The sequence below is a fragment of the Sus scrofa genome, chromosome 9 (genome assembly GCF_000003025.6).
Source record: "Sus scrofa isolate TJ Tabasco breed Duroc chromosome 9, Sscrofa11.1, whole genome shotgun sequence".
NCBI lineage: Eukaryota > Metazoa > Chordata > Mammalia > Artiodactyla > Suidae > Sus > Sus scrofa.
The window spans coordinates 33,442,709-33,514,797 of NC_010451.4; the positions used below are offsets into that span (position 1 = coordinate 33,442,709).

Genomic DNA, 72,089 nt, shown 5'->3' on the forward strand with positions numbered 1-72,089 from the left:
TCTTGCTTTCAATGGGAGCAAGAATCAGGGCAATTCTCCTTTTAGCTGCTGGCTGGTCTGGTGGCTAGGATTCCTGGTTTTCACCCAGGCTGCTCAGCTTCAATTCCTGAGCAGGAAATTAAGATCTTACTTCAAGCCATCACTTATTGCTATCTCTCTGAGATCACAACCACCATAGGTTTTGTGCTGCCAGGAGAAAAGCCAGGCTGAAGGTGAAATGACATAGAGGACAGAGTCAAGACAAGAGAGAATGGGAGAGCCAAAACCATGATCACATGACACTGGAATCTGCCTGACTGCTGCAATTTTAAGTAGCATGATCAACAAACTCCTTGAGGTTTATTACTTAAAAGAACCGTTTTCCAGCTTTATTGATGTATAATTGAAAAAAAAATGGTACACATCTGAGATGTACAAGGTGATGTTTTGCTATAAGTATATATTATGAAATGATTACCATATTAAACTAATTAACACATCCATCACCTCATGTCAATAAAAAATGTTGCTTGCCCTGTCAGTAAACAAAAGATACTACAGCCATCAAGCCATCACGTTAATAGCCAAGGATGGTGAGCCCTGAGGGACCGAGAGAAAGAAGTAGGAATCCTGCGATCCAACCATCAGCCACTGCAGCCTCTCCTAGTAGCACACCCAGAGGAGACCAAGATGAGAAAGCACCAGATACTGGCCCCATATAGCTGAGATGCATATCAAAGGAATGATTTCAGTGAGCCCAGACTTTTGTATCTTCCCATACATAGAAAAACTCTAAATTCATTAGCTAAAGTCTAGTTTTCTTTAATTAATAGTAATCTTTTGATGTTCCCATTACTCAGTAGTTGTTGCAAAACGTCCTATATGTCCTGGCTCCTCCATTACCTCTTTGGAGCAGTCCCTTAGAGCTATCTGAGAGACTGTGTCCCAGGCTTAAGTCCTCAGTTTTGGCTGCTAAATAAAATATAATTCTCAACTTTTAGTTTGGGCATTTTTTTCAGTTGACACTCATAATTAATTTGTTTGTTTTTTTGGTGTTGAGAACTTTTAAGATCTACCCTCATCCTATTTCAAGTATACAATACAGTATTACTACCTATAGTCACAGTGCTTTACGGGAGATTTCCAAAACTTATTTCCCTACACAACTGAAACTTTGTAAACTTTGACCAGAAATTCCCTATTTCCTCCACCCACTAGCCCCTGGCTACCACCATTCTACTTTTTGCTTTTATGAGCTGGACTTTTAAAAAAATTTTATTTCACATGTCAATGAGATTTTGCAGCATTAACTTTTCTGTGTCTGGTTGATTTCACTTAACATAATGGCCTCAAGTTCCATCCATGATGTTGTAAATGGTAGGATTTACTTTTTTACTTAAATAAGGCTTAATAATAATCCATTTGTATATATGCCACATTTTCTTTATCCACTTATCCATTAGCATACACTTAAAAAGTTATTTCCATGTCTTGGCTATTTTGAATAATGCTGTGATGAACATGGGAGGGCAGCTATCTCTTCAAGATACTGATTTCATTCCTCTGTATATACACCGAGAAGTCGAATCATATGGTAGCTCTATTTTTAATTTTTTGAGGAATCTTCATACTGTTTTCCATAGTGGCTACACAAACTTGCATTCCCATTAGCAGTGCACATCCTCACCAACCACTTATCTTTTGCCTTTTGGTGACATTCTTATTTTTAAGTCAGTTGGAATTTTTTTGCTAAATTTTTTTGCAGCTAAAAGTAGTCTAACATCCATATTTAATCCACTTCAATCAGAATTCAACTCCATTATTCCACCAATACTGATGTTGTAAAGAGCATCTAATGGCCCGCATGGTAAAGAGTCCAAAAGATAGTTTCCCTGATCCTCCATCTCTGCTCAGACTTTGAAGTTTAAACTTTTTATCAGATGTGCAAGTGTGCTCAAGGATATCATTGTAGCATTGGGAATAAGTGGAAAAAGTTGAAAATAACCCACTGATGTATGAAATACTGAAAATAATCTACTAATGCACACAATTTTTATTTGCTTTGCTTATCATTATTTTTATTTCTATATGGTATATATTTTATAATTATTTATATAATTATTTTTTAAAATATATTTATTTTGATTATTTTTATTTTAAAGAATTATTTTCTGACGTATATATTTATTTAATCACTAATTTAGTGACCAATAGGCAACTGAATAAAGAAATTATATAATTATTTCATAGAACGCAGCCAGTGAAAGAATGAGGCAAATTCTACATGTGCTCATGGGGAGTTGCCAAGCTATAGTAAGTGAAAATAGAAAAGAGCAAAACAGTGTGAATTTACAAACTACCATTTTAACTTAAAACGATTATATTATTGTTTGTCTCTGTATAAACTAGTTTTGAAAAATTTCTGAGACTCTACTAGGTTGCCTCTCATTCTACTAGATGGTGATGATACAGGTGTGAGGGAAATTAACTTTTCATTAGATAATGGTTTTTGCCTTTTGAATTTGAGCTTCTGCTATGTAGTCCTTATCAAAAAGTTAAAACAAATTTAATTTTTAAAATAAAGAACTGTTCAATCTATGGCAAAATATTGTTATTTATCAGGGTTCCATCTTAAAATGTCCTATATGGTATGGCCTTCATATACTTATAGTTTTAAGTGAGGGGAGGTTTTAAATGCTGAAAAATATCACATATTTATATATTCTCTTTTTTTAAAAAAATTGAGATATAGTTGTCATATAGCATAGTATTAGGTTAGGTATACAACATAATGATTTGCTCTGTGTATACATTGAATGACTACCCCAGGGAATTTAGGTTAACATTCATCACCACACATAATTACTGCATCTTCTCTTCTGAGTTCTAGACTCATTTACCTCATGGCCTTACTAGGAAATCTCTCAGACATTTTAAAAATTGACAAAATGGAGAAATTCTTCCTAATTTCTGCCCTTTCCTCACAAAAATACTTCTCTTTAAGTTTTCCGCATTAGCTCTTATGCTCAAGGAAGCTATCTGGGAATTATTCTGGCCAATTCCCTTTCTCTTAAACACCATGTCTAACCCATCATAAAGTTCTGTTTATCTATCTGTCTATCTATCTATATCTAGTTTATCACCCACCTATCTATCTATCCATCTACCTATCTATTCCTGTCTCTGACTCCCCACTGTGACCACTGCAGTTCAAACCATCATCTCCTTACCTAATCTCCATGCCTTCCTTCAAAACTGTCTCTGATGCCATTCCCTCAAAACTTCTCAAACCACCCAGTCTGAAGTAAGATCCTCCTGTTGCTCTATCAAAGAAATCTATTTTTTTTCCTTTTTAACTCTAAAATTACGGTTGCATATTCATGTTTGTCACTATTTACACATATCCTTTCTTGCTGGATTATCATCTCAATGAGGGCAGGGACTGTGCCCATTTTCTCAAGCTCTTCTGCCCACAACTTAGTAAAATATCTGGTACATGGAATATGATTAATAAATTGTTCACAAATAATATGTTACATTGTGAATGAGCTCTTACCATGTAGCAGATATGCTGCTGCACATATTACTTAGGGGCGATAAATCTGTTTTAGGAGAGGCATTTGCCCATGGACTTCGGGGCATGGACAGATGCAAAATGAGTACAGGAGGATCTTTTCATGTGTGAATAGGATGGATATGAGCACATTTGTTTGCTAGGGCAGGGAAAAGGGCTCCATTGAGGGAATAGATCAGTAAAAGTGAAAGATGAAGAACAGGTTTGATTTCCCTACCTGAAAAGTGAGATGTGTGAACTAGGTGACTTGCTATAACCTTAGGATTCTGCTTTACAACTTTCTTCAGAGCCTGCTTTGCAAGGTGACAACTCCCCTAGATCTTTCTCCTTAGGTATATCAAGAACACATAAGATGTCTGGGTGGGGAAATAAGCTTCCTGTTTGTAGGGCACCTGGAGAGGGCAAGTGATAGATTGCAGTCCTAGAGGAGCCCACTGTGAGGCCCCAGCTGTGGAGACCCTAATCCTGCCACCTCCATTGGCCAAACATCTCAGGCTGTCTACTGTTCAGTCCACGATGGGCCCATGATTGTGAGGATGACTCGCTCTTGAAATAAATAAACAAAACGATAAAATAACTGAAAAATTCTCTTTATTAAATAATAAGCAAATAGTCTATATACAGTTGCCTCTCTGCTGCATGAGTGCTTCTCCCTTCCTTGTGGAAGGCTACCCCATGTGTCCAAAGTACAAGCTCACAGCCCCTTTGAATGCCCTGTAATATGTGAAGCCAACTCAAAAGACAGACGTCATGCTCTCCGTCACTGCACACTCAGGAGAAAATGAGTCACAGAGACTCAGCTGAAGAGCTGTTAGCTTCATTTAAAATGTCCATGTTATGTTATCTAAGCATGTCTCCTAACAATTCAACCATTTGTTACTCTTCAAAACATGTGTCACTTTCTTTGCATTTGGGTCAAACTCGAACTGCGAAGATCCATTGAAGAAATAGAAAAACCCTGAAAATACAAACAGGAGAAATGTGAGGTTTTTTTTTTTTTTCCAAATAAATAAATTTGGCAACATACAAACTTCAGAATAATAGATATCTAAAGACAGAAAGGGTTTATAGAGTTTTCCTGTGTGCCAGAAACTATGTTAGGCATTTTACATGACTTTTTTCATTATTTCTGCCATAATCCTACAAGGCAAGTATATCTAACTCCACTTGACAGATGAGCAAGTTGAGGTTTAGGCAAATTGAGATGCTTGCCCAAGGCCACTCAACAAGGAATGGATGGAGACAGCACCTCACTTTAGCTCTGTCTGCTGGCAAAGCCAGGCTCTGGGTTATTAGGTTATTCTGACTTGAAGTGGATAAGGTTCTCTGTTTCTTAGGAAACTGGGTGACTTTATGCTTTTTCTTCCCCACACTTCTCCCATTTCCTCACACTGTAGCCTGAGGGGAACTTCTGGCTTCAGAGAAGCACCATAACTCTTGCGGAACACCAGATGATCCTTTACGGTTCTCAGCTTACGTCCTAATAAAGATCATCTATCACTCCACCCATCTATCCCCGAGGAGGAAAAAAAAATATTTTTTTTAAAACTTTGGGCTCATGGAAAGTTAAATATTGGCAACTGACTGACTGGTCAGGAAAGACAGAAAAATATCCCCGGGAATTAATAGTAGCAGTGGCATGGAATGAATGAGAAAGCCAGCTGGCCAGTGTTAAACTTGGCCACACTACTTGAGGGGATTTTTGTATAGCTTAAGGTAGGAAGTAGTCATATAATTGATACAAAATTGGTAAGTTGAAATTTAGGAAAGAGGGGAGGAAAAAGGTTAAAGAAAACCTGTTATTAAATATTTCGATTTTCCTCTTCACTCTGTTACTATTGAATTTTTCAAGTGCCCCACTGCCAACCAAATAAGTATCCTCTTACCAAATGCTTCAAAGACAGCATCCACTTTTGGTTCAACCCCTGGAAAGTCTTCCACTATTTGCTTGGGAAAACCTGGCTCCATGGATTGTCTCTTCTCATCAAATCTGCACCAAGTAAAAGAAAGAAAGCTCAGCATTGCATAGAGGTCATCTTAGCAAAATTCATAAATCATGTTAGGTTTAATGTATAATTCTAGCAAACTTTCTAAGTGCTGCAAATAAATGTCAGATATGTTTAGCACCACTGAAATGTGACTTTAATGGCATTGTAAACTTAGCTCTTAAAATTCTATCTCTACCTGAAACAGAGGCAACATCCTGATCTGGCAGATGCTCTTTATTACCATATTTCTTAGATCTGGACAGAAAGAACTTTAGTCGTCTTTCTATCATAAAGACATGAACATAAAGTGAATTGAATCGTTCATCTCAAATACAAATTTCAACTTCTCTATAATACTTGGTTCCTATATGTTGTCCCTACCCTGCACAGATTTCCTATGGCAGCCTCCTATCAAAAGGGATTGAGACTAGAAGCAAAGCACAATAAGTCCATTTTTGATTGTTAGCTGGACCTTGCCTGGTCTGTTCAGATGTCTCAGAGCCTGGGCAGATAGCCCAAGAACTAGCCTTTCTGTGAATCCCAGATTCTATCTATAAAGCTAAATTATTAATGCTCACCATCCTCTTAAACGAGGTAATGAATGGATGAGGTTAAGGGAAGCCTTTGAGAATCACATAGCACAGTGGGAAGAAGAACAAATGCTCAGTGAGACAAGGCATGGACAATAAAACAAGGAGAAAGGAATGTTGTCCCTGTCACCTGAATTCTCAAGACTTCTTTCAAAAAAGAAAAGCCCAGTTGGGTTTGGGAGCTTTGCAGGGAAAGCTTCATTTGAAGCAGTGGAACCTGAGCCAGGATTCGAAGGATGGGTGGAATTTGGCAGATGGAGAAGGGAAGTCATTCCAGGCAGATGGGGCAACAGCACAGGAGGCTCCAGCTTATTGTACATGGGACTCAGAACAGGAGAGCCCAAGAAACCCCTGTTATCAGGCACTTCTGTATTTGAAAGTAAGCACTTCCCCACAGTTGTCTAAAGCCCCACTGTCCCTAGTGCGAGGGATGCAGGGTAAAGAGTAAGGGAATTTCTTTAGAGAAAGGAAATAATTTCCCTAACTGGGCTCATACAAAGTCATCCCAATCAAATACCTCCAGTATTTGTCCTCTACGAAGAAGTATGTTTTCTTCGTCTCCTTATCAGAAATAGCTGCATCTATTTTCTTTACTGTTGAAGGAAAACCCAGGGTGTGGATACTTCTTGGGTAACCTGGTTGTACATCATTTCCTCTGATAGCCCAGAACTGAGTTCCTGTTTAAAAAAAAATCATAATCACACTGAATGTATAGTTAAGCCTCTGGTTTTAGGACTACTTCTTAGAAGTTTTGATTTTCATGGTAAAGAAGCCAGAATTTTATATTTAATCACTGGCTCAAAATAGACATTAAACAAACATTTACAAGTTGAATGAATGAACACAGGCCAATTGAGGGAATTTGAAACTCTGGGAAATTTCTATTCCTGGGTTTCTTTCACTGTCTGTCAATTATGAATAAAATAATACCAGTATCAGTTATTTCCTCATTACCTTAGAATAATAAAGTAGACAAAATTTGTCATTCATAGTAGACAAAATTAAGGTCTTATTCAATTTTCCTATGAGAGGCTTTATTTCAGCAAGTTAAATAAATTATTATGAAATAATTACCTTTAAAAATGAAAACAGTGTCTTTGCTAATAACTTCACATGCAGCATCTATACTTGAAGGAAGAGGTGGCCAAAATGAAGAGATCAAATGAAATTCAGGTTCAAGTCTCCTAAAGGATTTGCGCCAAAAATGTCTGAAATACATGTAAAAAGAAATGAAAACTTTAAAAAGTCTTCCAGCTTTTGGCCTGTTTTCTTCATTGTCCTGACTCATTCATCTTCTCCTATTCTCTCATCCTCCAAACTCGATGACAGACAGAAATCAGGAAGATTATAATTGTGAAAAAATTAAGACCTATTGCCAGAGCAATGTCTTTTGTGAAAGTTATTCTAGTTATCCTGCAATGCAATTTAATCAGCCAACTATAAGCTTTACATACCTATAATTCAAGCAAAAAAAAGTGTATATATTACACTATCATTTATATAGGTGAACATGTGTGGGTATATGTACTATGAAAGTGTATTTTTATGTATGCATGAAACAGTAAAGGATATTTAAGAGTTCATCATTGTAGATGATGAGAAATAAGGAACTAAGGGTCAGGGATGTGATGAAGACTTTCTCTTCATTTTCTTGTGCAGTTTAAATGTTTTATCATGCGCATATTTATCCGGCAGTGAGTAAATTCATTGATTAAATGTAATACCATCCTGGTGTCCTTTTTCATGGAAATAAAGATAAAATTCTTATTCTAAAGTTCTGTTGGTGACTTTTGAAAAGCAACTGTGACTTAAAACATTTGGGAATGATAATTACAGGATACAAATCAAATCATCCTAAGTCTTTGAAAATGATCTTGACAGTTTTAGGAAAATGTGGAAAGTGAAGCATCAGAATGACTTCAAGTTTAGAGCAAAATTTTTGGTTTTGAATGTTTAAAAAATCTCTATCAAGTGTTTGTCTGTTTTCTTTCCTAAGCATTGTATATCAAAAGAATATATAGGAAAATAGAGTTTTTTGGTCTGACCTGTCCTTAAAGAACAGGATTTCTCCCCTCAGAGTGCTGATTGCATCGAAGGACAAAGCAGGATCACATGTGGCCGGCGTCCCAGGTTCTGGAGGTGTAGATTCTGTGGGCTCAACGGGCTCAGGAGGGGAAGCTGGGGGAGGTCCTAAAGGGAACAGATGTGAGAATACAAATGTCAGAAGAAATGTGATGTTTCTGTCCATTTACATGCTTTCCAAACATTCTCAAAGTGCTTTTGAGTTAAACTGCAAATGCTTTATGCAGCATTTTAAAGCTTTCCTGAAGCCCAGGAAAGCTGAAATGTCTAATTTTTCTGGCATCACTCACCGTACAGGGACTGAATGCCATTCACATCATCTTGAGAAAGGCGGAACCGAGCCAGGTCTGTAAGTGGGTTGTAGACTGGGTACATCAAAGCGTTACTGTCAGTCGAGTGAAAGAGACCCAGGGAATGGCCAAGTTCATGGGCAGCAACAAGGAATAAATTGACCCCTATTTAAGAAATCATAAATAATAATTACTTATTCCTTAAATACATGTACATTACACAACTCAGCTGTATATTACGTTTATTTACTCTGGAAGGACACATAGCCTTTTTGTCAATTTTTTTGTTTAATTGATCAAATGGACTGATTAAGAAAAAGCCAAGGCTCATTCTTTTTTTTTGCTTTTCTTGCTTTTTAGGGCTGCACCCGATGCATATGGATGTTCCCAGGCTATGGGTCCAATTGGAGCTACAGCTGCAGGCCTACACCACAGCCACACAGCAACACAGGATCTGAGCCGAGTCAGAGACCTATACCACAGCTCAGGCAATGCCAGATCCCTGACCCACTGAGTAAGGCCAGGGATCAAACACACATCCTCATGGATTCTAATCAGGTACATTACCACTGAGCCACGACAGGAACTCCCTCAAGATTCATTCTTGATTTTCTTTTTTTCCTTTTTTCTTTTCTTTAATTAATTAATTAATTAATTTTGCTTATTAGAGCCACACCCATGGCATATGAAAGTTCCAAGGCTAGGGGTTGAATTGGAGCTGCAGCTATTGGCCTACACCGCAGCCACAGCAATGCCAGATTCCAGCTTCACCTGCGACCTACACCACAGCTCATGGCAATGCCGGATCCTTAACCCACTGAGCAAGGCCAAGGATCAAACCCACATCCTCCTGGATACACTTTGGGTTCGTTACTGTTGAGCTACAGTAGGAACTCCATCAAGGTTCATTCTTGAAATCAATCTTTGAGACTAAGTATCCAGCCATATCCAGTTACTCCCATCTCTAACCTTTTTTTGCTGATTCTTGACCCACTGGAAATACCTCATTTCTTCTGTACTCTTAGTTAATAAGAGTTCTCAGAATTAAAACAAAAATCAACATTAAAAGCATTCTGAGAGATGTATAACTAACCTGATGTATCCTTTGTCCATTGTTCATCATCATCAAAGTGAGCATCTCCATAAATCCCCGGCCCAGGTGCATAGGCATGAGCCAAAACTTTTCCAGGTCCGTCAAAAGGGCTGAAGTCTCCGTGTTCTAACAAAGAAAAAAAAAATTATTGGAAAGATCAGTAGTTAGGATCTTTCTGGAAACTTTTCCAACCAAATGACACCAGATAAAATTTGGGTTTTTTTTTTTCTCTTGCCTGTTTCTATTTTTTTTTTTTTTTTTTTTTACCTCGAACTGCAAAAGTGATCATTATGTCAGCCTCTCCTTCAGAAATCTTGGAGAATGTAAGCGGAGTCACTTCCTCCCAGATTTTCAGAGCTTTCTCAATGGTAGAATCAATAACACTTCTTGGCAAATCCAGTGTATAATTGACAATCCTGTATGAAAAAAAATTGGAGATAATATTTCTCCTGTGATAGTAATTAATAAAATCTCAATATTATATCAACATCTCTTTGGACCCATTACCTGTAAGTGAGGTCATTTTTTCTCCACTTGGGCAGGCCAGGAAAGGTGCTGAAGTAACCAACATCAGGAACTCCACATCTGGGTTTATGCATCACCTCCAGAGTGTTAGAATCCAGCTTCCCCGTCACCTCCAACCCCAGGAACTTCTGCATTTCTTGTATTTTTTTAACAACCAGACTACTGTCCTTTCTTCTAACAACCTGTTTCACATCCTTTGTAAGGTTGTAGTAGTCTTCCAGGTATTTCTAATAGAATAAAAGTATAGGTTTTAAGTCATTCTAATGATATTTAGGCATTTATAGTAAATTTGTGTAGTTGCTCACTTAATCTATTTGAAGTATTCTTATAGTTTGCCAAGGTAAAAGTGAATGTCGTATTTGTTTAATTCATCAATTAAAGAAGCCTCCTCACTTTTATCTTTGTAACTAAATAATCTCTGTAGCTTAATTTAGTGCCAAAGCAATAAAAATTACACTGATTGGAAAATCGACGTTTCCAGGGAACTTAAAAGAGAAAAACAAAACAATCAAGCTTCTTTGAGCATAATTGTACATCTCAGCTACATTTATTCAATTTCTTCAGTTTTCACTTTATGCTTCTCACAAGGAGCTGGCTTAAGAAAAAGCTTTGGCAAATCCCTGTGTCTAAACTTGACACCAGCAATAAAAATATCTAGCCGAACTTATATTGAATTAAAATGCCTACAGAATTTCTGAAGCAAGATATACTCTCCCCTTGTTATTCATATGCCTCGAGCCTCACTAGTGTTGCTGGTAAGATGGTTTTGATCTTAGGAAAACACCTAATGTCTCTGGCCTTTATTTCTTCCTACATGAAAGGAGGATCCCAAATAGTGTGATATTGAGACCTTTTCCAAATCAACACTTTATAACTCATTGCCTTTGAACTTCCTGCACAGTAAGCTCAAACAGTTAATTCTGTGTGAGTTTTACGAACGGAAAGCAGAGATAGTTGCCCTACTTAGCCTTGTCAGGGAACAGGGGGCTGTCTCCCTTAATTACCTGAACAAAGTCCATGCTGTCGTCCTTGTCCACTGCAGCTCTGTCCACTGGATAACTTGAGCAAACTGCCACACATAGCAGCAGCAGAACTGGAAGCTTCCTCATTTCCACTGACTTTTTTCAGCTCTATGCAGTCTTAATGCCTTGCTCTCTGCCTGTCTTCTTCTAGGTCCACCCTCTGGAGTCCAGCTTTTATAGGGTAACAGTGTTTGTTTAGGTCACCCACAAATTGACTCATGAATGCTTTCATCTAAATGACAGCAGGACCATTTCCAAAAATCCCAAATCCAGAGTAGGATGATACAACCTCCTTTACTGATTTATCTCAGCCTCCCTAATTTTGCAAGTGAACACAGTGATTAATCTCCAGGAAATGCTTCCTGTCTTGGTAAGAAGAAACTTGGGGCTTTTTTTTTTTTTTAATTCTGGGGAAAAAAGTAATTGGAATTTACTAGAGAGTTTATATTTGTGATTTTTAGGGAGAAGTAAGCTGACTTGGTAAGAAGAATTGTGCAGAATTTTAAATGCAGTTTTATTTTAAGAAGACTTATTGGAAATCCAATATAAGAAGATGTAAGCAAATGCAAAGCTGACATACATAGCTATGGTCTATACTACTAAATTCTGTGAAAATAGAAGAAATACTATCTAGAATAAGATTGGAAGGGAGATTCATTTTTTGAGCCTTTGATTTGAAATACCTACGTTTGCTTTCTGAGTGGGTTTATTAGTCATTTGGGGGAGTTGCTCATGGGAAGGATGGGACCAAGATTGTGAGGAAAAAAAAGGATGCATATTTATTCTCCTTTTTTTTGGTCTTAATTCTGTACCCAATTTATTGATGGACCATGGACCTGTTACAACTACTTCATAAATACTTGAAAAGTTGAAATAAATTACTTTGTTCACTAGATTGAAATCCTCCTGCCTTTATCTTTTATTCTTTTCTTCTTTCTCAATCTCTTTCCTTCCTTGCTAAATTAAAATTAGTTGATACTGTAAAGCTTTACTTAAAAAAGTCACCCTTGGAGTTCCTGTTGTGGCTCAGTGGTTAATGAATCCGACTCAGAACCATGAGGTTGAGGGTTCGATCCCTGGCCTTGCTTAGTGAGTTAAGGATCTGGCGTTGCAGTGAGCTGTGGTGTAGGTTGCAGACGTGGCTTGGATCCCGTGTTGCTATGGCTGTGGCAGAGGCCGGTGGCTACAGCTCTGATTTGACTCCTAGCCTGGGAATCTCCGTATGCCGCAGGTGTGGCCCTAGAAAAGACAAAAATACAAAAAAAAAAAAAAAAAAAAAAAGTCACCCTAAACATTCTAGCCCCTTGCTTATCTTTTTTCTCTTCTCTTTTCCTCCCCTTTTTCCCTTTCTAATTTATTTCCCTTCCCTTTTGTGTCTTTATTTTTCTTGCCAGCTAGAGTATTTCCAGCATCAACTGTGTGAAATTAATTCTTTTAGGGAAGACCCTAAACCTTCGTAGAGGAAGAAACTTTGCTAGACATTTTAAAATCCTCTCACCACCTGCTAAACACCCATCTACTCCAGGAACCTCACTTCCCCCATATCTTTAGAAAAATAAATTTTAAAAAATCAAAAGGGAGGCAAAGCAATGGAAACAAAACTTACACATTAAATGTTTACTACATGCACACATTTTTATTTATCACTACACTTTGTTTTTTCTTTTTTCTTTTTTCTTTTTTTTTGTTTGCTTGTTTATTTGTTTACTAAAGGAACTATCCTGGGAGTGAGAATTAAATAAGATGATGAATAAAATTGTGTATTTAGTGAACATTAATAAGTGCACATTTTGTTCCCTCCCACATGTATCCATTTTCTATTTTCCTTTTTTGCTTTATTTTTGTATATTTTCAAATAAATATTGGAAATATTTCAGTCAATATTTATAGAAGGTGCAATAAGATTCCTCAGTGGTAGGGACCTGTAATTGGAGGTTTCCAGATGCCCAATGACTGCTTGGCAAAGAGCCATACATGAAATTTAAGCATCCTTTCTTGGGCTAGATTCTGTCTAAAGACATTTCAAAATTAGTGTTCTACATTCTTTTGTGTCTTGTTTTGTTTTGATTCAAGTAAGGGAAAATAGTTGCCTACACTAATGTCAGGATAGCTAAGGGGGATGGAGTGGTAAGGGCCTGTACCAGACATGAATTCCAGGAAGAAACAATGAAAACAGACAGAAGAGGTAGTGAGATATTAAAAGCAGAAGAGTTGTGGCATCAGTTGTTAATTCCTTCTAAATTAAGTGTTTTCCTTTGTAAATTTTTATCTGGCATCATAATTTATAAAACATTTTTAAAATTTAGAAGGAAGTGACAGATTTCTGTACTTCTAATACTTAGCATTGTGACTTGCATGGAGCAGGAAACTTCAAATTGCTTAGAGAATAATATATATATATATATATAATATATACACACACATATATACACATATATACATATATATGTAGAGAGAGAAACAGAGAGATGAAAGTCTTACAGAAAAGGTCAACAGGTAATGAAAAGTAAAAAAATTCATGAATGATGCATATTTAAATTCCCATATCTTACATATTTACCAAATACCCTAATAACTGATCTTTTTAAATTTATTTTCATAGAAAAAGTTTCAAGCTATTATATTAATTTCTCTCTAAAAGTCAATAAATAAAAAAAATTGTACACTTAAAATCTGTATTCCAAGCAGGAGGCATAACTCTCCCAGACTTCAGACAATATCACAAAGCTATAATAATCAAGACAGTGTGGTACTGGTACCAAAAATGACATACAGACCAATGGAACAGAATAGAGAACCCAGAAATAAACGCAGACACCTGTGGTCAATCTTTGACAAAGGAAACAAGAATATAAAATGGGAAAAAGCAAGTGGTGCTGGGAAAACTGAACAACTACATGTAAATCAGTGAGCCTAGAACACACTCTCACACCATGCACAAAAATAAACTCAAAATGGCTTAAGACTTAAACATAAGACAAGACACCATCAAACTTCTAGAAGACAACATAGGCAAAACATTCTCTGATATCAACCACACAAATGTTTTCTTAGGTCAGTCTCCCAAGGCAACAGAAATAAAAACAAAAATAAACCAATGGGCCAATGGGACCTAATAAAACTTACAAGCTTTTGCATAGCAAAGGAAACCATTAAAAAAAAAAAAGCCACAAAGACAACCTACGAAATGGAAGAAAATAGTTTCAAATGATGCAACTGGCAAGGGCTTAATCTCTAAAATATACAAGCAATTTATACAACTCAACAGCAAAAAAAAAACAAAAAAAAAAACAAAAAAAAAAAACAATGACCCAGTTGAAAACTGGGCAGAAGACCTGAATAGACGTTTCTTCAAAGATATATGGGTGGCTAACAGGAACATAAAAAAATACTCAACATCACTAATTATTAAGAGAAATGTGAATCAAAACTTCAGTGAGGTACCACCTCACACCAGTCAGAATGGCCATGATTAACAAGTCAACAATAACAACTACTGGAGAGGGTGTGGAGAAAAGGGTAGTCTCCTTCACTGTTGGTGGGAATGTAAATTAGTACAAGCACTATGGAAAACAGTATGGAGGTACCTCAGAAAACTAAATATAGAACTACCAAGTGACTCAGCAATCCCACTCCTGGGCATATTTGGCGATAATATTTAAAAAAAAAAATACAGAGATAAAGTAACCTAAAAATAACTTAAAAATAGGATAAAGTGACTTAAAAATAGGCAAGAAGGAAGGAAGGATGAAATGAAGGAAGGAAGGAACAAATGAAGGAAAAAAAAGTGTAATCTAGTGGAGGAGATGACACCTATACTACTAATTCCATAAGAAATAACAATGTTGTACCAGAATTATATAGGAGGAAAAGTGTTTGCTTTAGAAAAAGCGCAGGATAAAGCCACAAATGAATGAAGCCTGAAATGATTAGGACATAGAAGAAAATCCAGGAACAGAATAAACAACCATATAGAGTCAAGAAAATTTAAAGTCTATATGAAAAATGGCAGAGGTAACTTTTTATGAAAGTAAAAAGTGTGTGAATGGTAATAATTAAAAATGAAAAGTAAAATTGTGGGAAGATAGATTGGAATGCATTCAGGAAAATGCCATTAGCCTGCAGCTTAGATATTTAATTTATCTTGCTGGTGATGGAAAGTTATGTTTCTATTAAATATACTAATTTTTTAATATTGCAATAAAATTTTATATTTTTATTATAGAAAATATATATAGAGAGAAAAGGTAGAAAGAAAAAAAATCGTTTATATTTGAGCCCTTAGAAGAAAAGCACTGCTCTTTACTTTCTTCGGATTTTTATCACTTGTATGTTCATTTCATGATATCATGCTGATTATGGGAAATTTATAAAGTTTTATCTGTTTTTACCACAAATCAGAATCTCACCAGCCAGAAACCAGTACTAATAAGGCAACGTAGTTCCTCTGAATTATATAGACTAAAAGTGTCGCTTAAGGGGTTTTAAAAATGTACATTTTTCATAATTGAAATCAGACCGTATATACTAATTTTGATGTCTAATTTTGTTGTCTAATTTCTACAGAGCCTTTCAGATATTTTAGTTGGAAGGTGAACTGGAGTAGAAAAGGGAATTAGGAGCAGATAATACCTGCACGTGGTATGACGGTCTTTTTTTGTTTATAAAAGCATAATGACTCAGATCACTCAACAAGAGTGGTAAATACGTTGGAATCCATCATTCAAATTCCTTGGAAATGAAAAAGGATTTTATGCTCCAGGCAACTGATTTTTATGGAAAGAACAAGAGCATTTTGTAATACTCTTGGCATAATTATTTCAGTTGTGAAAACAGAATAACAACGTTTTTAGTGGTACTTCAAAGGGCAATGTATTTTATATGGTTGGAAGATACACACTGTTGCTGGAGAAACACTTTTTCTTCATATGAGGATTAGAGTAGAAGCAGAAGGGAAACAGGTATGAGAAGCAGCATGGACCAAGCATACCCCATACTGCCAAATCCACCTGAAAAAAGTCATCCTTCAGTTAGAAAACTGCAAACAAACTGAGGAACAGAGCTGTTAAACTTTTTAGAGCTGACCTATGCATCTGGAATTGTTCATTTTAAGTCAACTGGAAATTGTGTGTCTTTATGTAATTTTCCAAATGTGGTTCAGGAGAAATTTACTGATTCTAGCATGTCTGAGTATATCTTTTGTTAACCTCTCTTATGGAAACTATCTTGGATGGGTATGAAATTCTAGGGTCATAATTTATTTTCTCCCAAAACCACACCCATCCAATAGATATGTGGCTTTAGCATTTTCTAATTCACAGAAAAAAAAAATGTCCTTGTCCCTGACCAGATATTTGAGGAATAAGGTATGTTTCTAGTTCTTACAGATGACCATAAATTTTTGAGGTTTCATAAGACAAACCTAGATAGCTCTCCAAATCTTTCTTTCCAATATAGTTTCCCTGTCCTTATAAACAGTTGAAAAACTGAGATTTCCTATCATGGCTCAGGGGTAATTAACCCCACTAGGATCTGTGAGGATGCGGTTTGATCCCTGGCCTTGCTCAGTCGGTTAAGGATCTGGCATTGCCATGAGCTGTGGTGTGGGTTACAGATGTGGCTGTAATCCCTTGTTTCTGTGGCTGTGACATAGGCCAGCAGCCACAGCTCCAATTCAACCCCTAGCCTAGGAACTCTTCCACATGCTATGGGTGAGGCCATTAAAAAAAAAAAAAAAAAAAAAAAAGACAAAATAAACAGTGGAAAAATTTACTCTAAAACAAGCAACTTTATTATTAATGTTATAATATTTTTCTCTTTTCTTTTATGTACTATAGTACAAGTTTGGGAAAGGCTACTTTAATGGCTCTTAGCCAGTGTCTTCTTTTTTTAAAAAAAAAAAAAGTCATTAAGTATTTATATATATTATTTTCAAATTATATATGGTTTTTTCTTTCGCATTTAGTTCTGTATCCATTTTGGGTTAATTTTTTTTTGACCATGCAAGCAGCAGGTAGAAGTTCCCAGGCCAGAGATGGAGCTCAAGCCACAGCAGGGACAACACTGAATCCTTAACCACTAGGCCACCAGGGAACTCCCTTGAGTTCATTTTTGTAAAGAATGTAAGACTGTGTCTCAGTTCATTTTTTTCCAGAACCATTTGTTGAAAATGCTATCTTTACTCCATTGTATGGTCTTTGCTCCTTTGTCAAAGATCAGTTGACTACATTTATGTGGATCTATATCTAGACTCTCTCTTCATTGATCTATTTGTCTATTCTTTTGCCCATACTACACTGACTTGATTACTATAGCACGTTGTTCTCTTTCAGTACTGTGTTGGCTACTCTAGATGTACTCATCTCTCAATATATACTTTAGCATTGGTTTGTTGATATCAACAAAATGACTTGCTGTGATTTTGACTGAGACCAGCTATGTTCTGAGACTAAAATATTTCCCATTTAATGCTTTTTTGTCAGATAATATAAACATAAGACTTGCATTTTGGCAGAGACTCAAAGTGGGCAGACAAATGGGAGATTTAATGGTGGGAAAAAGAGAAGTCTTCATATATGTCCTGATTGGAAACTGTTGACATGAGGACACTGTGTATAGGTGGGCTAAGTAGAAGTGGGCATCCTATGCTGTTGGTTAGGTAGTGCATTTTTTAGTTTTTCTGATATATTTTCAGTTGGAAACAAAGATAATAATTAAAGAGGCTGTCAATTACTCATCAAATATTAGCCATTTTGGATTGATTGTCACAAAAGTTAGTTTCTAGCTTCCTAGATTGTCGCTAGAGATATCAGTCTTGCCTTCTGCACTTATAACAAGCTGGCTTCCTGGGTTATTTATTGAAGACAAGGGGATTGGTTTCCTGTGCCTGTTGCTATAGGTTGTGGGTCAAAGTGCTATTTGTATATATGGTCCAGTCATTGTCCATTTGATTCAGTCTCTCACTAGAAAAGCTGTCTCTATTCCATGCCTCATTCCGCCTCTGTAATAGAAGAAAGTTTTGGGTATTTGCACTTGGCTGAAGGATGTCTTCTTTTTGCTATTCACATATTTTTCACTTAAACTTTAGAATTTATAAATGCTTTATTCTCGGGGAAGGTTAAATATCTGTAACCAGTAATACTCATTGCTCTAACAAATCTGTGTAATGATCCTAGGCACGCCTTTGCCACAACTGAGACACTTCATTTTCTTATGAGTCATGATTTGTTAATGTTTACACATTTTTTTGGTATGGTTACATTATGTAAGAATGACAGGATGAAATTGTATTGTAGTAATAGCTACATTAGCTACATTAGATATGTACCAAAGCAGAGCTAATTTACATAAACCTACAGTTTTATATGTACCAAGGTAGAGCTAACTCACATAAACCTACAGAGCTGGTATTGGTGTGCCAGATTGCTCTCCATTAAAACTATGCTGTTAGAAGAATGGAATCAACATTCTGAACTTTCATTATTTTATATAGTTTTAGGTAACTAATATCTCTTACTCATCTCAGAGTGTGTAATATAGTCAAACAGGTATGTATCAGAACAGTCTTTTAAGAAAGGAGAAAGCCACTACATATTGATCATATAATATGCATAATATATTATGTATAATCTTTACACTCGCATTGTAAATATCACACAGGGTAAATGTCAGTATCTCCATTTCATAGATAAAAAATAACGTTCAGAAAAGTTAAAACATTTGTTCAAGTACACAATAAATAGCAGAAGTAACCCAAATGCTGTTCAATCAAAACCAAAACAAAATAGAAATGAAATTTGCAATGTCTTCAGGCTAAATCTAGTCCCTGAATTTCATCCATTTATAAGCTTTCTTAGCCTGGACTTAACCCTTTCCACAAATTTTCTGTCTACTATGTTCATATTCTTGAAAACTGAATCCTGGATATATCTCTCATTCCAGTGTATGTCTGATAGTCTTCAGTTTAGGGGGGATCCTCTCATGAATTTCTGACCTTCTGACTACTCTCTCCTTATTAATCTCAGTCTTTTCTGTCAATTATCATTTACTTGTGCTGCCCAGATGTGACCCAGTTAGGGCAAATGTCTATGAGCAGTCACTATGTGTCACTAAGATCCAAAACTCCAAAGCCTCCTCACCCACCACGGGGGTTAGTGTTCCAATTCCAGGAAATATCAGCAAAATATTGTGAGCCATGAATTCCTAAGTGCTTGTCAAAAAATCCAAGTCTAAAGTTTTGAGCATAAACACACAATTCAGTACCTTTGTGACCCAAAACACATTTCATAATCCTTCTTTCCTTTGAAAGTCACATTTTATGCAATTACAAGATGGGAACATACCGTTCCAGGTCATGAATTTAGTGAAAAAGTAGAAAAATTCCTCAAACCTCACTTAAATGAACATCTCCCTTAAGATATTTTATTGTCAACTTTACCGTTCAAGAAAAGTACAGAATTTTTGTTGTTGATAGTTTATTAACCATTTTATCTTGCCCCAATAGTTGAGCCAAATATTATCAGATCCTGCTCCTTATGAATTGAAAGATTATCAGTCAATAGAATCAAAATGGCATAGTAGAAAGAGCTTGAGTTTGGGTGAAATGGTCCTAACTTAGAATCTTCATATGCATGTACTAGCTCTGTGATATCAAACAAATTGTTTATCTTCTCTAAGCCCTTTTTTTCTTCATTTTAAAAACATCAGGAGTTCCCCTCTTGGTGCAGCGGAAACAAATCCAACTAGGAACGATGAGGTTGCAGGTTCGATCCCTCGCCTCGCTCAGTGGGTTAAGGATCCGGCGTTGCCATGAGCTGTGGTGTAGGTTGCAGATGTGGCTCAGATCCCTGCATTGCTGTGGCTGTGGTGTAGGCCAGCAGCTGTAGCTCCAGTTTGACCCCTAGCCTGGGAACCTCCATATGCCACGGGTGCAGTCCTCAAAAAAAAAAAAATAGACAAAAGACCAAAAAAAAAAAAAAAATCAATAAACATGTCTAGCCAACTATGCCCAGAAGTGGGCTGACACCAGCTCAGAGTGCCCATGGACCCCAGCCTATGCAGCTAGCCCCATGGGGTCATGGCCCCACTCTCCAGCAGGCCCACAGCCACTTAATGAGATAGGGCATAGCAGCCATCTGGGTCGGGGGCCAGACCCACCTTCCAGTGTGCCCATAGTAATTGGTTCAGCCTTAAAAGAAGCAGGCATACAAACCACATGGGGGAAATTCTACAGCATAGAGCTTTGGTAACCAGAGGGGAGCATGCTCCTGGGCCCCACAGGACATTCCTACATAAAGCCACTTTTCTAAGATCTGGAAATGCAAGTAACCTGCCTAATCCATAGAAATAAACACAAAGAATTAGGCAAAATGAAGAAACAGAGGGAAATGTTCCAAGCAAAGGAACAAAACAATATCGCAGGAAAAGTGAATATAAGCAATCTGTCCAGTAATTTGTTCATGGTAATGGTCATAAAATGCTCACTAAAAACTCAGAAGAAAAATGGATGCAAACAGTGAAAAAGTCAACAAAGAATTAGAAAATAAAGAAAAACCAAACAGATCTAAAGAATACAATAACTGAAATTAAATATATATATACGTAATCCAAAATTGCAATTATATCAAACATTTTTTCCAACCACTATGCTGAGACTAGAAATCAACTACAAGAAAAAAAAAAACCAGCAAAAAACATAAACACCTGAAAGCTAAACCATACGCTACCAAACAACCAATGAATCACTGATGAAATCAAAGAGGAAATAAAAATGTAGAGACAAATGACAATGAAGCACAATGATCCTCAAAACCTATGGGACACACCAAAAGCAGTTTCAAGAGGGAAGTTGATAGCAATAAAATCTTATCTCAGGAAACAAGAAAAATCTCAAGTAAACAGCTTAAGTTTACACCTAAAGCAAGTAGAGAAAGAAGAACAGAAAATGACTAGAGCTAGTAGAAGAAAAAAAATCATAAAGAGCAGAAATAAATGAAAGAGGCAAAGAAAACAGTGAAGAAGATCAAAGAAACCAAAAACTTGTTCTTTGAAAAGATTAGCAAAATTGATAAACCCTTAGTCAGACTCACAAAGAAAAAAAAAGAAGAGGGTTCAAATCAATGAAATTAGAAGTGAGGAGTTCTCTTGTGGCACAGTGGGTTAAGGATCCAGTGTTTGTCACAACAGCAGCTCAGGTCGATGCTGTGGTGCATGTTTAGTCCTGGTCTGGGAACAACCACATGTAGGCATGGCCAAATAAAATAAAATAAAATAAAATTAGGAATGAGAAGGGAGGAGTTCCCACCATGGCGCAGAGGAAACAAATTCGATCAGGAACCATGAGGTTGTGGGTTTGCTCCCTGGCCTCTCTCAGTGGGTTAATGATCTGGTGTTGCCGTGAGCCGTGGTGTAGGTTACAGAGGCGGCTTGGATCTGTCATTGCTGTGGCTCTGGCATAGGCTGGCAGCAACAGCTCTGAATGGACCCCTGGCCTGGGAACCTCCATATGCTGTGGGTGCAGCCCTAAAAAGGACAAAAGACAAAAAAAATAAAAATAAAAAATAAAATGACCAAAAAAAAAATTAAAATGGAGAAGTTACAATTGACACTATAGAAATACAAGGGATCATAAGAGACTATTACAAGCAACTATATGCCAATAAAATGGACAACCTATAGGAAATGGAAAAATTCTTAGAAAGGTACATCCTTCCAAGACTGAACCTCCCAGGTGAATTCTATCCAACATTTAGAGTTAACAGTTATCTTTCTGAAACTGTTGCAAAAATTGCAGAGGAAGGAACACACCCAAATGCATTTATGAGATCATCATCACCCTGATACCAAAACCAGACAAATATACTGCAAGAAAAGAAATTACAGGCCAATATCCCTGATGGACATAGACACAAGAATCCTCAACAAAATCCCAGCAAACCAAATCAAGCATTATGTTAAAAGGATCATACAGCATGGTCAAGTAGGATTTATCCCAGTGATGCAAGTGTTTTTCAATCAGGCAAATCAATCAGTGTGATAGACCACATTAACAAACTGAATAATAAAAACTGTATAATCATTGAGACAGATGCAGAAAAACTTTTGACAAATTTCAACATCCGTTCATGATAACAACTCTCCAAAAAGTGGGCCTAGAGGGAGCCTACCTCAACATAATAAAGGCCATATGTGACAAATCTGTAGCTAACATCATACTCAGTGATGAGAAGCTGCAAGCATTTCCTTAATATCAGGAAAAATAAAAAGATGATCACTCTCACTGCTTTTATTCAAAATAGTTTTGGAAGTCCTGGCCATGCAGAGTAGGAAAAGAAATAAAAGGAATCTAAATTGTAAAAGAAGTGAAACTGTCACTTATTGCAGATGACATGATACTATATATAGAAAACACTAAAGATGTTACCAGATAACTACTAGAGCTCATTAATGAATTCAATAAAGTTGCAGGAAACAAAATTAATACACATAAATCTCTTTCATTTCAATATACTAACAATGAAAGATCGGAAAGAGAAGGTAAGGAAACAACCCCTTTTATCATCACATCAAAAAGAATAAAATACCCAGGAATAAATCTATAGGAAGGCAAAAGACCTGTACTCTCAAGACTAGAAGACACTGATGAAGAAATTAAAGATAACACAAAGATGGAAAGACACACCATGTTCTTGGGTTGAAAGAATCAATATTATCAAAATGACTATACTACCCAAAGCTCTACAGATTCAGTGAAATCCCTATCAAATTAATGGAATTTTTCACAGAACTAGAGCAAAAAAAATTTAAATTTGTATGGACACACATGAGACCTTGAAGAGACAAAGAAATCCCGAGGGAAAAAAAAAAAAAAAACGGAGCTGCAGGAATCAAGTTCCCTGACTTCAGACTATTCTATAAAACTAGAGTCATCAAAAACCATATCGTACTGGCACGCACACACACACACACACAAAACCCCAGAAATATAGGAGAGGATGGAAAGCCCATAAATAAATGAATGCACCTATGCTCGATTAATCTGCAACAAAGGTGGCAAGAATATACACTGGATAAAAGACAGTCTCTGTAATAAGTGGTGCTGGGAAAACTGGACAGCTACATGTAAAAGAATAAAATTAGAGTATTCTTTAAAACCATGCGCAAAAATAAACTCAAAATTGATTAAATAACTAAACATAAGCCTGGATACTATAAAATTCCTAGAGGAAAATATAGGTGAAACACTCTTAGACATAAATTGCAGCAATGACTTTTTGGCTCTATCTCCTAGAGTAATGAAAATGAAAACAAAAGTAAACCAGTGAAACCTAATTAAACTTAAAAGTGTTTGCACAGCAAATGAAACCATTAACAAAATGAAAAGACAACACATGGAATGGGAGAAAATTTTTCAAAAGAAGTGAAAAATACAGGTTTAATTTCCAAAACATACAAACAACTCATGGAGCTTTCTCTCTATATAAAAAACAAGCAATCTTAAAAAAAAAGTGTGCAGATCTAAATAGACATTTCTCTCAAGAAGACAGATGGATGGCCAAATTGCACATGAAAAGATGCTCAACATTGCTAATTATTAGAGAAATGCAAACCAAAACTGCAATGAAGGATCACCTCACACTAGTCAGAACAGCCATCATCAAAAAGTCTGCAAACAAGAAATGTAGGAAAGGGTGTGGAGAAAAGGGAACCCTCCTACACTGTTGGTAGGAACATAAATTGGTACAACCAGTATAGAGAACAGTATGGAGGTTCCTTAAAAAACTAAAAATATGGGGGTGGGAGGATGCATTGAGAGTTTGGGATGGAAATGATGCAAAATTTGGTTGTGATGATCATTGTACAACTATAAATGTAATAAAATTCATTGAGTAATAAAAAAAATTTAAAAAAAACTAAAAATGGAACTACCATATGATACAGCAATTCCACTCCTGGGCATATATATGGTGAAAACCATAATTCAAAAAGATACACACACACCAATGTTCAGAGCAGCACTATTTACAGTAGCCAAGACATGTAAACAGCCTAAATGTCCATCAACAGAGAAAATGGATAAAGAAGATGTAGTACATATATACAATGGAATACTATTTGGTCATTTAAAAAGAGTGAAATAATATAATTTTCAGCAACATAGATGGACCTAGAGATATCATACTAAATGAAGTAAGTCAGAGTACAAATATCCTGTCATATCTCATATGTGGAATCTAAAAAAAAAATGATACAGGTGAAATTATTTTGAAAACAGAAACAGACTCACAAGACTTAAAACAAACTCATGGTTACCAAAGGAGAAATGTGAGAGATACAGATAAACTAGGAGTTTGGGATTATCTATATATAAAATAGATAATCACCAGGGACCTGCTGTTTAGCACAGGAAAAGTCTACTCAGTATTTTGTAATAATCCATATGGAAAAAGAGTGGAAAACAATGGATATGTGTATATGTATAACTGATTCAGTTTCTGTACATGTGAAAATGACACTACGCTCACTGTAAAGCAACTATACTCCAATATGAAAGAAGAATTAAATTTAAAAAAACAGAAAAGAAAGTTGGGGTAGGAGTTCCTGTCGTGGCGCAGTGGTTAATGAATCCAACTAGGAACCATGAGGTTGCAGGTTCGATCCCTGCCCTTGCTCAGCGGGTTAACCATCCGTTGTTGCCACGAGCTGTGGCGTAGGTTGCAGACGTGGCTCGGATCCCGCGTTGCTGTGGCTGTGGGTAGGCTGGCGGCTACATCTCCGATTCCACCCCTAGCCTGGGAACCTCCATAAGCCGTGGGAGCGGCCCAAGAAATGGCAAAAAGACCAAAAAAAAAGAAAAAAAAAAAGAAAGCTAGGGTAGCAAAGACTATCCCCAGATAATTTTTAAAACAAAAACTGTAACAAGAAAGGAAAAAAAAAACTTTACATAATAATCAAGGAATCAACTTAAAAAGAAGATATAAAAATTATAAATATATATATGTACCCAACATTGAGGCACCTAAATACATAAAGAAAAGATTAACTACTGGAGGGTGTGGAGAAGAGAGAATCCACCTACACTGTTGGTTGGAATATAAATTGGTGCAGCCACTAGAGAACAGTATGGAGGTCCCTTACAAAGCTGAAAATAAAGTTGCCATTTGATCTAGTAATCCCACTTCTGGGTATACATATTTGGAAAATACAAAACCTTTAAATCCATAAGATATATGCACTCAAATGTTCTTTGCATTACTCTTTTGTATATATATATATATATATATATACATATACAGCTAAGAGAAACAAAATGAAAGTGAAAAATATCATATATATATAATAGAATATTACTCAGTCGTATAAAAGAATGAAATAGTGCCATTGGCAACAACATGGATGAACATAGGAAATATCATACTAAGTGAAATAAATCAGACACGGAGAGACAAATATTTTATCTCATTTATATGTGCAATCTAAAAAATAGTGCAAATGAACTTATTTACAACATGGTAACAAACTCGCAGACATAGAAAACAAACTTTTGGTTACCAAAGGTGAAGTTTGGGGGAAGAGATAAATTACGAGTATGTGATTAACGGATACACACTGCTGTATGTAAAATAAACAACAAGGATTTACTGTATAACACAGGGAACTATATTCAATATATTACAATGACTTATAATGGAAAAGAATTTTAAAAAGAATACGTATGCCCAGGAGTGGGATTGCTGGGTCACTTGGTAGATCTATATTTAGTTTTCTGAGGTACCTCTATATTGTTTTCCATAGTGGTTGTACCAATTTACATTCCCACCAACAGTGAAGGAGGGTACGTTTTTCTCCACACCCTCTCCAGTGTTTGTTGACTTGTTAATGATGGCCATTTTGATTGGTATGAGGTGGTATCTCATTGCAGTTTTGATTCACATTTCTCTAATAATTAGTGATGTTGAGAATTTTTTCATGGGCCTGTTGGTCATCTGTATATCTTCTTTGAAGAAATGTCTATTCAGGTCTTCTGCCGATTTTTCAGTTGGGTTGTTTTTTTTTTTGTTGTTGTTGAGTTGTATAAGTTGTTTTTACATTGTGGAGATTAAGCCCTTGTAGGTTACATCATTTGAATCTGTTTTCTTCCATTCCATAGGTTTTTTTTTTTTTTTTTTTCATGGTTTCCTTTGCTGTGCAAAAGCTTGTAAGTTTGATTAGGTCCCTTGGTTTATTTTACATGCACCCTTATGTTCACTGCAACACTATTTACAAAAGCTAAGACATGGAAACAACCTAAATGTCCATTGACAGATGAATGGATTAAGAAGATGTGGTATATATACACAATGAAATACTACTCAGCCATAAGAAAGAACAAAATAATGCCAGCTGCAGCAACATGGATGCAACAAGATACTCTCATACTAAGTGAAGTAAGTCAGAAAGAGAAAAACAAATACCATATGACATCACTCATATCTGGAACCTAATATGACACAAATGAACCTATCTACAGAAAATAAACAAACTCATGGACATGGAGAACAAACTTTTGGTTGCTGAGAGGAAGGGGGAGGAAGTGGGATGGACTGGGAATTTGAGGTTAGTAGGTACAAGCTATTGCATTTGGAGTGGGTAAGCAATGAGATCCTGCTGTATAGCACAGAAAATTATGTCTAGTCACTTGTGATGGAACATGATGGAAGATAATGTGAGAAAAAAATATATATATAAAAAGAATATATATATATTTATGCCTGGGCCATTTGCTGTACAGCAGAAATTGACAGAACAGTATAAATCAACCATAATAAAAAAGAAAAATAATTTTAAAAAGAATATATGTACACATATGTATATGAAGCCAAATCCTTGTGTATACCTGAAACTAACACAATACAACCTAAGTGGCCCTCAACAAGTTTGTGGCATACACATACTCATACACACACCATGGAATAATACTTATCCATGAAAATGAAATTTTGCTATATTTGATAATATGGATGAATCCAGAAAATATTATGTGAAATATTAAATGAAATTAAGAAAACTGTGTAATATTACTTAACATGTGAATTTAAAAAAACAAAATTGGAATTCCCTTGTGGAACAATGGGTCAAAAAAAAAAGATAAGCTCTTCTAAAGGGAACCCTTCTACACTGTTGGTGGGAATGTAGATTGGTATAGCCACTATGGAGAACAGAGTGGAGGTTCCTCAAAAAAATAATAGATGCAATAAACAAATATGTGGTTATCAGATTTGTGGGGTTTGGTATAGTGGATGAAATAGATGAAGAGGATTAAGAGGTACAAACTTCCAATTGTAAAGTAAACCATGGGAATGTAATATACAACATAAAAAATATGGTCAATAATATTGTAATACCTTTGTATAGGGACAGATAGTTATTAAATTTATTGTGGTGATCATTTCATACTTATATGCAAATCTCAAATCTCTAAAGTACATCTGAAATGAACATAATTGTATGTCAACTACATTTTAGTTAAAGAAACTAAGAGCACTTGGGAGGGAAAAAATGTCTAACCTAAGCTTGATATATCTAGCAGAAATATATATTTATATATATACATATATACACATTTCTAGGCACTTAAATATTATTTTTCATATCTGTCAGACATTTAGAATGATGGAAGAAAATTAGTTGACTGTACTTCTAATTTTGGATGGTCGTTAGTAACTGGGAATGAGGAAAATATGGAGGAAATGGAAGAGGAGGCTCATGGGGCAGAGTGGTTATTGAGGTGTAAACATACCTGTTGGGGAGAAAAGCCACAAAATGGGAATTCTGGGTCAAGAGGAAGTTGAGATGGTAAAAAATAAGTAGGCATTTACTTAAAAAATAAGTAACACACAAAAAAAAGTAGCTACTTAAAAAAAAAAGCTACTTTAAAAAGCTATTTAAAAAGTAAGTAGCTACTTAAAAAATAGGTAGCACTACTGTTAGGGGCCTTACCTATGTTAATCCTTAGAATAAGCCTAAAAGGCATATGTTATTTTCCATGAGATTCAAAGAGGTCAACTAATTTGCTGAAGATCACACAATGAATCACAGAGCAAATTTTCTAACTCATCAATATCACAGACAAGTCACTGCCCACAATTCTGTCTTCCGAGATATTTGCAAACAGGTAAGGAGATAAGCCACACCTTTACTTCCTGAAGTACTGTAGATGATGTTTTCCGGTCATTTCACTGAAAAAACAACTTTAGTCTTAGTAATTTCAGAAATTTTAATTTCAATGCTTTCCTTTGTTTATAGGAGATAATGGAAATCTCCAGATCTTTCTTAGTCCCCTTACAAACATGCATATACACACATGCATACACACACATAGAATGAGCTGGAGCTAGACTAAGGATGAGTGAACAGCTAGCCAAGAGCAAATGGGGAAAAAGAGGAAATCCCCCAAGGTCAAAGGCTTTTATTAGAAGGATCTTGAGGATACTAAATTTTGAGCAATCTGCAAGATGGAAAATCTGCATCCAAGGCTCTTGCCACAAATCCTAGAAAAAACTAGTTCCAGATGAGAAAAATTCCCTTGCTTCCTAACAGAAGCCAATATACCAATTTTTAAAGAAAAACAAAACAAACAAACAAAAAACCAGCATGCTCTTTTTAGACCTTCTAGATTGCTTCAAATTAAGATTTTTAAAAACTGAACCCACACTCAAATTTCACCTAATACACAAGGAAAGAAGCTCTAGGACTGAAAGTCAATAGAAATAGGAAATAACAGATTTAGACTCACAAGATGTTTTAATTATCAAATCCAGACTATAACAACAAAGAATTTAAGGAATAAAAGAAACGAAGAAATAAAAGTTGGAATCACAAACATGAACAAGAAACTAAGAATTGACCAGTCAAATTCAAAAATGAATCAAATGGAAATTTGCACTTTTCAGTTCTAGTTCCATTTACATCTTTTTCATATCTTTCATTTTTCTCCATAATATGTCCCTGTTTTCCATTAAATCTTTGAAAATATTTATATGTTTTTTAAAAGTCTTTTTTCTACTAATTTCATCATCGATCATTTCTACATCAGTTTCTATTACTAATTGTTCTGCTTATCATGGGTCACATTTTCCTACCTCTTGGCATGTCCGGCACATTTTACTGGATGCTAGACATTTTGAATGTTATACTTAGATTTAAAATTTTTCTTTTAAAATTGTTTAATTTTGGCAGGCATTAAGTAATTTGCAGATCACTTTGATCTTTGCAAAATTTTATTTTAAGCTTTTTAGAGAGAGTCTAGTGCAGCTTTTACTCTAGGGCTCACTATCCTTTCTGTGAAGGGAACTTTACTGAATGCCGTAAGTGTTCAATATTTTGCAATTCTGGCTGGATGGAACTCAAACCTCTCCAAGCCCTGTGTTATGTCTGCGAAGTGTTTAATTTATAGCTTCTTTGCAGTGCATGTGCAGGTTAGTATTCATCAGCATACTCAAGGGTATTCCTCTCAATTTCAGGAGTACTTACTCTATATAGATCCCTCCTCTTTCTATGGAGAAATAACATTTCTTCTATGGATAACTTGACCTTAGGCCTTATAAAAAACAACTCTAGGATTATTACACTGAAGGAGCACATATGTGAGAATGGATCTAAGCTACAAAGACCTGGATTCTTCATCTCTATCTAGATTCTTTCTGACCTTTGTATTTCCCCAGTCAGTTTTTTGCACTGTTCAAAAAGGATCACTTGAGCTGAAATGGGCTTGACTATTTCTTGGGTTTTGAGTTCATCAATGAGCAATGATCTGAAAATAAATAGAAAACTTACAAGCATTCCAAAAAAAACCCGTAAGTAATTAGTGAGAGCTTTTAATATTGTGCAATCCAGAGAATAGGGAGATTGTGTGTCAAGGTAGTGGAGAAAATTGAATTGAGCTGGAACGAAAATTTTACTGAAATGGGAACTTCCCATTTCATTCCTTCCCTCCAGGGTTGTAGTCATATACTGTAGGTGCTCCTTGGGGTTGTATGCGGTCTGGAGAATGCTGTCTGGACTTGAGACCACAGAATCAAGTGATCTTAGAAAAGTGGCCAAAACAAATATAACTTTTCCCTTTTTCCAGTTGCCTTATCTCTTATTCATCCCTTGGTACAGTAATATGGAAAATTGTTTTAATTAGGAGTAGGTCCCGAATAATTTTCAAAATACATATTCTGTATTTCAAGAAAAATTCTTAAAAACTAAGTATTTTCTTTCAAAGTTTTTATTTGAGCAAAATATATATTATATAAGATATTAGAAAAATCAACACTGACAACAGAACGAAGTTACATTATTACCATAATTATAATTTACTTATATATTACTTATTTTATCATTTAAAAAATTCTAAGTATTTACTCTGAAATAATTAAAATGATACCCTTGCTGAAACATTTAATGGTTATATAAATGAATCATTTTTTGATTTAGTTAAGGCAAAGAAATAATTATAATTTCACTGTTCAAAGATGTGAGGAAACAGCATGTTCTCTTGACCTTTGAAGGTGTCTCTTTTCAAACTTAGTAGTTGAGTCCAGTAAAAATTGACAACGAGGGTTTTCAAAATTGAAGAATCTTATTATGTATTTTGTATAATCATTTATCTATGTAATCACTTATCTGTGGCCTGTAGATTTTACCTTATTTTATGATAACATATCACCAGGCAATGCACTGGGCATATAGGAAGTATGCAGTAAATACTTTTTGAACTGAAGTTGACAAACATCACTCATTATATCATTCCTAACAACCAAACTGCGTGTAGCTTTTTAGCCTTCTGGTGACACGATGGAATAGGACATCATATTCAAGCACATCAGGTCCTTGGAAGAAATAGTAATGTTCTAAAAATGAAAACAAACAAATAGTTTAATTTGCTGGTCTTTCTTTAAAAAAAATAACATAGATATGTGTTTTTATAGGTTATTGAGGTTAGACAAGGTCTGATTCAAGATTATAAATGTTGGGTCTCAATGTTATGATCATTATACAACTACAGATGTGACAAATTCATTTGAGTAATAAAAAAAACGAAAAAAAAAAAATGTTGGGTCTCATGGTTGAGTACCCTGTCCCTAGATATCTGACTATTGTCAGTCTTTCACTACAAATGTCTTCATTAACTTTACTGAGAAGGGGAGTTCCCATCGTGGCTCAGTGGTTAACAAATCTGACTAGGAACCATGGGGTTGTGGGTTCGATCCTTGGCCATTCTCAGTGGGTTAAGGATCCAGCAAGCCAGCGGCTGCAGCTCCGATTCGACCCCTGGCCTGGGAACCTCCATGTGCCTCAGAAGCGGCCCAAGAAATGGCAAAAAGACCAAAAAACAAACAAACAAAAACAAACAAAAAAAAACTTTACTGAGAAGGTAGTTTGGTTTTTAGGGCTGACCCTTAAAATACATATGGTTCTCAAAATCGCCCTCCAGGTGGCGAACTCTGAGTGGAAGAGAGGAGAATGGACCCAGGCCAGGCACACAAAAACCTTGATGGGGAAAGTCAAAAAGACAGAGGAGTGGGAATAAAACCCAAATATTTTGGTCCAATCAATTTTGCCTAGGCTGATCTCACTTAAATACATTCGCAAACACTAACTCAAACAAATTCAAGATTCTTCTGTCCTGCTCTCTGCCTCAGTCCACAAGAGCCCGTGAAGGGTAAAAGGAACTGAAAGAAATGTAAAAAACTCAGGATATAAAAACAGATGGGAGTTCCCCTTGTGGCTCAGCAGGTTAAAGAGCGGACATCTCTGTGAGGATGTGGGTTGGATCCCTGGCCTCGCTCAGTGGGTTAAGGATCTAGCATTGCTGCAAGCTGCAGTGTAGGTTGCAGGTGCAGCTTGGATCCAATGTAGCCAATGGCTGTGGCATATGCCTGCAGCTACAGCTCTGATTCAGCCTCTAGCCTTGGAACTTGTGTATGCTGCAGGTGTGGCTATAAAAATAAATAAATATTTTTTTAAATGAAAGACTCCTGTTTGCTTGACTCTTGGCTGCTATCTGCTCACTCCCACATACCATGCAGCTTGATATGATCAGAAATTCCAGAGACTCAGGCACATGGAAATGGCAACACTCATATAACCTTGTAGATCACCATAGTAGAAATAAACCATTGGTCCCACCTCACTCTTTCTTCCAGCCCCCTATTCTGAGCCAAACACACTATGTACTTTCCCTCTGTAGTCCTATGGAGAACTGCAGTCATTTCTCTTCCAATTTGGAGCCCTTTTCTCGGTCTTGGAGGCTTTATAATCAACTCAGTATTTTACAAAGGGATTTCCAGTATCTTCATAGTTTCCTAATCTACTTACTGTTGTAATAGAAGACTGCATCAATTGTAGGCCCAATTCCTGGGAAATATGTGGTAATCGATTTGGGATAGCCGGGGTCCATGATGTGCCTCCTCTCATCATACCTGACCAAAGAGATAACCAACAGAAACTCCATTAGAAAATGGATTTCATGACATTAAGCTTGACACTTCATGATACGAATCACAAACCCTACCTTATTCTCTCCTGAAAAGCTCTTCTTCAAAGGGTTTAAACTGCATCCATAAGAAAACCAAGGACCTAAACAGGTCATGGATTTATTCCAACTCCCCACAGGACTCAAACCGTAGGCTTCCTGAATTCCAGTCAAGCACTTTCTCCCCTCCTCCACAACACTTCCACTTGTGCTAGGACCTGCCTGTCTAATTTCCAGTTAGTGAAGACCTTGCAGGATCCACTATCACTAGAAAATGGCCTCCTCCTTTTGTTTTCTTGGGTCCAGGTCCAAAGGAATCTGAAAATCCATATACTCTCCAAACTGACCGATAACTACTATGTCTACATCTATACCACTGTTTTTCAATGTGTTTCTGCTATGATGAGTAAAATGACATTTTATTTAAAGTGCTCCTTTTAAAAAATGCAGGGAGTTCCCATTGTGGCTCAGTGGTAACAAAACCGACTAGTATCCATGAGGATAGGGGTTCAATCCCTGGCCTCGCTCAGTGGGTTAAGGATCCAGCATTGCTGTGAACTGCGGTGTAGGCCACAGACACAGCTTGGATCTGGAGTTGCTGTGGCTATGGTGTAGGCTGGCAGCTGCAGCTCCAATTCAGCCCCAACCCAGAAACTTCCTATGCTGTGGGTGTGGCACTAAAAAGTTACAAAAAAAAAAAAAAAAAAAAAAGGGTTGTATTATCTCCTGTCCTAAACCAAAAGTACACAGAAAAAAACTAAGTTGAAAGTAACTATTCCAGTCTTATATTTTTTTTATTCTTCTCCCAGAAGATCCACAATTTTTGGGAATTTAAACAGAACTGCCTTCTGAAAAACCCCATTCCCTGTTTGTTTCACATCTTAGAGGACAAGTTACTAACCATTAAGGCTTACCTCCAAAACTGGTTATCTACAAAAAAGTAGGTCTTATAGATACGGGGGTTAAAAACAGCAGCATCAATTTTTTTCACAGAGTAAGGGAAGCCCAAAGTATATATGCTCTTGGGATAATTTAACTGTGATTTCAAGTTGCTGATTAACCAGTATTTATCATCTGTGAAGAGAAAGGGTACATTGGAATCATGCAGAAAGAGTAGTAGAAATTCTCACTACAAACTCACTACAAAAAAAATCATTTTTTTTTATAGTTCTAAAATATAGTGGTCCTTGTTCTTAAACATGGTCTATGCGCTATGATTCTGTATTTTTTCAAAAGTATTATCATGTTATAGTTTACAAAATTTTGCAAAATGTTTTACATATCACCTAAGTATTTATACTACTTTAGACTATAGTTCAAAGCTACTATTAGTAAAATCTGCAGTGCTTTTTGGTCTATGTTTATAAAAAATAATAGTAGTTCTTTAATTTGTTTTCCTTGGAAGTAGATGCCATAGCAACACTAAAGATTGCAATTACCTTTAAAAAGAAAAACATGATTTCTGAATCCAATTTCATAAGCAGCTTGAATACCAGATGGTAAGTTTGCACCTAAAGAAGAAATTAAACTAACTCTCCTCTCTGGACGCTCAGGATGCTTCCACCAGAAGAACCTGACATGAAGCATTTAGCACATGTTAAAAAAAAGAAATACAGATTGAAGAACCATGAAATGCAAGTGGGAAGATGCTATGAAATAACTTAATGTTTCTTTCCATTATCTTCACATTCCATTCCATCAATGTTTATGTAGGAGCACCTCATGGAAAGGGTCTTAACAACCCTGATAATAACAATCATCTCAGTAGGAAAAACTGGAATATGGAAGTAGCTTGGAGTTTGGAATCAAAGGATCTAGATGTTAGTCTGACCCAACGACCCGTCACCAGTTTTGTAACCTAAAGGAAGTCAACTCAACCTCAAGTGTCTCAGTTCCATCATCTCAGAAATGGAGAATATTTGTCCTACCTACCAAATACTAATCTTTTCCACTATCCCACCCCTCCTATATTTGCTTCAATCTCTGTTCCAAGACAAAAACCATAAGTCATCCTGGAATTCTCTTCTTTATAATTAAGAATTATCTTCTAAATAGGAACTCTGGTACAGCCTTAATTCCAGACTTCACCATTTTAATTTAAATCTATGATTAAAATAGTCTGACTTCTCTGCTACTTATCTTTCCCCAACCCAGATTCCTATCACAGATCCAGTTTTTACACTCCAGTTTTCTAGTTTAAACAAATATAATCACGCCGCTCGCCTGCTTCAAGATCTTCAAGGTCTCTCCACTGCCTACAGAATCAAGTCCAAGTCCTTACTCACAAGTTTTATCTACTTCATTTACTATCATTTTCCACTATTCTTTGACAAAAAAAATTCTAAGGGCTAAGCCTTTAATATTTGTTAAATATGAAAATGATCCTACCTGTCTTTAAAGAAAAATATTTTATCTCTCACTGTAGTGACAGCATCAAAACTCAAATTGGGGTCACAAGCAGCTGGGTCTGAACTGTCAGGATTTGATGAGGGTTGATGTTTTTCTGGGGGTCCTGAAAATACATTTCAAGAAGCATTAGGGGTGAAAACGCCTTTTAGTTCATGAGAGGAAGAAACATTCTTTTTTAAACATTCAATTTTGTTGATGAACATATGCATAAAAAAATTAAGCTTTCTACAATGCTCACAAGAAGCATATGATAAAGATCTCCCCCCCTCCTCAGATGGTCGCAACATCATGGAGGAAAAAAATCTAATCACTCTGTTCTCCTGTTCTGATTAGACTATTTCTCTGTGTGTCCTCAATGGACAATAGTATGTAGGATAGAAAGAAGAGACTTGAGGACTCAGGTTTTGTCTCTGGCTTGAGCATTAACATACTATGTCTCTTGTGCTCATCTATAAAATAAAGATAATATCTGTGCTGCCTACCTCATGGAATTTTCATAGGGATCGCAAGAGAAGACAGATGTTAAAGTTTTATCCAAATTCAGATGATATGAGATTATTCATAAGAGTGAAGATTTTACTTGGGCAAAATGGTAAAGAAATTCAACTCACCATAGAGAGACTGAATGCCACGTATGTCATCAGCAGAGAGATGAAATGAGTTGTAGTTAATATACGGGAACATTATGGCTGTTGGATCATTGGAATGGCCAAGACCCAAGGAATGGCCAAGCTCATGAAGAGCAACTAGGAACAAGTTTGTGCCTAAGAGGAAATGAATCAAAAGAAGGAAAGAATAGTGAAATATACTGACAGCTAGAGAACAATAACACATTTGACACAGTGAAAAGGGAAACATTTAGAAATCCTTGACTTATTTTTCCTCCTTCTTGTACAAAGTTTTTCAACGTTGGCACTATTGACATTTTAGGCCAGATAATTCTTTGCTGTCAAGGCTTTCCTGTGCATTACAGATGTTTATAAATCTCTGGTTTTACCATTAAATTCCAGTATCAACCCCTCTACCACCACCAGTTTTGACAACCAAAAAGATGTTTCTGCACATGTCAAATGCCCCCTTGGGGAAAAATCACTTCTGCTTAAGGACCACTGTACTAGCAGAAAAATAAAATATATTCTGTTGTGAAATTTTCTAGAAAAACCCAGCTGTGTTCATTGCTTTTAAAGCATTCTCAACTCACATGGCCATGTTATGCTTTTAATCAGGCTTTAGTAACCATTCTTTACAAAACCCAAATCTAAGGCCATATTAAGTTCCATAGAGAAGTCTTTAGTAACCATTCTTTACAAAACCCAAATCTAAGGCCATATTAAGTTCCATATAGTATGAGCCACTAAGAAATACAACATAGTATGTTTAATCCTTATGCAACTGAAAGGAAGACATTACATTCTCTGTTTACAGATGAGGACACAGCATCAGTAAGATTAACTGACCAAACTAAGCACCTGAGCTAAGATTAAAATCCAAATTTTTTGGCTCTAAAAATTCCTTGGCTCATCCTTCCTATACATGATTCTAAATTAATTCAAAGAGAGTGTATTTACATTTCAGACCTATTTACAGTACCAAGTTATAGTTGTGGTTGTTCTTTTTTTTTATGTATGTCCCAGAGAATGCACTTTTGTAGATAAGAGATAGGGGTATGTCCTTACACACAAATTTCCTCATTCCCAGAAGATTTGAAAATTCCTGACTGTTACTTTAATTTATTTTTTGATACGCATTCTAGTCTAATGCCTTCATTCTGGTCTTTTTCTATGGCAAAGTTGAAGCTCAGAACTGACTTCCAAGAGTCACACACCACTTAGCTACAAAACCTGATCTTGAAATACTCTCCAGGACCAAAAAGTGAACAAAGAGTTCCCACCTCACTCATACAGATGTCTAGGGACACAGAACCTCCAAGCATCCACTGTAACACACGGGTCCAGTAACTAACTCAGAGATGCTTTCACTTCTCTCAAATAATGAGGAAGAAGAAGCAAAGACTGCTTCTCTTCAGTCTGCATAACACTGGAAAGGGTAAACAAAGCCTTTTACAATCTGGCCTAAATCTGAATTTTTCCCATTTCCAATTCCTATACTACTTTGTACAAAAGACCACCATTTGTTCCCATCTCAGAATAATGGATTTTGGTTGGTCTTCTGTTTCCTTTTATATATATTTTTTGCCTTTTAGGGCCACACCCAAGGCAGATGGAAATTCCCAGGCTAGTGGTTGAATTGGAGCTGCAGCTGCCCACCCCAGCCACAGCCATGCAAGATCCAAGGGACGTCTGTGGTTTACAGCACAGCTCATGGCAATGCCAGATCCTTAACCCACTGAGCGAGGCCAGGGATCAAACCTGCATCCTCATGGATACTAGTTGGGTTCATAACCCACTGAGTCACAGCGGGAACTCCCTTTTGTTTCCTTTTAGTTTGTGGGTTTCTCAAGGGCAGGACAGTATCCTTTTCATCTCTGTATCCAAACACCCCATCACTTGCCACCCTAATAGAAACTCAGTAAACATTGTGCAAATTGTTCCTTTAATTCACTATGCCAAAATTGGGCTGAGGATAAGCTTTTTAAGTTAGAATTTTCATAAATAATTTAGTTTTTTGGAAAGTGTAGAATTAAGCAAATCAAAAATTAGGCAACATGGACAAGTGGAAACTATAGCTTGAGCTAAGATAAGATCTAGGAAGTAAATGTTCTGGCCTCAGCATTTTCATAAGGTAACTACTAACCTGCTCTTTTCTTTATCTGTAAGGATCTACATTAAATGACTTTCCTAACTTTCTTTAGAATTCCAAAAATTCTGCTAGGTTAATTAGTGTACATCTCTCCTGTCAGATGAAGAGATGATAACTTAGTACTTATGAGCACTAAGTAACCTTGGATAAAACTGAGGCCGATTTAATATGTCTAGCTGTGGCTTTGAGGCTCAGCAAGGACCTAATCCTACGTCATTTGTCTTTGGACAATGAAAACATCCTCTTCTCAATCAAGGATTTTATAAGCCTGAGGTTATGTGTCATACTAAAACAAATAGCCTTTCTAGTCTATAAAAATATTGCCATCCAATACATGCAATATCAGCCAGAGAGGGGGATTGCTGAGTAAAACCTATTCTTGATGACTTTCTTTTAATTTACTTTCCATATGAGTCAGTCATATAATCTAGAATTTCCAATAGGAAGGTTTCCAATACAATGGTTTAAATTTTCCACGGGATAGTGACTTCTCCAAATAACAGGGGATACTAGCTACCCTCACCTACCAAATGTCTGGGAGAGATGCTCAGTTATAGCCCCTCTTACAGAGGGTTTTGTTAAACCCTCTGTACATAAGGTTTTGTTAAATGACCAGTTGGAATTTGGAAATTTTTATCTCTGAACCATAAGAATCTATATGATCATATAACCTTATACGGATCTCTAAATTCTCTATAACTTCATCTTTCTGTGTCACTATGAATCTAAGAATTTGTCAGCATATAATGAATTGTGCAAAAGAATACCCCATCCTAGGATTATTGGACATACACAGAATTTGTATCTGTGTTTGCTTGAGTTTATAGATTTGCACTGCCAAAAACGGATCCCTTAAATAACAGCTTTTTTTTTCTTTCCATACTATGATTCTTAAGGTTTATGAGTTTATAGATTATCCTCATAGATTCTTAGGACTGCCCTTTAAAATAATCTAATCCATTACGCTCCATTTATAGAGGGTAAAATTGAAACAAAGTATTAAATTTTATTGAGTGACAAAATTTTAATCAGCTTTCCAATCTTATAATCCTTTCTCAGAATATATCCTTTCAAAATCAGGGTATAACTTAGAATTTGTTAGGATTTTCCTGTTTAGAGGAGTTTGCCGGGGAGGGGGGGGTGTTCTACCTACCTTTGTTGTTTTTAGTCCAGATTTCAGCCTCATCAAAATGTGCATCTCCACCAATACCAGGTCCAGGTGCAAAAGCATGAGCTAGGACTCCCCCTTGGCCATCAAAAGAATTGAAGTCTCCATGCTCTTATTTAAAAAAAAAAAAAGAAGGAAAAGGAAAGAAGTCTATCAAGACATGCTCTATAGGTCATACTAAATGAGACAGATGAAGTAAGTCCAAGTTCTCTACCTCCAAGTGCAAATTTTATCATGATGTCAGCCTCGCCTGCATCAATCTTTCTGAATTTCAGGGGGGTCACATTACTCCATGCTTGAAAAGCTTTCTGGATGGCGTAGTCAACATCCTTAGGCCTCATGTCAGGGGTGTAATTGTTGATTCTTTACCAGCAAAACAAAAAGGTGAAAAACACATGGAAACCATGCATTAATTTTGCCTTATCACAATACTTCATTTCTGCTAGCATCATTAGAAAATGAAGCATTTCATAAATCTGTAGTTCAGATGAGGAAAATTCACTTCATTGGCTACAAAAACATTTTTCTTTGGACACCTTACTCCTTAGATAGACTCTAACTTGATTTCAATTCATTTATGATTTACAGATCATAATTATGAAGGATTTGCATTTATAGAAGCTTCTGCCTTTGTTCCTGCTCCCAGACTTCTGCATTTATCCTTCTAAACTAGTCTATAAAACTCTCCCCTGCCTCTTATTTATTGTAGATTAAACTTCATTTTCCTTTTATCTACAGTCTTCCTATTCTGCTGTGGACCAAAAACCAAACAACTCTTTGTTGAGGAACAATCCTCCCCTGGGTTCCCAGTCTAGGGGTCGAATCAGAGCCGTAGCCACCAGCCTACACTACAGCCACAGCAATGTGGAATCCAAGCTGCATCTGCAACCTACACCATAGCTCACTGCAATGCCAGATCCTTAACCCACTGAGCTAGGCCAGGGATCAAACCTGCATCCTCATGGATACTAGTCAGGTTTGTTACTGCTGAACCATGATTGGAACTCCCAAGAGACACTATTTTAACGCAAGGATTGTGTTAAAAATTGAGAGAGGCTTCCTATGGACTTCCAGAGTCAGGGCTTTATCTAGATGATTCAGGTTTCTAGAAGACAGGGGGAATGTGGAAAAATACTTGGCTACAATGTTACCTGTAGGTGAGAAAATGTTTCTTCCATACTGGCCTCCCTGGCATGAACATGAAATTATGAACATCGGGCACTCCACATCGAGGTTTGTGCATCATGTCCAGAGTGGGTGCGTCCAGTTGTCCGGTCACATTTAGCCCCAAGAACTGCTGCATTTCCTGAATTTTATCCTCCATGGAGTGCCCATTGACTTTAATTTTTGTCATTGGCGTTGTTTCTATCGTCAGCCCATAAAACTTTCCCAAGAACTTCTAGGAATAAACAAACAAACAAAAGCCATTTATTAATACAGTATTATATGTGGAAAGGTTTCAGTCAAAGCTCTATATTTATAATTCAACTGAACACTGATACTTTTCTCAAGGCAAGATGCCCATGTTGGGGTTACTCAGTTTTCCTAAATCTCTCCCATGTATACATGTTATCACAGTTTTGTTTGATTTCCCTCTCTTAATCCATCTCATGTCAATTTAATTTTTAGACTAGCCAGAAGAATCTAGAAGGGTAGAGAAAAATTGCTTCTTTCCAGACGTCTTTTTCTTACATTCTTCTTTGGGGAAGAAAAAAAATAAGTGCTGAAAGCAAATAGCCTCTTTAAGCAGTTTTCAACTAGTACTTTTCAAGATAAAACTGGTCAGTGCAATAAAGAAAAAAAAAATCAAGCTCTATGAACACTATAGTGTTAATACTTACCTGAGCAAATACCACATGATTTTCTTCAGGGCTTAAATCATTCAGGGGAACAGCTCCAACAGCAGTGACCTGCAGAACCAGGATCAATGGAAGAAACTTCATTCTGCACTTCTCCTGAATGGTTTCACCCATTTTACTCTCTGTTCCTTTTTAGTTTGAGTTCCGTAAATGTCTCCCTTTATATAGCTCTTAGGCCAGGCTCTCTGAACGTGAAATCCTTTGCATGACTCACAGTTGATCTCATCCTTTGATTTATCTCAAAAGCATGAAACACAAGTATTACCTTATTCGAGGACCAACAATGGGTCAATTAACATCTAACCCATCAATGGGTCAAACTCATCACTCACTCAAACAACTCAGAGTATATTTCTTCAAAATAAGCCTCAACTTCTAACCACCTTATAAAAATAAACCTTTATACAAGAAATATTAAGCACCTGAAATATGAAGAAGACTTAAAAATGCATTTTAAGGGAGTTCAGGATCTGAACTTTTACAGTAATACTTTCCTTATATGTATTATAGTTGAAATAAGCTTTTATAAAAAACTAAATTTAAGAAGTTAGATAAAGTTCTTTTGCTAGAATACTCTGTAAGCTGAATCTCGCTCCCTAGAGAACTGTGATCTAGAGATTGCATATTTAGAAAAGAAAAGTTTATAGCATCATGCTGTTTCGATGTTTGGTCTCTGTATTGTTCAGGCTAAGATCCTGTTCCTATAACTTCAGATCTTCAGGCATATAAGTTGAGACCCAATCTCACCTCTGTAGCTAGGTAGAGAAATTCCAGAGGTGAGTGTCCTTTCCTCCTTCTTGTTGGTAGCATGAAGCTCAACATTTCAACTTGGAAGACAGTAAAAGTTTGCCTCTAGAATCTCTCCACCTCCCTATCACCTCAGCCTTCTCCCTCCTTGGCCTAAATGTCTAATTAACACAGAATCTGCCTCTCAGTCAATAAAAAATATTAAAAGACTAAAAGCATTTAAGAATCAAGAAGTAAATTATAAGGGTAGAAGTGCCAGCGATGGGGCATCTTCCTGATTCTGTTTGAACAGGCTGCAGTTTGGGGGTATGTAAAGTAGTGTGTCATTGCTCTGACCCACCTTCAAGGTCTGGAAAATGATGGATGCCTCCCAGAATTTCCCTGAGGACTCCAGGTGAATGATTTCCTTCTTTCTTCCTACTTAAGTAAGAAAGGGTGTCCTTTGCATGTTACCTGGTATTTACTTCCAAACTCTGCCTTTTTCAAGCTCTGTGATTAAACCTCTGGGACCTTGAAGTATCCACTTGAAAATGAGGATAAGAGCATTTGTCTCCTTATGCTTTTGTGATGATTAAATAAGATAATGTATAATAAGTACCAGTACATTCTATTCATGCTCATTAATATTCATTATTTCCCCCTTGGCCTGAATAGACACTATCATTCATGTTAAGTTTGCAACCAGATGTGGCTCTAGGATTCATTAAGAGGAAGATAATGCAGAAGAATTGTAAAGTAATCCTTTCAAATATTGAATTTAACTAGATAATTATAAGAAGAGACAGTTCATCTAGAAAACAGGACAAATGGGATTTATTGGAAAATAAGGGCAATGTTTTCCACAAGCGAGCATTGCCCAGTGAGGGCAGGGACTGTCTGTCAATGTTGTTCACCACTGTATTCCTGGTGCCTAAAACTATCTTGAAATTAGTAGGTGCTCAATAAATATGTGTGAATGAACCTAGTTGGAGAATAGGGCATAAAAACATTAGCAGTAAACTTCCTTTGTGGGAACAATTATTACACAAGAGCATGTATTTCTAAACCTTTCTGAAAGCACCCAAAACTTGTCTTAGCCACACCAGGAAGGAATCAGGCTCTTGAAAGATTTTCAAGAAATCTATTAAGTGTAGGATGTAAGACACATGGTTTAAGCTGTCCAAGATACAAAGGAAGTAAAGAATGTCCTTACTGGAACTTTGCTAAAAACAGAAATCCACACCCAGTGTGGTCTCTGGGCCTTTGCTCTTCAAATGTCCCGTATTGGTCCTTTGTGCCCCTTGGGTCACCAGAGGACAGTGCAGTCAGTGGTCATAAACTGAGGGTCTGGGGTCAAGTTGATCTACTTTAGAATGTTAGCTCTATCATTTTATGACCTTGGGCAATGACTTTCATGTAAGACTTAAATTCTTCATTTGTAAAATTGGAAAAATAATGGCAGCTATCTCAAGAAGTTGTTTTAAGAATTACATTAAATTATAGGGAAAATTATTTAGCTAATGCCTGATATAACCTAAAGATTCAGTGACTTGGTATCTTCCTTCCTTTACTGCTCTCTTATGTAAGACATTTGAAAGAGGTTGGTAATGGGGATGAGAAAGGGAAGACAATTATCTGCTCAGACCAATCTTCTGTGGTAGAAGAAGCTGTAATAAGATGACCGAGGCTCAGACTGGAAGCTGAGACCCAATAGAGACATGGCTTCCAGGGAACAAACTGAGTGAAGTGGTAGTCAAGGGTCATTGGCAATGGCTCTGTGTGAAAACAAGCTTATCTATGAAAGTGCAAATGTAGCTGAGATCAGAGTTCCTCACAAGGGTGACTTTGTTTCCTTCTTGACAGATACCAACGCATTCTAATGTATATCCCTGATTTAATTACCTTTAGCTAATTGTTTTGTTAGCCCTGAGAATACAGAGGCAAATCAAAACATAGTTACCAGCAGGGACCAAGGAGGAGAAATGTTCCTCAAATATATAAAAAACTCAAGAAGTCAACCTTTCCACAAACAATCTATTCATACCAGAAGAAAACTTCAGGAGGTTAATCCTCTCCTTTTATGGATAAGAAATGGGAGTCTGGAAAAGGGAAGTGAATTGCCTAAGTCTGGGAAGTCTTCTGACTCTGTCCTGACTTATTGCTACAACATATATTATTTTGACACATAGTCAGTTTGATTTTTCTCCATTACTACTGCAAGCCCTGCAAAAACAATACTATAATACCCTCAGTAGTTTTAGTTAAAGTCAGGTTGTCCCCTTTACTGTTGCAAGGACCGGAAGTACCCAGACAGTCCTGGGAATGTTGTAGGTGGATCTGGATCCCCAGAGCAGAGGCTAGGCTGCTCTCTGGAGAATCACTTTTCTTTCTTTTTTTTTTTTTTTTTTTGTCTTTTTGCCTTTTCTAGAGCCGCTCCCGTGGCATATGGAGGTTCCCAGGCTATGGGTCTAACGGGAGCTGTAGCCACCTGCCTACGCCAGAGCCACAGCAATGCAGGATCTGAGCCATGTCTGCGACCTACACTACAGCTCACAGCAACACTGGATCCTCAACCCACTGAGCAAGACCAGGGATTGAACCTGCAACCTCATGGTTCCCAGTCGGATTCATTAACCACTGTGCCACATCGGGAACTCAGAGAATCACCTTTCTATAAACCTGCTTCCTGTCTTGGCCTGGGCATTTTCCTGCTGCCCAGGTTCTTTTACTGCCAAGACTGCCAGGAATTGGCCCAGAGCACCTCTGAAAAGTATATTCTCTAGAGTCACTCTAGCCAGTTGTGAGGACATAGGCAACTTAACTTTTTCATGTCTCAGTTTCTTCATATGTAAAGTGGGGATAGTTTTAAAGTTTTCTAAAGAATAAATGACAAAATCCATCAAAAGCATCTGGTTTCATATGATAAGCCCTCCATAAATGTTCACTCTTCTTCTACTCTTGCCCCTGTCCCTTTATATTAGTCATGCCATGACTAGTTAACTTTTTCCACATAGGAGGAAAGTTAACCTAAAAAAACAGTTTCAACCATAAGTGCATCTATCCCTAGCAAAGAAGCACAAGCAGCCTGGAGAAGTTCTTGTGTTGATGATGGAAATGGCTGGTAGGGTCCTCTTTCACCTTCTTCCAAAATCAATAGGAACATGACCCTACATGAACTCTTATTTGGCTGTCCCTAAGGCAAAGAGTGTCAGAGTGACTGGTTAGAAACCTACCACCTTCCAGACTAGTTCTCAGCCCAAACTTGTGTCAGTGGGGTCCCTAAACCCATGAGGGAACCTCAAGAGGAAAGATGCAGAACACTGGTGAAAAATATGGGATGTGTAGGGTTTGGGAGTGAGATCGATTGCCCTGGATGCAGCCCAGGGAGGTAGACAGAGGAAACAAGGAAGGTAAAGGTAGCAGTGTTTTTTTTTTTCTTGTCCCTTTTCTTCCCCCAGCAAATGGCTCCCCTTCAAACAACTATAAACTAATATACAAATCAGCAGGAAGCAGATGTCTTACGTGTACATATCGAGTAGAAACAATGTGATAGTATACATATAGGTATTGTTGGTCAGTTGCTTATTTTCCTGTGCTTTCCAACAACAAGGTGAGTACTTGAGGGTAGAGATAATGACTCAGCTATCTCTGAACTAGTTTGACTTTGAAGACTGGTTTAATGAGAAGATCAAGGATCAGGAAAAAGACTTGGCCTCAAACCTCAGCTATGTTTCCTATGAACTGTGTGACTTTGGGCAAGGTGTTTAAGTTCCATTTCCTCATCCATAAACGACCATTTAGGAGATTAAGTAAGATGATGCATGAGACTTCTCAGCACTATACCTGGTACAATGACAGCCTGCTCAAAAATGTTGGTTCTCTTTCTTTGGTGATATCTAGAACAGTGTTTCTAAACATTTCTTTCATTATTGCTCCCTCTGGGGGCATTTTAAACATTACCCCCATGAAATTTTAATACTAAAGATATACTATATACCTATTGATGTACTGAATGCATAACTGTTTTTATACATAAAAAAATAAGATTTTTTTCCCCCAATGACCAATTTTCACCCATCTGGGGGTGATGTCACCCCTACTGAGAATGAGTGTCCTGCAATAGTGTATAATCTACATTGCTGGGTCCATAAATGACCCATGAGACCAGTTCTGCCTGGTCTGATACAGCACCTCGCCAGATGGTTGATAAAAATACTTCTGTGTAAGACATCCTTAAACCCAAGATTTAACTCTGGATTTCAGAGGCACAGTTTTGTTCATAGAAGGTAAGCCTATTGAACTTTGTGTCACTGAAAAGTAGTGATATTCTCACAAAGGAATGACCATGTGTATTTGTGGGTTAGACCAACTCCCAGAGAAAATAAATTATTGGCTAGAAAGAGGGGAACAAATCAGAGAGAATATGCATGGTTTTTTACAAGACATTTTTTAAATTACTAAATTAGCTGTTCTTATATTTCTCTCTTTTCCTTCAGGCACCACTCAAGCTGCTAGCCAACTCTGTTTCTTGCCTCAATGTTTGTAACCCTGAGTACATTATTTACATTCTGACTTCTTTCCTAGAGCCTAAATCACTAGCATGGCTATGGTTTGAGAAGAGAGGGATTTTTTTCCCTATAGTGAACCAAATCTGGGAGTGATGGGGAATCTATAGGTTCTTGGTGCCATGAAAAACTGGGCTCCACTTCATAGCAGCACAACATTATATCTCACACAGCTGTACTAAGATCTATACATGCTACATATACAGGCTACATATAACATGGTCCTTTCTACATAGTATACTGTATTGTTATTATATAAACATATTATATACATTATTAGTAGTATATTTTAAGTATAATTTTCTAAATGTTTTGTTTCACTTTTCCACAAAGGGTAAAATACAATGATTTGGCAATCATCGTGAACCCTTTTTGAGCCTTCAAAGAACACAAAAGAGGGAGTTCCCGTCGTGGTGCAGTGGTTAACGAATCTGACTAGGAACCATGAGGTTGCGGGTTCGGTCCCTGCCCTTGCTCAGTGGGTTAATGATCCGGCGTTGCCGTGAGCTGTGGTGTAGGTTGCAGACGCGGCTCGGATCCCGCGCTGCTGTGGCTCTGGCGTAGGCCGGTGGCTACAGCTCCGATTCGACCCCTAGCCTGGGAATCTCCATATGCTGCGAGAGCGGCCCAAGGAATAGCAAGAAAAAAAAAAAAAAAAAAAAAAAAAAAAAACGAAAGAATGGTTGTAATAAACAGTCAATAAATAGTTGTTTGACTTTAAATACATTGTAATAAAAACATAGAGGTGACACCACTGGGCTTAGCTCAGGCTTGTGCTCACATTTCTGCAGCAAGCAGTCTCTTTTCCATGTACTCAAATCAGGTGTAATCTAAGGCAAATTCTTAAAATAATTAAATGCCCCCTAGACCCAAGACTTAGCTAAAGCTGTTAATGTGCATGTAAAACAAAAACAAAAAAAAAACCACATGAATTTTCCATTTCATCTTGTTCATGTCCTGAGAGCTTGTCTTTATAACCATTAAGCATATTTTCTCTGGTCTCTGCCAGTCAAAAGACCTAGGTACCACCATGCATCTGGCTGGCAGCCAAATAGGCTATGGATACAAGAACAACAGTTGGTCACAGTTGGTCAGAACTACAGGTAACAACTTGGGTTTGTGACTGTCATCTGAGGATTCTTTGACTATGCCAGCTTTCAGGCGATTTTATTATAGGGGGCCTACTCCATAAGAGGTCTTTGTCATTTCAACCTTGTTGCTTTGCTAGTGCTGGCACTACAGCATACTTACTGCCTAAGGAGCAAAGGTCTTTGCTTTCTTAGACTATTTTGGAGATTAGATCTTATAGGATGCCTCTTTCATCTGCAGTTAAGCCATAAAAAGCCTTATCTGGACAAAATTATAATTCAAAAAGATACATACACCCCTATGTTCATAGCACTATTCAAAATGGCCAAGAAATGGAAACAACATAAATGCCCATCGACAGATGGATGGGTAAGAAGATATGGTACATATATACAATGGAATACTTCTCAGCCATAAAAAAGAACAAAATAAGGCCATTTGAAGCAATATAGATGGGTCTAGAAGTTGTCATGCTAAGTGAAGTAAGTTGGAAAGAGAAAGGAAAATACCGTATGATATCACTTATATGTGGAATCTAAAGAAACAGAAAGAGACCCACAGATAGAGAACAGATTTGTGGATGCCAAGGGGGAGGGAATTGGGGAGGGATGGGTTGGGAGTTGAAGATTAGTAGATGTAAACTATTACATATATAATGGATAAACAATAAAGTCCTAATGTGTAGCACAGGGAACTGTATTCAACATCCTGAGATAAACCATAATGGAAAAGAATATAAAAAAGAATTTATATGTATGTATAACTGAAATTGACACAACTCTATAAATCAACTATACTTCAATTTTTAAAAAGCCTTGTTAATTTGAATCACTGTTAATATCCTGCTCTTCAATGTACAGATAATAAGTCGTTTGAATTGGAAAAACTTCTAAATTGGTACTTTTTATTTATAAAAGACAGTTTTATTGGTACCTATGGAAAGATCAAATTAAAATATTGAGACAAGTATAGTGGTTGATCTTAAGAACTCCTTAAAAAAAAGAAAAAGAACTGATTCAAGAAACCTAACTGAGGAGTTCCCATTGTGGCTCAGTGGGTTAAGAACCTGATTAGTATTCATGAGGATGCATGTTCAATCCCTGGTCTTGCTCATTGGGTTAAGGATCAGGTGTTGCTGCAAGTTGTGGCATAGGTCGCAGATGCAGCTTGGCTCTGGCAATTATCATGGCTGTGTAGCTCCAATTCCACCCCTAGCCTGGGAACTTCCATATGCGGTGGGTGTGACCCTTAAAAGGAAAACAACAACAAAAAAGAAAATATTGGAAGAGGAGGCAGAAGGAAGTATCAGAAAGAGCATCATAGGACTCCTCCCAGCAAGGTAGAAGTCTTTAGAGGGTTATTAAAAGTAGGATGAATAAAGTGGTCATTGATACAGCACTATCTAAGGTTGGGTGGGCAAAAGGGACCCCTCATTTGTCCGCCCAACATTAAAGATAAATATGTCCACTCTCTCTACCTGTGAGAATTAACATGTCTCTTCTATCAAAGGAAATCTTGGTTACTCCATTTTGCTCCAGTTTGGGCTGCGATGCCCTCCTGCAACCCCCTCCTCTTTACCTCTTCTCGCAGCAATAGTTTGTTTCAGTTAGCCAATGGAGAATGTGCGCCCTGACCTGACCAACGGGAAGGGGACAGGTATACCACCTGTGTTAGGGATAAATAGGGAGGGTCTTTTCTTCTTCATGAGTGCATTATGAGTACCCATGCCCTTCTGCAGAAATAAAGAGCCTTGTCGAGATCTCCCTGTATTCATGTGTCTCACTTTCCCACACTGACAACCCGAGCCATTCTCCAACATACCCTAGTTTGGAGAAATTTTAGAAGCTGGAAGGTGAATATTACAATGAGAAACCTGACCTTGACAACTGCTTGGAGGCAACAGGCCAATTAATCAAGTCAAAGACTGACAAAAGTGCCTCGGTCCCTTGGCTCAACCTCCCGCCATGACCCAAGGCTTTTACAGAGGAATGGGTAAAATGGCTGGGGGACGGAGAGAAGATTTAAGGACTCCTTGTTGTGGGAGCCGCCTGAGCTGTGGTACCAAAACCTACTGCTGGAACCCTGATTTAAAGCTACAATAAGATTGAGAAAAAGTAAGAATGCAAGTGCTAGGATTATAAAGGTTGAAATGTTTGAGCAGGTGTTATGTGAAGAGGTAATATTAACATTGCCTGAGTGTTTTATGAGAATGGATGTTATGTGTAGCTGGGAATACTTTTCTAGTCAGAATTGTAAGACTGAGACTTGTTGATAAAGAGGCTAGGCTTAGGAGTATAAGATTTGATGGGATTCATGTGTTGACTAAAAAAAAATAAATGCACAACCTAAAAGTTGAGAGTTAAGTGTTATTTGGGGCAAAATGAGGACTTATGACTGGGAGGCAGAATCTCAAGTAACCCTGAGAAAACCCCTCCAAGGAGGCAAGGGGAAAGCTAAGATACATAGGAGTTTTGCAACAAATGGCTGGTAGTAGGAACAAAAGTTTATTTTATTTTTTTTTTTTTTTTTTTTTTTTTTTTTTGTCTTTTTTTTGCTATTTCTTTGGGCCGCTCCCGCGGCATATGGAGGTTCCCAGGCTAGGGGTTGAATCGGAGCTGTAGCCCCTGGCCTACGCCAGAGCCACAGCAATGCTGGATCCGAGCCGCGTCTGCAACCTACACCACAGCTCACGGCAACGCCGGATCGTTAACCCACTGAGCAAGGGCAGGGACCGAACCCGCAACCTCATGGTTCCTAGTCGGATTCGTTAACCACTGCGCCACGACGGGAACTCCAAAGTTTATTTTTAATCATAGAAAACTATATATCTCAAGAAATTAGCACTGTTCTGTGTATGGGAAGATGAAAATTCTGGGCACACTGAAATCATTCTTTTGATGTGCACCTCAGCTATCTGGGGCCAATATCCTGTGTTTTCACATCCTGAGTTTTCCACAGGGAGTGGCTGCAGTCTGATGGCTGCTATATTGCAGGTATTTTTTTTTTTTCCCTTCCCAATTTCCCTCAGGCTCAATGGCTCATGCTTGGAAATGGTTGCAATCACGGATGACTGTGACATACTTTGTTTACTGATTTGGCAGGCAGTATTTTATTTCTCTGATGGGAGAATTTGAGGGAACACTGATGTATTTGAATGGACTTTATATAAAGTGGTCATGAAACTGAAACACTTCTGACTTGAACCCAGCCCAAATCCAGTGTGGGACTTGAAGCCATAGGTTTTTCTGGTTTGTTTGTTTTGTTTTGTTTTGTTTTTTTTAACTAAAATCACTCACCTAGTGTCTAGACTTACTGAGGCTCCAGTTCTTTCTGTCTCAGTGCAGAATGAATTCAGTGAGAGGCAAAATGATAGGCAAGAAATAGATGTATTAAGATAGGATGCTTGTGAGGGATACAGTCAGGCAGGTGAGGAGGCTCTGCCTGAGGACTAGGTGGGCTATATTTTTATACTGCAAGGAAAGTGGGGAGGGGGAAAAGACCACCTTCTTCCTCATTCTTTGAGTAGACATCAGGCATACATCACTAGAACCTCCTTTGAATTGGGTAAGAGAGAATTGGACCCTATAAGGTCAAAGTAGGACTGTCATGGTGCTTATTCAAATCAGCAGAAAAGTGGTAAATATATGCTAAAATATGTTGAGTTATATCAGATTTCCATATAATGAGAGTTTCCTACTTTGGAATGTCACCTTTCCCTTAAATTCCTGTCCTTGGTCCTAAGGATCATTATCTTGCTGAACTTGAATGCCTGCTTAACTAAAAAACTATAAATAAAAGTATGAGATATACCTCAGGTCATTAAATGGAAGATAAAATGAGACCTGCATTCAAAATCAGGACAGGATCAGCACTCCTGAGAGGGAGTGTGAAATAGGAAAGGAACCCACCCCCTGGGAGGCCACCTAACTGAAGGGAAGATCATCCAGGACAGAGGGGGAACCTCAAAACATCAGAGAGAAGTGCAGCAGATGGACTGAGGAGGACAAAGCAGAAAGAGAGCCACACAGATCATTGGTGCCACTTCCCCCGGATACCATGGCCTCAGATGCTTAGGTCAGGGCTGAGCACTTAGGCTCAGGCTCTGGAAGTCAGTAATGGGGAGAGGACTAGGACTGTGTGTAAACAGCCTGAGGGGCTAGGGAGCAGTGTGCCATGGGCTGGGGAATTCAGTGCTGCAGCTGAGGGAGCCACAGGAGGTCACCTGGGCCTGCAGGAGAAGAAAGGTGCCTTTGTTAGGGAGGGCAAGAGAAGGAGGGGTGGGACTGCCACAGGAACATCTTTCTCTACTTCCATGTGAACTCTCCAGTGGCAAGTCTCCTCTTGCACAGGCTACAGGGACAAACTGCTCCAGTCATCTCAGACTCCAGAGGTGGACACTGCCCCTCACCACTAAGGGTCCATGAGTAGGCACCACCTGCAGCCCCAGTCACCTCAGAGGTCACTGCCAAGGAGGGCACTGCAACTGAGAGCCACCTGTTGTCCTCATTCCCCTGGGAACTCACATGCCGAGCTGATGCCACTGCCAAAGGCACCAACTACACCTCCCTGAGGGTCACTGCCACTGCCCAGGGCCCTGCAACCAGGAGCATCCAAGGCCACCTCCTTGTGGGTCCTCACTACTGTCAAGGGCCCATCAATCAGGCACTAGCCACAGGCCCTGCCCATTGCCTCCATCTTCCCTGAAGTAAGTGAAGGCCATACTCTGGCATACTCCCTATCAAGGGGATAGCATCTTGAACATACTGAGAAGAGACAGCTAGCATCCAAACCAAAAGCATCCCTCATGCCAAATAAAATGAAATGAGATGAGATGAAATGAAATGAAATAAAATAAAATAAAATAAAATAAAATAAAATAAAATAGCAAGCACTCATGAACTACACAAGGGTGCTCTTGGATATGTACAGCCCTCCAAGACTACAGGAGTTGTTTTCCCTAAACTCACAGAATGAGAAAAATTTAAGGAAAATGAAGAAATTCAGGAACCATTCCCAGTTAAAAGAAGAATTCCCCTGAAAGATCAAACAATGAAGCAGACCTCTGCAGTCTAACAGACACTGAGTTCAAAAAGGAGATAGTGAAAATACTGAAGGAATTAAGAGCAGATATGAACAGTCATTCAGATTACTTTAGAAAATATAAGGAGGAGCCAAGAAAAATTAGAAAATTCATTTGCAGAGATGAAAGCTGTGTTAAAGGCATTGAAGAGCAGAAAGAATAATGCAGAGGAATGAATAAGTGACTTGGAAGATAGAGTAATGGAATCATCCAATCAGGACAGCAGACAGAAAACAAATGAAAAAAAAAATGAAAGGAATAGAAGAGATCTATGGGATAATATAGAGTGGGCTTATCTCCACATAACAGGGGATTCTAGAAGGTGAAGAAAAAGAAAAGGTGATTGAAAATATATTTTAAGAAATTATGGCTGAAAATTTTCCAAATTTAAAGGAAACATATCAAGATATAGGAAGCACAGAAGGCCCAAACAAGTTGAACAAAAACAGACCCACATTAAGACATATTATAATAAAAATGGCAAAAGTTAAAGATAAGGAGAGGATTCTAAAGACAGCAAGAGAAAAACAAAGAGTTAGTTATAAGGGAACCCCCATAAAGCTATCAGATGACTTCTCTACAGAAATGCTACAGGCCAGAAGAGACAGTCAGGATATATTCAATTTCTAAAAGGAAAAATTTTGCAGCCTAGATACTCTACCCAGCAAGAATATCATTTAAAATAGGAGAAATAAAGAATTTCTCCAACAAACAAAAACCAAAAGAATACAGCAATACTAAACCCATTTTAAGAGAAATACTGAAAGGTCTCCTCTAAATAGGAAAGAAGTAAGAAGATACAGTTTGGAGTAAATCACAACTGGAAAGTAATCACTTAAATAAGCCAGTATACAGATCTAAAAGGAAATAAAAATATAAGGAATGGAAAATGCATTTTGTTAAAGGAAAAGAAAGTAATTTTGTCCCAAAGAAATTAAGAAAGATATAGGTAAAGATAAAGACATATATATATAGAGAGAGAAAGAGAGTGAGACTGTGCTTAGGACAAAATCTGAATGTTAAAACAAACAATAAATGATGTTATAGAAGGTTTTGGAGAAAGAAACCCTGAAAAAAGTGTTTTGTGTGCAGTTAGGACTGGCTACACTTAGAATGAATTTAACTGAGTGAATAAATTTTAATATGAAAAGTTAGCTGATACAAAACTAGGATCTGGTTTTCTCCCTGTTAGGAGGACAACCTATTCTAGATATATTGATCTGCTTTTAATAACAGATTATAAAATTTTCTTTATCTCAAGTAAATCTCTTGCAACTTTCTGTATTTGCCTTTAAGTCTTTTACTAAGATTTCTGTTAAGTGAATAACTAATTATTGTTTCACAGTGACCTAGATTCTATTTGATCAAATGTGAAACTGCCTTCCTCACCCTTTGAAGTTCCAAACCACTACCCCTAACATACTCTGTCTTTAGTTGAAGATGGTATTTAAGATGAGAGTTTTGGCCATTTTGATGAGTAATTCAGTTTTCCTGGGTCTCTCCCATGTATATATGTTATTAACTCTGTTTGACTTTCTCCTGTTAATCAGCCTCATGTCAATTTAATACTTAGCCAGAAGAATATAGAAAAGTAGAGGAAATTCCCTTCCTTTCAAGCCCAATCTAGAGAATGAAGAGTCAAAAGAAGGAAACACAGACACACACACACACCCCCCCACACACACACAAGGAAGAGCAGAATGAAGCCTTTTAAGTTTTACTTTACAAAATTGGAAGTGGCATTCTCTCTTCTGCAGTTTAATTGCCTAAATATCTTAGAAAGATACAAATAAAAAGAGAAGCCCCTTCTTAGCACCAAGGAAATTAATGAGCTTAAGTTTCATGTCTTAGTTTCATTATGAATAATAAATCTCTTGGGATTTTCCAACCCAAGTCAGCCCTAAGAAGATCTACTCTGTGGAGAAAGCAAGGAACTTCCTTCTTTCTAATACCAAATTCATCAGATGATTAATAAGTCTGGCAAAGAAACATGAATCATAGTTAGAATTCATTTCATAAATCCAAAATATCTCTGATTTAGGCATAATTCAAGGAAGTTCAAGAAAGCCCTTCGTGTCTTTAGTCACAGTCTTGACTTCTTTGGGAAAGACTCGGATCCTGCTTTTCTTTCATCCAAGTGCAGCCTGTCCCGTAGTGCCCAGTTCCGGTAACATAACTCCCATGAAGTCCATTTCTTTGCTTCAAGAGTATTCAAGCAGCTGACAGGCTCTGTGTTTTTTGCTACAGTGCTTGTGACCCTGAGCAGGTTATTTGCATTCTGATTTCTTCCTCAGAACCTAAATCCACTGAAGGAAGCCCGAATATGTCACCAAAAATATGTCTCTTTGATATAAAAATTACTTTGAGTTGAAGATAATTAAAAAGTTGCAAATGCAGGAAAAGCGCTCCCTTTTTGCCGAAAGGCAAGATATAAATTCTGCTTTTTACTGCTGATAGACTTTAACCCAGAGAAGGCACCAGAGGAATCCACAAACAAACCTTACTCCATTAGTTACCTCCTACATATTTACCTTCCCACAGTTTGCACCTTTGGAAGCCGAAAATTGCTCTCCTTTGTTTTGTTGTTTCTCTACATATTTGTTGTTCTTCATTGAAGATGCTATACAAATTGGATTTCTAAGCGACTTTTTTTTTTTTTTTTTTGTCTTTTGTCTTTTTTAGAGCCATGCCCATGGCATATGGAGGTTCCCAGGCTAGGGGTCCAATCAGAGCTGTAGCCATAGCCTATACCATAGCAACTCCAGATCCAAGCTGCGTCTGCAACCTACAGCACAGCTCACAGCAACACTGGATCCCTAAACCACTGAGCAGAGCCAGGGATCAAACCTGTGTCCTCATGGATACTAGTCAGATTTGTTTCCACTGAGCCATGACGGGAACTCCTAAGCCACTTTTTAAGTTGTTTTTTATTTATATTCCTCCCTCATGATGGGATCTATTTTCATTTAATTTTTTTTTCTCTTATTAATCTTTTTGTTAGGGTTCCAGTCAAAAATCTAAGATGGGTTCAATAATTTTTTGCCTCCCCGTCAACTACTAAAATTGATTTAGTGGGTTTCTTTCCTCTCAACTTCTCCACTGGTGCCACTCACATTGACACCTACCCACATATCATACCCTTGTTGACTCTGTCAAAATAAGGTACATGACATAGAGACTTTATGTGCTATGTCTAAGAACATAGAAATATGTTCTGAGAATAAAAAATTGCTACTGGAGTTATACACTGAGAATGAGAATTGTCATATGAAATAAAAATAAGTAAATATTTTTCTTTTTATCACAATGAAATTTTTTAAAGATTTAATATATAAATAATACATGAAAGTAATAAAATATTTGAACTACAAAAGATATAAGAAAATGAGTGAGGAATCAACTTTGTAAAATATGGAGAATAGAATGGAATATCCATAAATATTTCAACCACTGTTACAGCCACCATTCATTTATGTATTTCTTTAAGCGTATATGAATATAAAACTAATTTTGTATAAAAGAATTCATACCATATAGGTGATTTTTATTAGGTACATCTTCCTTTTCCAAAATAGTGGGTCTTTTTGTTGTTGTTTCTTGTTTTTTTCATTCATTTTGTATGCATTCCACTTCTCCTTTTCTCTTTCCTCTGAGTAACTCATCCCATTCTGCTCTCTGATTTCTCTTCTTAAGTAATTTAGTATACAGTCTTCTTTTTTTTTTTTTTTTTGCTCATACTGTGTGTAAAGACATACACACATACACATACATATGTGCAAAATTGATCTGACTTGTTCTGTAAAAATCCTTTTATTTTATTCCATAATTTAGATCTAACATAATTTTCAGGGCTTTCCAGGTTAATGAATATACACTCTGTTTCCAGTTTTTCATCTCTATAACGGTGGAAAGGGAACCATTTTTTTTGTTTGTTTGTTTTGTTTTGTTTTGTTTTGTTTTAGGGCTGCACCTGGCTTATGGAAATTCCTGGGTTAGGGGTTAAATCAGAGCTGTAGCTTCCAACCTACACCACAGCCATAGCAAAGCAGGATCAGAGCTCTGTCTGTGACCTACACCACAGCTCACAGCAAGGCCAGAGCCTCAACCCACTGAGTGAGGCCAGGGATCATACCTGCATTCTCATGGATACTAGTTGGCTTCTTAAATTACTGCGCCACAAAGGGAACTTTGTAAAGGGAATCGTAAGGCAACTCTACTTTAGCACTTTTCTTCTCTCATCTTTGCATATTTATTAATTTTCTGTTTTTTTCCTTCTATCATTGTCTAGTAACTTGAATGGAGAATTGGTTCAGAACATTTTGGTGATTAGGAGTCTTTTAAAAAAATCTTATGAAAGTGGAGTTCTCATCTTGGTGCAGTGGAAACGAATCCAACTAGAAATCATGAGGTTGCGGGCTTGATCCCTGGCCTCGCTCAGTGGGTTAAGGATCCAGCATTGCCATGAGCTGTGGTGTAGGTCACAGATGTGGCCAGTATCTGGTGTTGGTGTGGCTCTGGTGTAGGCCAGTAGCAACAGCTCCGATTAGACCCCTAGCCTGGGAACCTCCATATGCCACAGATGTGGCCCTAAAAAGACAAAAAAGAAAAAAAAATCTCATGAAAGAGATAAAACCTCCTCAAGAAGAACATACTTACAACTTTAAGAAATTGCTTATAATTTTGGTGGCCTTGATCCTAGAACAAGAATTCCTGAATTTGAGAAAAAGTCCACACAAAAAGTTACAAAGAAAATTCTCTCATGGTTGTAATCATCCCCCAAATTTCTAGACCTCTTTCTCCCGATGATGACCTGTAACAGATTATGGACTTGTTGGGAAACAAAAATATTCCTTCTACCCTTTTAGATTCTTCTGGTGGATCTAAGAATTAACTGACATGAGACTGATTAAAAGGAGAAAATCAGCTTAATAACATGTGTGCTATGGTGGAGAGACCCAGAGGTAGTGAATGAGTCACCAAAGTGGCCAAAGCCCTTACTGTAAATACTTAATACTTGAATAAATATTCAGCTAAAGACAAAAGAAAATTTTAGGGTCATGGTTTGGGACGTTAATGGAGAGGAAGGCAACTCACATGAAAATGGAAAAGCAATTGCTTGGTAAACAAATTTTGCTGAGCTCTGCAGAAACAATGGGACAGAGAGAGGAATTTTAACAGACTTTGCTAGGTTCCTACCTGTTTACCACACATAGAACTTATTATACTACAGTTACCTATGGTGATTGCTCCTTTCCTGGCACAGGTCTTCTATCTAAATTCTTTTAGGCAGTTAGGAGGAAGGTCAAAACTTCTTCCTAAATCTTCTGGACCCCGTAAATACTTTTGTGTTTTTAGCAAAAAATAATCTACCACATGCTAAAGAGATATATTTGGGTCACATATTTTGCTCCCCTGTAGACCTGGAGCATGGTATAGGCAGGCAATGTTCAGAACCTTCTCTGTTGAAGTACAAGGTACCACATAGGCCACTGATAGTTGTTCTTTTACATCCCAAATTGTATAAGTTTGAGGGCTACTGTCTTTCATTCAACCTAATTTTTAAGTTCTATCATCCACCTATTACTTTATTCTCATAAACTTGCCATTTACCATGGTTAATGTTGTCTTAGTTCTCATTTTATAGGGATAATAGGCATAGCAATTTCTTAGGCCCTATATCCTTTAAGAGCAATTTTATCACAGGCTTATACTGATGAGTAAGAAGCCAGAAGCCATTCTAAGTGCAAGCCCCTGTTTCTGTTGTCACAATAAGGAAATGGATTAGAGATGCTGAGATTACAGAAAGGACTCCATGTGTTACCTCACCTGTGTCTGTTTCCCTTTTCTCAACTGTCCCTTAAAGATTAGAGGCCAGACCAAGGCCATAAGACATCAGGTACTAACAAGATCCAATGTTCTACTGAGCCATGGCTAGAACCTTCCCACCCAGTGACACAAATGATATCACATTTGGAGTATCTTTCATGTTTAAGTATTCATAAATTTTTTAAAGTATAATTTATTTATAATATTATATTAGCTTCAAGTGTAAGGCAAAGTAATTCTGTTATTTATTTTTTCAGATTATATTCCATTATAGGTTATCATAAGGTGTTGAGATTTGAATATAATTCCTTGTGCTATGCAGTAAATCCTTGTGCTTATCTATTTTGTATCTGTAACCTGTTCATACCTGTTAATCCATACTCCTAATTTGTCCCTTGCTCCCTCTCCCCTTTGGTAACCATCATTTGTTAAAATCATATGTAATTTTACATAATACATTTCCCCTTGTTTAAGTGACATAATGCAATTATTACTTTAAGAAATACATAAAGAAGAAAATACAACCTGCGTTGGTCCAAGGTGGAACAGTATTCCTGGAAACCACAACTTTCTCATCCCAAAGAGATGAGATCCTAATCAATTTTGTGTGATGAGGAAGGGATCCTAGCGTTATCAAATTAGCACCTCGGAATGCAATCTCAGGCCAGTGCTCTGTGTGAAGTGAAGAACACGCAAAAGGGGCCAGGGCTTCTGAGACTAGGAGAGAGGAGGCAGCGGAAGCTTTAGAACTAATGATCATGCAAATCCTCCTGTTAGATGAACCTTAATCAATTTTCCTTAGGCACCAAACTAGGGAGAATGGAATACTCAGGGAAAACCATTTAAAGAAAAGCAAGTTAATGCCATATGCTTCTGATACCATGATAGCTCAATTCCCCCAAGTTCTGTGTCAGAAGATGGCACACATGAAAATAGTCCTTTGTTGGCTATTAATGAGTCAACCAAATGTTCCTGTAAGACTGGTACCAAAAAATAAATCCAAAAAGTAAGTCCCAAAAGTAAATTCCCTGATATAATCATCCATGGGAAAATCCACTGTTTTGATATTTCATCTTGCTGTCTGACTTACCCCTCTATTTTTCTGTGAGGAAAATCTGTGCAGTGAGCAAATATTGTGATTTCAGCTGCAAGTCCCCTGTTATCATTGGCACTTCAGTGGCAGTGTTTGGCTAGGTTTCAATCATGACAGCGATCCCTTCACATTTTCCTTGTTACCCAAGAGTACCAGGGCTTGGCTGTCTCCAGCCCCTCCCAGAGCCTATTCTGCTCTTCAGCCTTTGGTATTTCTGACATAGTAACATCTTCTTTGGAACATTTTTTGGGAGCTCAAACTTAGGAAAACTTGTGAAGGTTTAAAAGAGGAAAGTCGTTGGAGAAAAGGAGGAACATTGATGCATGAGAGCATTCTCTACGGCCACACACTTTATATATATTATCTCCTTCAATCTCATAATGATTCTAAGACCTTGGTAGTATTCCTGCTTTTCAGAAGAGGAACATGAAGCTCAGAGAGTTTTAATAATTTGTCTGTAGTCAGCTAGTTAAGGCAATGGAATTTGAATGTGGTGTGTCCATATTCACTAATGCCAGGATTTGAGGCTTTATGAGAAATCCTCGCAGCCTACCCTAATATAACCTAAAACAGCCGTCATTCTCCCTATCTGACAGAAACAGACAAGGGTTTTCTTGTTTTATTTTCATGTTTTTTCAGAAGAAGCTATATCTGGAGGAATTTTGCTTTGAAATAAAGTTTAATTTATATATATAAATCATATATAGTATATATTTATATATATAATAAATATAGAAAAGTGTGCAAATTGTAAATGTTGATCTCAAAGTATTTTCGCAAAATGAACACACTCCTGTAACCATAAGTGGGCCATTTTATTTACTGAGTGTTTTTTTTTTCTACAGGAGTTTCTTAAATTTTCTGTGGTTTTTCTAGCGATTAACTATTAATGAAATTTTTATTAGGGAACGTCTCCTCAGAGAGAAAAGCTAATTCCCAATTTTCAAGGAAACACTAACCATAAACCAGCCATTACATAACTAGGGATTTTTAGACCTCCTCTGAAGCAAATTTTTCTTTGCTGTCACCAAAAATCCCAGCTCACTACTGTTAAAACAAAAGTCAACAAATTTGAACATCTAATTGGCTTTATTAAGTGATTCATGAATCCAGCAGTATCTCATCTAGGAGCTAGAAGGGCACTAGCAGGTGTTGTGCAAAGTAGATGGTTTTCTGAGGAAGAAGGGCAGGCCAAGGGAACAATTAGCAAAAGAAAAACGACCATTTTAGGACCATGGACATCTTCTTTTGAGGAGAAGAATGAATAAAAAGAGTTTTATCATGCAGTTGTCTCTGGGGGATAGAAAGAGCCTACACAACAGATGACCCCACTGGTGTTGACCAGAAAATTCCAGACTAGTAGATTAAGACTATATTTCTGGGGGAGGTAGAAACTATAATTAGATAAGACATTACATTTAGGTTTAGCAAGAGTGACCCCATTTGGGGCCTGTGGTTTTTCTTTTTAACACTGCTGTGTGATAGCCTTGAATTTTATTCTGGGAATTAAAGGAATATATGCACTCTTTAAAACCTCTTTAAACAACCTTTTAGCTTTCTATGATTCATCTCCCTGTCTAAATCTGTCTCAATGATACTATAATTCCCACTACCAAAACTGAAGCTAAAGGAGGACCAGGGTCTTGCTGTCTTGTTCGCTGATGTACCCCGGTAACTAGACTAGTGCCTGGCATAGAATTGTGCCCAATAAAAATTTCATGATGGAACAAATGAGAATAAAGAATATCTGCATTCACCCAATCTCAAAAATCTTTCATCTATTTAACCTGTAGGTCATCTGACATTTTTCCTTTACTCTCCACTCACCATCATCATTAATAATTTTCCAGTACTGTCATCTCATACACTGTTTATTACATTCATCTTGTTTCTTCTTTTTCTAGTTCCATCTAGTCTCTGCATTTATCATTTTATACCTAGACTCTAAACCCTTTTTTAGTCTTTTAGTCCATTCTTTATGTGAGACACACAGTTGCCAGATTTTCTACATTTTATGTTTTGCATAGTATCCCTGTTTTCAAAAAGGCATTCATAAGCTAAAAGGTATTATCTCAGAATAGAGGAATTACAAATGATTTTTACTTCCTTCTTTGTACCTTTCCATAGTTTTCAAATTTTGTAGAATTTTTAAAATTTATAATTCCAATCCATATTATTTTCTTAAAAGATAAAATTCTTTCAACCATTAATTCCACAAATATTACCATGGGTCAGGAATGGTTTTATATTCTAGGGACAGGGTTATGGTCTCAAGGAGCTCATGGTGTTATGGGGAGACAGAGAACTAAACAGATAATTACAATCAGCTGAGAAGGATATGTCCTGGGTAAGCTCTCCCTGGGGACCTTACAAGGATCAATCAATGACAAGGCTGTCTGGAAAGTAGGATCAGGTAAGCACACAAAAGGGGCATCCTTTCCTCAGAGGAGTCTTAGACCAGGTGAGAGTATAGAGAAGAAACATGGAGTGAAGAAGATGAAGCAGGCAAAAATGGACAAAGCCCAAAAGAATAGGAATGCCTGGGGCAGAGGGTGTGTGTGTCTCTCTGTGTGTGTGTGTGTGTGTGTGTGTGTGTGTTGGGGAGAGAGAACATCTCTAGTGATGTGACTGGTCTGAGAGGGGAAATTTCCCCCTTTACCCCGCTTAAGTTCTTGTAGCTGGACTAATAATAAAGTTGACACATGAAAGATGAACAGAAGAGAGAGAAACAGATTTTTTTTTTTTTTTTTTTTTTAATGACCGCAGCTCATGGCAACGCTGAATCCTGACTCACTGAGTGGGGCCAGGTATTGAAACCCCATACTCATGTATACTCGTCCGGTCCATTTCAACTGAGCTACAATGGCAACTCCAGGAAATAGATTTAATTTCTGCCCATGGAGATGTCAGAGAAATAGGATCTAAGAAGTAGCCAAAGTAGGCAGCTTTATACTTTCTATATATAGAAACTGTGAATTGTTCAGGAATTGAAAGGACAAAAAACTAGGTTTGAGTGCTTCACTAGAAAGGAATTTAAACAAATTTTGGGATTGGCTAGTAAATGCATAAAGAAGAAACAAGGTTTGTTTGTAAAGGCTTTTTGGCCCTGAATTCCTCGTCTACGGTGATAAAGGTGTCTTTATACCTCACCCAAAGGGAGTGTGCCTTTCATTGGGAGATTTATTTCCTGCTTTCAGGGATACAGAGTCCTTCTTGCCTGGACTTCTTCTTAAGCAACTTTAACTCAAAATAATCAATATGCCATTGAGGGATACTTTGTGTCATCCTGGTCTAGGCCATAACAGGTTACAAAAGGAAGCAGCAGCCTGCATTATGCTAAAGAGTTCCAGTTTAATCCTGAGGGCACTAGGAAGCACTGGAGAATTTAAGCAGGGGCAGGACGTGGTCACATTTTCATTTAGAAGTGTCATTCTGGTAATGGTGTATAGAGTGTATAACAGTAGGGCAAATTTGTAATCGAGTTAATCAAGGTCAAAAAAAGTCTCTACAGCCTGGTCTCTCCCTTCTTTTTCAGCCTTTCTCCAACAATTCCTTTAGGAAACCTTGCCACTTTGGCCCACCCTCCCAGTCTTTCTAATATTGGTGCTGCAATTCATTCTTCCCTGCAGAGAACTTCCACTTTATCTCCTCCCCTTGATTTTTTTCCCCCAAATCTTAACCTTTTTCCCTTTAATGGACACTTGCAGCTACTCTTCCCTGATCCCTTCCTCCCTCTGTAGACCACTCTCCTGACTAGGGTGACTTTGGTTTACATCTTCCTCTTGTCAGAGTTACCACCAGAGAGCCGCACACACACTCCGAACACAAGATGCATTTATGTCAATTAATGGTGATTTAAAAACATGACCCATGATGTAAAAACATGACCCAGCAGGGTTTTAGTACCTTAATACCTGCCCTAAAACGGATGGTGGGTGTGGCTGTGATTGAGTAATTTCCTGTGGGGAAAATTCTATCCCACCCAGGCAAAAACGTGTAATTCTTACTGTGTCATTTTATCAGCATATAAAATTATACTCCCTCTTAAAGTCTAATTCCTTAATGTTATACAAAGGCTTTACCATTTATTTTCACTTCAATTTGAAACAATTGCACATCCTTTTCTTGTGGTTTGATTCTTTTCTTTTCTAGCCAGATGACAACAATAATTTGAGGCTGAAATGACAAACCAGGAGTCTGGAATTGGAGAGGGATTGTTGATAATAAGAATGGAAGCCACTGACTCAGAAGACAAACTTTCAGAATCTCTTAGTGGTTTGGAGCAGTAGTTGAGCAAATTCTCCAGCATACTGGTTCGCAAAGTGTGGTCCCAGACCACCAGCAGCAGCCTCTCCCGGGAATCTGTTAAGATATGCAAAATTTGGCTCTTTCCCCAGACCTAATCAACCAGAAATCCTAGAGTGCATCTAGCAGTAGTGCTTTGGGACCACTGCTCTAGCATTTAAAGGGAGGACTACAAAAGTTTTGCACTAAAATATGAGCTTAATTTCTTCATCCCCATCTTTCATGCTTCCTGGGAACAAAGGCAAAAACAAAAATCAGGCATTTCTGAGACCTGTAAATGGTATATATCTAGGCAAAGTTTCTGCCTGTCACAAACACTCCTTTGTCAGTATCTTGAACCTGAATGATAGTGTAGAGAAGTGAAGGAGCCAAAGTAGGTAGGAGTGTAATATTTTTCACTTTGATTTCACAACTTGGATGAAAAAGGGGTATCTGCCTTCTAGTTCATCTTGATCTTTTTTTAAACATTTTTTGGCCATGCCTGTAGCACATGGAAGTTCCAGGTTCAGGGTTCAAACCCATAGCAACTACCCATGCCACAGCAGTGACAATCCTGCATCCTTAACCCACTGAGCCACCAGAGAATTCCTAGTTCATCCTGATTTTAATCAAAGTGCAACATTGCATCCAAGTCTTTCAAGAACTTCCCTGGGATACTGTTCCCTCTGATCCTTCCTGAATCACCCCTACACTTAAATGGTCAAATTCTTTACCACCCACAGTTTCCTCAGGCCTATTCTAGGCAAAACTGTTTATTCTAGTCAATATTTATATTGATTGCTTTTCTCTAAGCAATAAACTTGGTTTTTAGGAGGTTTCCAAAAAAGTATGAGCTATCTCTGCTCAGAAAAGTTATGACCTAGACAAGGACGTAGGATCTTGACAAAAAGTCAAAACAATATAGACTTTATAATTTATCAAAGAATTGTTTGATCATCAAACACTGTAAGAAGACAAGGACAGACAAGCTGTAGTCAAATCCAGCTTACTGCCTGTGTTTGTATAGCCTGCAAGCTATAAATGCTCTTTCATTTTAAAACAGTCAAATTAAAAAAAAAATCAAGACATATTAAAGTTGTATAAAATTTGAATATCAGTATTATAAAGTTTTATTGAAACACAACCTTATTCATTCAGTTGTATTTTATGTATGGCTGATTTCTTGCTAAAATGGCAGAGCTGAGTAGTTGCAATAAGAACCACATAGCCTACAAAACCTACTGTATTTACCTTCTGCCCCTAGTGTTCTGACCTCTGTCTCAGGTATTGAGCCCATCCTTCCTTGAGTTCTTTGTCTCAAGTTCCAGAGCCATCTTGTCCCTCTCCCTCAGTTCCTCATGGCCAGATTCTGACTCCTGTTGTCATCTCCCTCCTTCCCTTTTACTCCACCTATGATTTCTCTTATCCCCATTCTAATTCTTTCACCAAGATTCCCTCTTTTTCCCCCTCAAACTCTCCCTACGAACTCTTCCTCTGAACTTGTCAAAACCTGTCCCTTTAAAATTAAACTTTCTGAGGATCCAGAGGCTAGACCCTTAATTTCTTTTTGTTTTGCTTTGCTTTTTAGAGTTGCACCTGGGGCATATGGAAGTTCCTGGGCTAGGGGGTCAGATGGATGCTACAGATGCCAGCCCATGCCACAGCCACAGCAATGTGGGATCTGAGCTGCATCTGCAACCTATACTACAGCTCACAGCAATGACAGATCTTTAACACACCGAATGAGGCCAGGTATCAAACCTCCATTCTCAGGGGTACTAGTCGGGCTCATTACCATTGAGCCATGATGGGAAATTCCAAAATCCTTAATTTCTTATACTCGCCAGACTAAAGCTGAGGCATGAGCCATAGTCAAAGATTTTCCCAAAGTAACTGAAAATCCTCATAGATTTGCTGAATAATTTAATAAAGTCATTAAAACATATCAACTTGGTTTCTCTGACTTATGTCATCTGGTTTATATGCTTGTCAGTGAAGACCAGTCCCAGCATTAAATAAAAACCAATTGGGAAAATCCTGAAAGGTCTCCACAAGTACAACAGGAGGACAAGCCTGCTAATTTATTATGTGATTAGGCTCAGGCAATTGCTAATTGACTTCATGGAGCAGTTCCTAGAGCTTTTTCAAAATCTATTGATTGGAACAAAATCAGGTTCTCACACAAAAACTGGATAATCTTGTTGATGAGTATTATAATCTACTTGAGAATTTCTTTGAAGAAAATTACGGTCTTCCTCCAGATGTTGACTTAGTTGAGTAGCTTTTAAATCTATGTTTATTAATGAGCTGAACTGGGACTTTTCCCTTCTAATAAAAAAAGGACCAAGATGGAGTGGGAAACTATGCCCCCTCCAGATTTAATTAATCTGGCAAACTAGCTCTCCCATATTCTAGATGAGCTACTTAAAAGAAAGACTGCCAAAATTCTCGAACTTCAACTCCAACAAAAGAAGCCCCTAAACAAAACACAAAACCCTCTTAAGTTTCTCTTGTTATTGCAGAGATCCAGGATATTGAAAAAGTAACTGTTATAAATTTAAGTGCATTAGGAGCCTTCAGCCTTCTAACCAATCTTTCCAAAATCCTGTCAATTCTCAATTATAAGGTGCCAAGGAACTGCAGGGGTTTTTCCCAAAACTTCCTCCTGTTGGCTTAGAGAAACATTTCTCCATATTAGAGAAATGTCTAACTGACACTAGAGGAACATGCTAGGTGCTCAGCCTCACTATCGCAAAAGAGCCCCTGCCTCAGAGGAGTAAAACAGTTCAAGTAGTGGGCTGTGAACTAGGAATGCCCACTGCCATGTCAGTAAAAAAAAAAAAAAGGATGTTGCAGCCATCAAGCCACCACATTATAGTCTCCTCAACAGCTATCCCTGAGGGAACTCAGGATGAGGAAACAGAATGCTCGTAGCTGCAGCCACCCTGAGAATACACGCAGAGGAGACCTAAGATGAGAAAACATAGGATAAAGGTCCCATATAGCTGAGGTGCATATCAATGGAATGATTTCAATGAGCCCAGACCTTGCATCTTCTAATACATAGAACAGCACTAACTTCGTTAACTTGACACATTTGGTTTTCTTTTATTAAAAATAACCTTTTGATATTTTGACTAATTTGTCTTTGTTGCCAAAACTCCTATATATCCTGGCTTCCCATCTCACCATATCCCTGCCCTTGCCTCTTCAGAGTAGTCTTTCGGAGAAATCTGAGCAAGTCCTTTTTCCTGGGCTTGATGTCCTCAGAATGTCTGCCTAATAAAACATAACTCTCAACTTTTAGGTTGTTTGGCTGGTTTTACAACACTTGTACTGTGCTTACCACCCTCAATCCTCCGGCTTAGCCAAACATACTAATGGCCATATTAAGACAACTGGCAAAATTTATAGAGGCCTTCCAAATACTTTGGCCAAAAGCATTACTATTGGTCCTTCTAAATCTCAGATTTGCCTCTCTTGGCACTCATAAATTCTCATGCTTTGAGATAGTCACAGGACCCCAATGCATTTGGCTTTTGTTTCTTGTAACCTGCAACCAATAAAAGGAGAGAGAGATAAATAATGTGGCAAAGGCCTAATTACCTCTATCAAAAATAAACATAATTTAGTAGAGCATTCCTTTCACAGTTTGAGAGACAAAGACGTCAAATATCATGCAGTTAAACCTAGGGGTTTCATGTATTGGAAAATGACACCTCAGAAGAACTCTCTTCAGCTTCATTGGAAAGTATATTGACCTTTGTGCTATAAACTCCAAGGAATGAACTCTTGGAAAGAAAGTGCCAAACCTGACTAGACCTCGGTTGACCTGAAAAGTAAATATTTCTCTGAATTGAAGCAGATGACACCTGATGAGACAGCTTTCCCAAGATATCTGAACAAGGTCTATTGGAAGTTCACTGCTAAACCTTTGATGATGAGATAATCTCTCAATGTCTAATAACCTCGGTAACATATGGACTTTAAGACAAAAAGTACCTGTGTGTTCTCCCTCCTAATGCTCCTTGCTACACGAATATGACCTTAATAGATTTCCAATCTGTGTATTTTACCTCCAGTGTGAGATGGTAAACCCAGGGAAAGGTCCTTCCTGATACTGAAGGACAAAATTTGCTGAAATTAGAAAATCTGACCCTTGGAGCTCCCACTGTGGCTTGGTGGGTTAGGAGCCTGATGAGTATCCATAAGGAGTCGGGTTTGATCCCTGGTCTCATTCAGGAGGTTAAAGGATCTGGCATTGCCATGAGCTGCAGTGTACACCACAGAAGTGGCTTAGATCTGGCATTGCTGTGGCCGTGGTGTAGACTGGTAACTGCAGCTCTCATTGACCCCAGCCCAGGAACTTCCATATGCCACAGGTGCAGCCCTAAATTTAAAAAAATAAAGAAAATCTGACCCTTGATAAGCAATGCTTTTGGAGAAAGATTTTGATCGAAAGGCGTAAATGCTAAAAAGTTAATAAACAGAAACCTCAGTTAAATAGAGTTGGGAGACCAGAAGGGAGAACTCTCATGCTCTGCAATGAAACAGAGCACAACAGGAAGAAGAAAGACCCCTTCCCTGGCAAAACTCAGTTTATGAAAAGCCACAGATTATTTATTTACCATAGCACTCCCAACTTCTTTTTCTTCCTCTATAAAAGTGTTCTCCTTCCCTTTCTGTGTGAGGACTTTGACAGACATCACCGGGCTCATAGATGCCAAATTGAAACTCTCTACTGATCCTAAATAAATCCATCTTTGCTGGAGAAACATCTGGTAGTCTATTTGTTTCAGATCAGCGGCTGCTATAGGAGCTAAGATCAGTAGAAATCTTCCTAGGTAGTTAAGCAAGACTTCTTTAGGGAAAAAATGAGCAAAAAACTGGGCTTCAAATTTTGGATAAAATTAAGAAAGGAGTGTGTCAAAGTATAATTGTTTTTTAAAAGTTAAAAACATGGCATATAAAGATTTATTCAATTAATGAAAATCAGCAAGATGGTAAAGCTAATCTGAAGAATATTTGAAAAAAGTGCGTATAAGCATTTGAAAAAAGTATGTTATAATAAGTTTAGTTTAGGTACAAAGATGGTTGATAACCTAAAAGACAATAAAAACCATAAAAGTTGGGAGTTCCCGTCGTGGCGCAGTGGTTAACGAATCTGACTAGGAACGATGAGGTTGCGGGTTCGGTCCCTGCCCTTGCTCAGTGGGTTAACAATCCGGCCTTGCCGTGGGCTGTGGTGTAGGTCGCAGACGCAGCTGGGATCCAGCGTTGCTGTGGCTCTGGCGTAGGCCGGCAGCTACAGCTCTGATTGGACCCCTAGCCTGGGAACCTCCATATGCCATGGGAGTGGCCCAAGAAATAGCATAAAGACAAAGAAAAAAAAAAAAAGTGAATTCATCCTTGCCAAGCTTATCAATAAAATAATGGCATCTTCTCATTGGTTTGATTTGCATTTTCCTGAATGCTAGAGAGATTCTTTGCATACATGCTTTTCTTTGAATTTCTTGCTCACATCTTTAATTTTTAGTATTTCAATTTTCTATTGAATTACTTTCATTTTATCTTATCACTCTGTAAAAGTTCTTTTATATTTTTGAAGAGCAGTGACTGTCTCCTATATTCACTGTAGATATTTTTCCTAGTTGTAATTTTGACTTTGTTTACAGTGTCTTTTACAATTCCAAACATTTTTAAAAGTTTTCAATGTGATAATAATCTATTTTTTTGTGTTTGTTTTTAGATTTCCTATGTTGCTTAAGCATATCTCCCATAAAGTTATAAAGTTATAGGTATATTCTTTTAAGTTTTTTCTAACATTTAAAATATTCTCTTTCTTACATTTGGATTGTGTGTGTGTGTGTGTGTGTGTGTGTGTGTGTGTGCGTGTGCGTGCGCCTCATCCACAGCATGTGGAATTTCCATGCTAGGGGTCGAATTGGAGCTGCAGCTACTGGCCTACACCATGGCCACAGCAACGCAAAATCTGGGCTGTGTCTGCAACCTAAACCATACCTCATAGCAATGCCGGATCCTTAACCCACTGGGTGAGGCCAGGGATCAAACCCGCATTCTTATGGATGCTTTATTACTGCTGAGCCATGATGGGAACTCCCTTACATTTGGATCTTTAATTAATCCAGAATTTAATTTTATACATGTGAATAGGAAGCTAATGTTTTTCTTCTCCTAGGCAGTTACCCCAGTAATATTTTGCAAACCAATCACCAATAGAATTAAAATGCCACTTTTGTCATATATCAAATTCCTTTTTACACTTGGCCATTCCTCTGATCTTTCATTCCTTGTTATAGATTAATTTTTAAACTCTTGTTAAAAACCCCTGTTTTTATTACTAGCCGAAGTTTCTTTGGATTCCTGTAACTGTGTATATGATTCAGCTACTCACAGCTGTCTAGACGTGTTCCCTGGAAATAAGCTGTGGTGTTCCCTGAAGCCCTGGGAACTGCTACAGGGCTGTGCAGCTGTTTCTTAGAATAATGCCAGTGTGGCTTTCCTTTTCACCTATATCTTTAGTGGGTTCTTCCTACAGGCTAATACTTCCTACATGTGGTTTAAATAACCAGCACGATGTTTGAAGAAAAGTAGATAAAACATTAAAATTTCGTGTGTGGCTACCAGAGGGTACTTTTTCAATATAAAAATTGAGCAAGTACGTATTCATTTATACCATGTTTTTTAACATTGAGCACAGGTACATTTTAGACACTGAGGATGTAATAGTAAATAAGACAGACAAAAATCCTTATTACCATTATAGGCCAAGTTGAAGGTGACAGGGTATAAATATATGTTTTTAAAAGGTTCTTTAAACTTTGTTTTTAATTGGGATATAATATGTGTAGTAAGGTGTATGAATCTTAAGCAGCCTGCTCAATTAACTTGTACATATTACATACCTGTATAATTGCCACTCAGGTCAAAATAGATGATTTCTAGTTTCCCCAACTTCCTTGTTCTTCCTCCCTCCAAAGTAACTACTGTTCTGATTATCACTGATGTATATTAGTTTTGCCAGGTTTTAAACTTTATATAAGTAGAATCATAATATGTACTATCTTGTGTTTGACATCTTTCACTCAAAATTTTATCTGTGAAATTTACCATGTTGTTACATGTAGTCGAAATACATGAAGAAGGAAATCAGCCCTATCACAAAAGTTTATGGTTCATTGCCCTAAATCATGTGCTGTGTTTTGTAATGTAAAAGTTTCAGTCTACAGGTCTTGTTGGATGACAGAAAGAATGCATTCTTAAGCTTTTGTTTATTTATGCAAAATTTGATTTTCATAAGCCTTTCCAGAACTGAGCGAGTGAGGAGCCAAGGAGTAAGCTTTCTGCTAGGCATGATTCTAAAGAATCATTACGAGGAGGATCTTAAAATTTACCAAGTAAATTTCAGTCAAGTATGAATCACTCTGGAGCAATGAGCCAAATTTTACCTCAAAAAAACCAAAAAACAAGAAAAAACAAAAAACCAACTCTTAGGCTTATAAGGGTATGTTCTAGTTTCATTGATTTACATGCAGCTGTCCAGGTTTCCCAGCACTGCTTGCTGAAGACTTTTTTCCCATTTTATATTCTTGCCTCCTTTGTCAAAGATTAATTGTCCCTAGGTATCTGGGGTTATTTCTGGGTTTTCTATTCAGTTCCATTGGTCTGTATGTCTGTTTTTATACCAGTACCACACTGTCTTGATGACTGTGGCTTTGTAATATTGTCTTGAGTCTGGGAGAGTTATGCCTCCTGCTTGTTTTTTTTCCCCTCAGGATTGCTTTGGCAATTCTGGGTCTTTTATGGTTCCATATACGTTTTTGGATTGTTTGTTCTAGTTCTGTGAAAAATGTCATGGGTAATTTGATAGGGATTGCATTAAATCTGTAGATTGCTTTGGGCAGTATGGCCATTTTAACAACGTTAAGTCTTCCAACCCAGGAGCATGGAATATCTTTCCATTTCTTTGACTCTTCTTTAATTACTTGATTAACGTTTTATAGTTTTCAGCATATAAGTCTTTTGCTTCCTTGGTCAAGTTTACTCTAGGTGTTTAATTTTGGGGAATATGATTTTTAAATGTATTATATTTTTATATTCTTTTTTTAATACTTCATTGCCAGCATACAGAAATGCAACCAATTTCTGAATGATAATCTTGTATCTGCTACTTTGCTGAATTTGTTAATCAGTTAGAGAAGTTTTTGTGTGGAATCCTTAGGATTTTCTATATATAGTATCATATCATCTGCATAGAGTTACAGTTTGAACTCTGCTCTTCCAGTCTGGATGCTTTATTTATTTTTGTTGTCTGATTGTTGTGGCTAGGACTTCTAATACCATGTTGAATATAAGTATGAAACTGGACATCCTTGTTTTGTTCCAGATTTCAATGTGAAGTCATTCAGATTTTCTCCATTGAATATTATATTAGATGTGGGTCTGTAATAAATGGCTTTTATTATGATAAGGTATTTCTTCCACTTTGGTAAGAATTTTTATCATGAATGGATGTCGGATTTTGTTAAATATTTTTCTACATCTATTGAGATGATCATGTGGTTTTT

General features: G+C 37.4%; 2 protein-coding genes across 2 annotated transcripts; both read right to left on the minus strand.

The window, feature by feature from the left end:
• Window positions 4,261-11,287, minus strand: MMP3 (matrix metallopeptidase 3 (stromelysin 1, progelatinase)). Its single transcript, NM_001166308.1, is given in 10 exon segments — window positions 4,261-4,511; window positions 5,440-5,543; window positions 6,649-6,808; window positions 7,206-7,339; window positions 8,177-8,321; window positions 8,504-8,668; window positions 9,597-9,722; window positions 9,864-10,012; window positions 10,104-10,348; window positions 11,126-11,287. Coding segments are annotated over 10 exon segments (1,434 nt in total). The 5' UTR covers window positions 11,231-11,287; the 3' UTR covers window positions 4,261-4,410.
• On the minus strand, window positions 30,917-40,922 carry MMP12 (matrix metallopeptidase 12). Its single transcript, NM_001099938.1, has 10 exons — window positions 40,821-40,922; window positions 40,131-40,378; window positions 39,194-39,342; window positions 38,965-39,090; window positions 35,663-35,815; window positions 35,031-35,154; window positions 34,082-34,215; window positions 33,557-33,716; window positions 32,486-32,589; window positions 30,917-31,017 (listed from the first exon to the last, which is right to left on the minus strand). Exons 1-10 carry the CDS (start codon window positions 40,920-40,922, stop codon window positions 30,917-30,919), a joined length of 1,401 nt encoding a protein of 466 aa, NP_001093408.1.

Excerpts from the sequence above, each read along its gene's own strand:
- MMP12 (NM_001099938.1), bottom strand. The coding sequence starts at position 40,922 with ATGAAGTTTCTTCCATTGATCCTGGTTCTGCAGGTCACTGCTGTTGGA. Across the intron at positions 39,343-40,130 it reads AAACATTTTCTCACCTACAG|AATCAACAATTACACCCCTG; the intron begins GTAACATTGTAG and ends TTGCTGGTAAAG. Across the intron at positions 32,590-33,556 it reads GTAGATAACCAGTTTTGGAG|GTATGATGAGAGGAGGCACA; the intron begins GTAAGCCTTAAT and ends CTCTTTGGTCAG.